This window comes from Lycorma delicatula, chromosome 1, assembly GCF_047948215.1.
Source record: "Lycorma delicatula isolate Av1 chromosome 1, ASM4794821v1, whole genome shotgun sequence".
Taxonomy (NCBI): Eukaryota; Metazoa; Arthropoda; class Insecta; order Hemiptera; family Fulgoridae; genus Lycorma; species Lycorma delicatula.
Genome location: NC_134455.1, coordinates 24,099,351 through 24,165,261, shown reverse-complemented (window position 1 = coordinate 24,165,261; position 65,911 = coordinate 24,099,351). Strand labels below are relative to the sequence as shown.

The window sequence follows — 65,911 nt, the reverse complement described above, 5'->3', positions numbered from 1 at the left end:
CTGAGCATTTACGTCTTCTACATTCTTGAATACAATTAACATATCATTAATTACACTAGAAATACTGGATCTTAAATGCTAAATCAAGCACTTCATCAATCATTAATAAATTTATGAGTTGTTGTCGTTTTAATGCAAAAAAGTGCAACTAGGTCAGTTACCACCTTTCAAAGTAGTACCTTCCCACCTATTCTCTGTCTGTGCAATAGACTAAATTACAATTCATCATGGCGAGCAGTGGTCCAAAGTCATAAGTAAATCTTATATCGCACTTTTTATATGCCTCAGTACTAAGGCAATTCATTTAGAATTAGTCTCTGATTTGACTACACAGTCAATCATAGCAACACTCAAAGAGATTTATTTCATGAAGAGGTATTCCTACTCAAATCTTTTCTGATAATTGTTCCAACTTCCGTTCTGCCAAAAATATTTTGTATGACCTATTTAAATTCTTAAATTCAGAATATCAAAAAATTTGGTTGGGCAGTCAGACAGGCAGGCACACATCACACAGATATTATATTAGATGTGATAAGTCACTAAATGTGCAATAAGTCATCATTATTTACAGTTTCTAGCCAATGGCACTGTGGTTATTTGAACCATTGGACACATCTTCCTCCTCCATCTTGAACAACATATTTAAGGAAATCCTAGTTGCTATAAGATAACAGATACAAGTTAGTTAAATGCGATAAGTCACTAAATGTGGAATAAGTCATTATTTACTTTTAATCCAATGGCACCATGGTTATTTGGACCATTGGACACATCTTCTCCTGCGTCACGAGCAACACATTTAAAGAAATCCATAGGTACAAGTGTGAGACAATATATATATATATATATATATACATATATATATATATTAGTTGTTAATATTCTGAGCATTATGATTATCATTATATTTTTATTGTATTACTGTTCATATAAATTGTCACTGATTTATGATCATTATTACATATTGATAAAAAAAAAGTAAAATACATGTACTCAATTGTATTACAACGATATATTTGGTTTATCTTGTATTATTGAATAATATTAATATTTATATTAATACAATTTATGTACCTTATTGATATTCTCATGTTGTTATAAGAAAATAAAACCTCTTTTTTGATGGGCAGTATGCTCAGATTCATGTATTTTCTTCATACTCTTGATAAATGTAAACATATCCTGCCACTTTCTTATATCTTATTTTGTAGTAATCGACCAGCTGAGCTTAACTATTATTAAGTAATGATTAACTTAAGACTTCGCTTTCCTTCATGGTGTGAACTAAGTAAAATTAAAATGTGTACTTGTGCTACCTGGAACCTTTATATTTTACTACCTTAATTAAAATGTGAAAATCGACCTTTCAAAACATGGTGTAAAAGGTATTACCAGCTAATAAATTTCAAGTGTAGAGGTTATATTATCTAAACAGCTAACTTATGTATGTGGTATCTCTAAAATAAATAAAACTGTAGTACATCAAAGCTGCTTATTTCTTGCTTTGATATCAGTAAAATCATTATCATAAAAATCAAGTTTCATAGTCAAGTTTTTTCGATTGCTAAAACAGCAAAATGAACCAATCAGTCTCTTCTAAGAAAGTAGATATCAATCAATTTTTGATTCTTGGTAGTATGATTCTTGGATCAATTCAGCTGCTGTGTAGTTTATTGCTGGTGTACAATAATATACTTTGGCATTATCTAGTTAAACGTACTTTTAAATGAAGACTCAACAACACATGAAGATTCTTCAATGTTAGTTGTATAAATTTTCTACAAAGATGACACTGCTGCAGGTGATTTCCTTTGCATTCAGGCTGTATAGATTTATTAAGAAGGAGAATCTGCACAAAAACTGTATAGAGAGTGGTTGTTTTATTCAAGTCCAGAAGAAGTTTTTAAAGGATCATAACAAAGCTTCCTCTATGTTCTTTGTTTTCTTTTTCCTCCTCCTCTTTTAGTTCACATGAGTCAAGATTCATCAAAGAACTTCTTCCTTTTTTTGATATTTTAGACCTATCTTCTACACATTCACCATCAAATTTAGTTTTAAGAACAGTATAGATAGTCTTTTTTTTTCACTAAATATTTATTTTACATTATAGTATATAAATATTTACATTATAATATATATCTATTTTATTTTTTCACCAGCCAGTTTTTCAACAGACCTTTCAGTTCATCCAAATGCTATTAGATATTTGCATAGCATAACTGTAGCTACATTCATCTGGCATGATTGTATTTTTTCACTGACAAAGATAAATTTATTGAGAATGTCACCCCTTAAGGCTACCATAAACAAGTTTCAATGCAACTCAGTTTTCAAAAGCCTTTTGGCTTTTTTTTGTTGTTTTTTTTTTTCAAAAGTATAACTTACTTTTGAGAACCTTTTGCAGTTGACTTAGAATTTTTGTTGAGGCTTTTCTAATGTCTCTTTTTTCGCTGACCATCTTATGCCCAGTGATTTTATGGAGAAGTTCTTATCACCAGACTTAAAAATTGATTCTAGCATATTTTATTGATTTGTAATCCAGAGTAGACCCCAGACATATTTGAAACATTATCAAATGATTGTCTGGGGCAATTTTGAATGTGTAAGCCATGAGCATTAAGAAATTCAACAACTGTATCAACAGGGTCTCTCCTGTAAGGCCTTAGTTTTTAAAAAAGCCTATAAAGCATTCTTCAGGATATCTAGACTCATTCACATACCTTAGGATGAAAGAAGACTGGTCATTATGTACAACGTCAGAAGTTGAATTAACCATTATAGAAAAGTATTTTGAGGTTTCACTTCTTTTAGGATACTCTCTATAACTTTTCTACCCATTATTTCAATCAACACAAATTGTAGATTTAGGGTAAAAGGATTTACTTTGACCAAGGTATCCACGCTTATCATTCATTATATGGGTTTTAAAAAAAGGTCGAACTCTGCAATTAGTTCTAGGCACATCATGTAGTTTCTCTTATTAGTGGAACCAATCAGTTCTACTTGTCCTCTAAAGGCAAAGCCACGTGATGCTCGTTTCTTGATCACAGAAACTACTTTGAAGCACTGCCCTCCAATATTTAACTTCTCTAATTTGAGTTTGTAACTTTTTCAGTCGCTAAACCCACTGTCACTGAACTGACTTAAGTTAAAAAAAAAAAAAGTTTGTAGGATGTTACAAAACTGGGGGAATAATCTAGGTATTCTATATTCACTAAATCTACCTTAATTTTTGTAAAAAAATACTTTGCTCAAGAATTTGTTTTTATCAGGTTACACTCATTGTGATTGTTCAAAGTTACCATCTTTGTTTTGATTGAATCCATTTTTAACAAAATAGCCTCCAGTAGCATCTTTAATTTTTCACAATATTGGATCATTGCTTGGCTTCAAGTTACTAGTTGTACTAGTAGTAGGAGTATCAGGTTTTAAAAGGATGTCTTCATTTTCTTCAGTGTCATATGCAACTTTATTTGGACATCCACTTGGCTTGGTGACGACACTAGGTTGACCATTAATTCAGGCCTTTTGTTCTGAGTTAGGCATAACAGGATCGTCGGCCGACGTGGCATGAGTGGTAGCATCTTGGCCTTTCATTCGGAGGTCCCCGGGTTCGAACCCCGATCAAGCATGGCAGTTTCACATGCTACAAAAATTTTCATTCATCTCATCCTCTGAAGTAATACCTAATGGTGGTCCCAGAGGTTAAACAAAGAAAAAAAAGGCATAAGAGGATCAATAAAAGTTGACTCCCATACATTTCATTATTGACCCTTGAACTTTGTGAAGGTGTTGAGTCAGGTCATGAAGAAGTTCCCCTCTATTAGAAATAATTTTTAAAAAATGATCTAATTTCACAATTCTACTTATTATTTCATTCACTTTAATTCTCCTCTCACCTGCTACTTTGGTATTTTACACTACTAAACTTTTGCGTCTATCAATTTTTTTTTCTGTTAAAATACCATAACTTACTTAACTTTAAACCAAACGTATACTAAATGAAGTGAGTACTTACAAAATAAATGCATGAATGGAGAAAACTAAATACAAAATTAAATGTAATAAGAATTACTCCATATAAATGAATATACTCCATAAATGAATAAGCGATGCAAAACTGATTTGCTGGTAATAAGTGGTGTTGATGAGACTCAGAATCTATCGCACATGAATAGTAAATTCATATTTATTAACTAGCAAAGAAGAACCAATGTAAAGTGTATGTGTAAAGCCACTTACTAATAATCAGCTACTGGAGAGTGTACAATATATGAAAACTTCAGAAAGAAAAGTGTGGACCAATAATATTGCTGCTAATTTAGAAAAAGACAAAAAAGAAAAAAATAGATGCTTACCTACATGCTAGCAAGTTACTAATGCTAGTGTTACCACACTACTAGTGTTCCACATTACTAATGCACTAGTAATGTGTTACCACATTACTAGTGTTGCTAATGTTTGTAGTGTTACCACATATGTGCCTAACTTAATATCGGCGGGCGACAACGGTAGCCGCTGAGATGTAAGCGGGAGCACAGTATACTTGTATGTACGCGCTGGTATAAGCGTCACTCCCTATAGTGTCACATCCCATAGCACTGATGTGGCCCCAACACTCTCAGGCTCCAATAAAAGAAAGTGCACGAGAGTGAATTTTTAATTCATTGTGACCACCACCTGGAGAAGACCAAGAAGAAGACAGAAGTTCCCTAGCTGCCTCAACGTGGGACCTGCCGGTGGATGCAAACATTACCGCTGGACCAGCAGGCCTGGCCGGCCCGCCGAGGGAGCCGCTGGACGCGGACGCTACATTCCCGCTCCAGCTAGCCAGGCTTCGATTGCCCTGGCCGGCGGACTCAGCAGCAATAGCCGGCCCAGTTTAGGATCGCTCGGGAAGAACCACCTCGGCCGCGTCGGCGAAAGACCACCAATGCCGACTCAACACTGCAGGGCTCTGGGGGCCACCACTGCCAATACTCCGGTCTCTTTTCACGAACAGAGTATTTGGGTTGAATAAAGTCTTTTTCCGTGCTACTTTTGAGCTGGTGGTCGAGTGCGTACCTTACCAAGTTTCACAATATTGCTGTCTGAGAACTGTTACAACGGTTTTGCGCCTTTGTAGTTTAGACGGTTCATCTCCGTTTCACGGGATTCAGAGTGTTTTGGCGCACGACTTGTTCGAGTACGCACTTCATCGCGGCGAAAAGAGTGGCAACAACTCCTGGTCGTAAGTCCCTGTTGCAAGCAAATGGGCGTTTACCCTTAGTCCTGCTTGCGCTCCTTTAGAGTTATGGTTGTAATCTGCAGCTGTGTGTTGATCCTTGATTTCACGCATTTGATCCAATAGTGGCGAAGAGGTGCAAAGACTGACAGGAAAATACAGAAGGTCTCCAGCTGCCCGTGGCTCGTTGCGGAAAGTCGTCATACTTGTGGGCTTGTGCCCAACACTTCTGGATAGAAGGAATACAGTGAGCATTTCTGTTCGTATACTCTTGGAAAATCCCTGATTTTCAGGGACCATGACCGATTTTAGAGAGGTAGACAAAAAGCCGGCCGGAGGAGGAGCCGGAGCTTTTTCCTTCGACCTCCTCAAATACTGGTACAGACAATGATGGTTCAAACATGGATGTAAGAGTAACCATCCGGGAGGGTATGAACCCAATCGTTGGAAGAGTTTTTGCAAGCCAGGAGCAGGCCTGGCAGCTCTGTTCCACTATCCCATGACGTTTTGGCAGAGCTAGACGTCATGTTTTTCTATTTAGCAAACCTCAAGTACACCAGTGAGGCTACCAAGGATTATTGCCTCGCCTGGAGTCCTTCCAAGCTGCTTTTACAGCTCTCGTGGACGGCTTCGAAAACCTTGCCTCAAGGCCTAAAGAGGTAATTGTAATTCAGAAACCGGCCCCGGTCCCAATGCAACAGCGAAGGTATGCTGAGACGGTCCGGGCAGCCGTGAAACCAGCCAGTGGTCTAAGAAACCTGAGGTTGCGTTTACCAACAGGGCGGAGGGTTCTATTTTGTCCAGCAGTCAAATGAAGAACCTCAAGGTTTTCCTTTGGGGTGACCGGAGGGGTCTCAAAATCCGAATTATTAAGAGACCAATAAAGGATTGGTCGTAGTAGCAGACGACAAACAGACCATTCCACAGCAGTTAAGCAATTGGAATGTAAATGTAGACCCGAAAAAAAATGCGTAGGCCCCGCACTATATTCTATGACATAGACCGTAGCCTTACCGAAGAGGAAGTCTTGTCTCTCATTATGGAACAGAATACTGATTTGGATGAACCCGCCTTTCGGCGAAACTACAAGCTGGTCTTTAAAACAGTTAGGCGTGATACCCACAAATGTCATGGGGATTTTGAGGTGAGTTCTGATCTCTTTCAAAAATTTACGTCCATGGGCAGACTATTTATCGATTTTGTGTCCTGTCGAGTAAAAGAGCACGTGGATGTTCAAAGATGTTTCAAATGCTACAGATACGGTCAACAGGGCTAAATTTTGTAAGTTTACCTTGGTGTTTGCACATTGTGATGATGGCCACAAGCGTGATGATTGTTTGCATAGGAATCGAAGCTCCAGTCTGTGATAACTGTAAAAGATTGCATAGGAATCATAAGCACTCAGTTTCTTGGTAAGGAATGTGGCTGTTATGTAAGGGCTGTTGAGCTGTACTTTAATTCCTTAAATGTCAGGTTCAGTCAACTAATGTCCAGGGTGCTTATCTAGTCCAGGTTGAGTAAGGTGAGGTCGAGGTTCCGTCTCTCTACGATCTTGTAGTCCTTCTTCAGCACCCATATGTAATTAAGAGTGATCTGCCAAGCTCTCACAGCTGGAAAACGTTTTATGTAGGGCACACCTGTATGTCTGCTATTCTGTGCAGGAAGTCGTTTGATAGTGTCTTCATACGGAAGGTTTCTGACGCACATCATGTTGTGTTCAGACTTGCCGTTCACGGACGCAACCTTACAGTTGTTAGCTCATATTTCCAATACAGGGATCCCACTGAGGAACATTTAGCGAGGTGCGATAGAATCCTTCGTATTTTGGGTAATGGTCCAATCCTTAATTAGTGCCGATGCGAGGTCGCTTTTCTGGCACAGTAGGATCACTGATCATGGCGGTGATTTGATTGAAAGCTTCATCGCGCAGTCTAATTTTGAAATTTTTAATGTTGGAGACCAGTTGGTTACTTACGTCGGTATGGTTGACGGACGAAGGGCCTTCTCACATACAAATATCGACATTACCACTGGTAGGGACATAACTGGTAGGATCCTTAACTGGTCTGTGGTTGACGACTGCTCTAGTGACCATCGTTTAATAAATTTTTGGATAGCGAATCAGCTGCGCAATGACCATGAGGGACACTTTCCTGATAAACAGGAAAGTGTCCCTCATGGCCATCACAGAAAGCGTCCCTGTTTATCAGGGGTGCTTTCAGCATAGGTAGGTGGACTGGTCGAAATTCTCTATGTTGCAGTCCAGATTGGAGATTTTTTCTTGAGAACTTGACGGCCTGCCATTCCTAGTGGCACTGGCCAAGAACGTATATCTGGTTGGTGGACTCGGAATCTGTCAACAATGAAGCAGTCTGTGAATAGACTCAGAAGGACTGCTCAAGGAGAGGGTGATCCCGATCGGCGTGCGGCCATAACTGCGGATTACAACAGATGGAGGGCTAAGTACTTTCATAGTATGAGGTCCTCCAAGTGTAATTTCTGGAGTTCCTTCGTATAGGAACAAGGTAATAGAGATCCTTGGAGTGTTCTGTATGGAATTCTTGGGCATAAGCGCAGAAAAGTTGTCCTGTTTTCACCCTTGTCAACCCGCGAAAGTGTAGTAATTGATAAGGACACGGTCCTTATCAATAGTATATAGCTTTTTTTTGTCTTCAGTCATTTGACTGGTTTGATGCAGCTTTCCAAGATTCTCTATCTAGTGCTAGTTGTTTCATTTTGGTATACCCCCTACATCCTACATCCATAACAATCTGTTTTATATACTCCAAACGTTACCTGCCTGCACAATTTTTTCCTTCTACCTGCCCCTCCAATATTAAAGTGGCAATTCCAGGATGCCTTAATATGTGGCCTATAAGTTTGTCTCTTCTTATAACTATAGTTTTCCAAATGCTTCTTTATCTATTTGCCGCAACACCTCTTCATTTGTTACTTTATCCACCCATCTGATTTTTAAAATTCTCCTATAGCACCAGATTTCAAAAGCTTCTAATCTTTTCTTCTAAGGTACTTCGATCGTCCAAGTTTCACTTCCATATAAAGCTAAGCTCCAAACATATACTTTCAAAAGTCTTTTCCTGACGTTTAAATTAATTTTTGATGTAAACAAATTATATTTCTGACTGAAGGCTCGTTTCGACTGTGCTATTCAGCATTTTATGTCGCTCCTGCTTCGTCCATCTTTAGTAATTCTACTTCCCAAATAACAAAATTCTTCTACCTCCATAATCTTTTCTCTTCTATTTTACATTCAGTGGTCATCTTCGTTATTTCTACTACATTTCATTAGTTTCGTTTTCTTCTTGTCTATTTTCATGCGGTAGTTCTTGCGTAGGACATCATCCATGCCGTTCATTGTTTCTTCTAAATCTTTTTACTTATGGCTAGAATTACTATATCATCAGCAAATCTTAGCATCTTATCTTTTTACCTTGTACTGTTACGCCGGATCTAAATTGTTCTTTAACATCATTAACTGCTAATTCTATGTAAAGATTAAAAAGTAACGGTGATAGGGAACATTCTTGTCGGACTCCCTTTTTTATTACGGCTTCTTTCTTATGTTCTTCAATTATTACTGTTGCTGTTTGGTTACTATAAATGTCAGCAATTGTTCTTCTATCTCTGTATTTGAACCCTAATTTTTTTAAATGCTGAACATTTTATTCCAGTTTACGTTATCGAATGCCTATTCTAGGTCTATAAATGCTGTATGTTGGTTTGGTTTGGTTAATCTGAGGCCTAAAATTGCTTCCCTTGTCCCTATACTTTTCCTGAAACCAAATTGGTCTTCTCCTAACACTTCTTCCACTCTCCTCTCAATTCTTCTGTATAAAATTCTAGTTAAGATTTTTGATGCATGACTAGTTAAACTAATTGTTCTGTATTCTTCACATTTATCTGCCCATGCTTTCTTTGGTATCATGACTATAACACTTTTTTTGAAGTCTGACGGAACTTCCCCTTTTTCATAAATATTACACACCAGCTTGTATAATCTATCAATCGCTTCCTCACCTGCACTGCGCAGTAATTCTACAGCTATTCCGTCTATTCCAGGAGCCTTTCTGCCATTCAAATCTTTTAATGCTCTCTTAAATTCAGATCTCAGTATTTTTTTCTCCCATTTCATCCTCCTCAAATTCCTCTTCTTCCTCTGTAACACCATTTTCTAATTCATTTCCTCCGTATAACACTTCAATATATTCCACACACCTATTAACTTTTCCTTTCGTATTATATATCGGTGTACCATCTTTGTTTAACATATTATTAGATTGTAATTCATGTACCACAAAAGTTTCCTTAACTTTCCTGTATGCTCCGTGTATTTTACCAATCTTCATGTCTCTTTCCACTTCTGACACTTTCCTTTAATCCACTCATCTTTTGCTAGTTTGCACTTCCTCTTTATAGTATGTCTTAATTGTCGATAGTTCGTTTTACTTTCTTCATCACTAGCATTCTTATATTTTGTACATTCATCCATCAGCTGCAATATATTGTCTGAAATCCAAGGTTTTCTACCAGTTCTCTTTGTTCCGCCTAAGTTCGCTTCTGCTGATTTAATAATTTCCTTTTTAACATTCTCCCATTCTTCTTCTACATTTTCTACCTTATCTTTTTTACTCAGACCTCCTGCGATATCCTCTTCAAAAATCTTCTTTACCTCCTCTTCCTTAAGCTTCTCTAAATTCCACCGCTTCATCTGACACCTTTTCTTCAGGTTTTTAAACCCCAATCTACATTTCATTATCACCAAATTATGGTCGCTATCAATGTCTGCTCCAGGGTAAGTTTTGCAGTCAACGAGTTGATTCCCAAATCTTTGCTTAACCATGATATAATCTATCTGATACCTTGCAGTATCGCCTTGCTTTTTCCAAGTGTATATTCTTCTATTATGATTTTTAAATTGGGTGTTGGCAATTACTAAATTATACTTTGTGCAAAACTCTATAAGTCGGTCTCCTCTTTCATTCCTTTTGCCCAGCCCGTATTCACTTACTATATTTCTTTCCTTTCCTTTTCCAATGCTTGCATTCCAATCTCCAACTATTATTAAATTTTCATCTCCTTTTACGTGTTTAATTGCTTCATCAATCTCTTCGTATACACACTCTACCTCATCATCATTATGGCAATTGTAGGCATGTAGACGTTAACAATCGTTGTCGGTTTAGGTTTTGATTTTACCCTTATTACAATGATTCTATCGCTATGCATTTTGAAATATTCTACTCTCTTCCCTATCTTCTTGTTCATTATGAAACCTACTCCTGCCTGCCCATTATTTGAAGCTGAGTTTATTATTCTAAAATCACCTGACCAAAACTCGCCTTCCTCTTCTCACTGAACCTCACTAATTCCTACTACATCCACATTTATCCTATCCATTTCTCTTTTAAAATTTTCCAGCCTACCAACCTATTTTAAACTTCTAACATTCCATGTCCATGCTCCGACTCGTAGAATGTCATTTTTTAATTTTCTGGTGACCCCCTCCTTGTAGTCCCCACCCGGAGATCCGAACGAGGGACTAGTTTACCTCCGGAATATTTTACCAAGGAAGGCGCCTCCATCATTTTTATATGAAAATTCAGTGAGCTACATTTTCTTGGAAAAAAGCAGCTGCAGTTTTCCATTGCTTTCAGCTGCGCTGCGCAGTACTCAGAGGATTGAGTGATGTTGATATGGCCGTTTAAGTTGTCTTGACCTACGCCCTTAACAACTACTGAAAGAGTTGCTGCCCTCTTTCAGGAATCATTCCTTAGTCTGGCTCTCAACAGATAATTCTCCGATATGTTTGCACTTTCGGTTAAGATACTCTGTATCAATGAGCACTGAAGCCCCCTCACCAAGGGCATGGTCCCATGTTTCATAGAGGAAGAATATATAGCTATATCAATAATATATAGCAATAATTATATAGCCTCCTCTATTCATATAAATGTGTACTAGAAATTTTCCTAGACAAATCCAAGTCATTTAATAACTCATGGTAGCTTTCTGCCCTGTTTCAGATAAAGAAACGTAAATATATACGAAATAACATAGAAGTGCTTTCAAGTTTTTTCAGCCGAGGGACTATTTCCCTGCGTGATGGCAGTTCGCTGGTACGTAAGATCCTAACTAAAGGATGCCCTCAAGGCAGTGTTCTGAGTCCCTTTCTTTGGATTATAGAATTTGATTCTATGTTGCGCTTGAGGTTGCCATGTGGTTGTCGTGTCATCGTTTATGTTTACGACGCGCTGCTACTCATTGAAGGGGATTCGCGAAACGAGTTAGAATTCTGAGCTGCTCGTGCTTGTGAGATACTCCAGCTGCGAAGTTTCCAGCATAAAATGATTTTGAGTCCAGAGAAAATCACTATGATGTTGCTTAAGGGTCGATTGGCTGCGTCCGGGCAAATCCGAATTCAAATGGCTGGTCTTCCTGTTCGGTACGTCACGGCTCAAAAGTACCTGCGTATTATCGTTGATGAGAATTTTCGGTTCAAGGAACATCTACAGTATGTAGCAAAAAAGGCCACTGATGCTTGTTTGTGGTTCGATATGGGGCTTCTGCTGTGGCGGGGGGGTGGTAGCCCATGCAACCAAGGGTATAGCTTCATCCCGCCGCGGGCAGTCCCTGATTGTGACTTTGTAATGCTACACGAGATTCTATGATGGGACTGGGTGAGAGTACAGGGTTTGTCCCCCGGCTCTTATGCGGACCAGATTGGGGTTATGTTCCCCTGCTAGGTGACCTAATTTGGTCGATTTATTGGGTGTAGTCCAAACAGTGGATGCATTCTCATTCTCCCAGTAAACCAAAGAAGTTCAAGCGAACCTTCTCCAACAGAAAGTGTATGGCTACTGTGTTCTGGGACTGGAATGGAGTTCTCTTGGTGGAAATCATGGAACGTGGCACAACCATCACTGCAGCCTCATACTGGGTGACTCTTCAACGACTACGAAGGGCGATTCAGAATAAGCAGAGAGGAATGGTGTCATCAGGCATTGTCTTTCTCCATGATAATGCTCGCCCGCACACTGCAGCTGTAACAAAGAAGCTCCTGCAGCGTTTTCGTTGGGAAGTGTTTGATCATCCACCATACAGCCCGAACTTGGCTCCATCCGATTTTCACCTCTTTCCTTACATGAAATGCTGGCTAGGAGGACAACATTTTGGCACGGACATCGAGCTGCAGACCAGCGTAGAAACATGGCTGAAAACACAGGCGGTTCCATTCTATGATGAGGGTATTGGAAAGTTGGTACCACGCTATGACAAATGTATAAATCGGAGTGACGACTATGTAAAGAAATGGTGTAACTATGTTAATAGTTGTTACAAATAAAAAATTTTTTATTTTCACTGTGGTTTTAATTTTGAGACTGGTTAGACCTTGAAAAAAAATAACCCTCGTAGAGTAGAGCTTTTTAATCAGTTTAAGAGTTGCACACCTTAAATTACATTTTATTAAGGTAATTCATTTGCTTTATTAGAAACAAATGAGACTGGGCTTTAAAAACTATCTTTCTTCTAGATGTCTCATAATTAAAAAAAATGATTTAATTTCTTAAACCTTTTTCAAATATGATTACTATTACTTGCACTGTTAGATCTAAACAGGTTCTGTTCATGTTATCTGAAGAACAAACATCTGATAAGAACAATCAAAAATAGTCATAACATTTAATTCATATTTGCGTATACCAATCATATTTAAAAGTGCAGAGAGAAAATTACGAATATGCTACTACTCCCAAAAACCTGCCTAAGTATTCCCAGATTTTGTGTACTTAATCAGTGAAGAGAAATACATGGAAGGAAATAAACTAACATCAACATACTTCCTGAACATCTATCAGTATAAACTAATTATGTTTTATAATTTATTTTCAAATTCCTGTTCAGTAGATTTAGACAAATGTATTCAGAACTTTATGAAATTCAGTTTAAATGTACAATGGTTCTTTGCATTACACATTTTTTCAACTAACCAAGTAGTAAAGGATTTTCAGTGTAATTATTTAAACGTCTTTGAAATCACATTAAATTACCTTTGATACAACTTTTTGGAAAATTAATTTTTCATGCTGATCCATTCTTAATGAGCGAGATAAGAAGATAAGTGAGATAAGTATTTAAATATACTTACTCTAATTTTTTACCCTCTTTGCTTTAATTATGGAAAGATAATAAAGGTGTGAATGAAGCTAGAAATTAATTTCTCTGAGTTATTTAATTTACTAAAAAGGTTAATGCAATATAGGAATGAGGAAAAGTAGATAATAATTGAATGTTATTTATTGTAATAAAATAAAATTTAATAAATGTATAGGTTTTTAGTTTAATAAAATATGGTTTGATCTAATTTACTTATTCTTTTTACATTGAGAAAATAAAATAAATGCATGAGTAAGTTATTTATCAACATGGTTTATTTACTATTAAATGTGTATTTATACTTTACAAATGATCTCTTCAGTTTCAAATGATGATAATGAAGTTATTGAGAATAATGAAACAGAGAAAAACAAAGAAGTTAGAAACAAAAGAAAAATTTGAAATATTTTCTCAAATTAAAGAAAATAAAAAAAATAATAGCAAGATAAGAGCAAGCTAAATAAAATAATATATGATCCATTTCAGGAATTGGTACTAAATATTTATCATCTAATGATCACTTTCAAAAATGTTTTCTTGCTAAAACTGATTACAAAACTAAAATTTCAATGGAGCATAAAATGAAAGAAGTTAAGAAAGTTTAAAAATGGAAAATAAAAAAGATTTTTTCATATTCTAAAATTTTTGATGAAATAAAAATGAATTCCACTTTACCACCTCCTTATGATAATAACAATATCTGTTTCTTACAACTGAAGCCCCTGGGTTACATTCACAGAGATGGCACTTTATATATGTGACACACTTTATAATGTCTCACTTCTATATTTCATATCTATATAACCAGGAGCAGTTTTAACATCAACATGTACATGCACAAGCTATTATGCAAAGTTCTCCCTTAACTTTCATAACCTATTCTACACCTTAAAATAATTGAAAAAGTTCATATAAACATATGTCTAAAATGCTTCATTTGTGTGCAAGTCACGGCTAGTGAAAGTTTTAGCTTGGATTTCAGCTACTCTGGTGAAATGAGGTTGTACTGTAATTTTTAGGATATTAATTAAGGGGCAGAATTGGTGATTTCTTATTGTTTTTGACCTGAATTATCGAATAAAATAGGTCTCAGAATCGCATCTGCAGTAGTTTTGAGAAATCTGGGGTAAAAACCAATAAATTGGGGTAAAAAAACCCAGTTTTTTATGTTTGATGTACAAATAACATTGTTAAATGAGTAATAATCAAATAAAAATTTTAAACAAAACTTGTAGAGAATTTAATTTTGAACAAAATGGTGTAAAATGAGTTGAATAATACAAAAGTTAGAAAAATTAAAATTTTATTTAGAAGCAGTACAACAGACCAAAGTTCATTATACGTATCAGTTTATAATAAATGTTCAAAAATGAGCCTGCCATTAACAACACATTTTTTGGAATGCTTCTTTACTGCCTTTGTCACTGTTTTATCTCTTCATTGCTGTCAAGTTGCTCAGACACATCCATAATGCAGACAATTAATTCCTCACGAAAATGCATTTTTGTTTTGTATACAATATTATTTATCCATCTCAGTTGCAAAAATCTAAAAGTGTTAGATCAGATGATCTTGGTGACCAGTCATGTGAACCTTTACGACCAATTTATTTCTTAGAGAAATAATGATTAAAGTGAGTGGAAATGGTACAAGAGAAGTGGGAAGGCACACCATCAAGCTAGAAACATATTTTACATTTCAGCACTAGAGGAACATATTCAAGCAGCTGCAGCAGTTTTTCTCGAAGAAAGTGCAAGTAGACCTCAGCATTTAAACAGCCAGGTAATATGAATGGCCCAAACAGCTGATTGTGAAGATGGCTGCACCATACATTGACACTAAATCAGTGTTGAAAATTACCTTCCACTGTTTCATGAAGGTTTACTTCTGCCCATGTATGCTAATTGCTTAAGTTGTTGATGTAATCTCTAGTGAAATTCACCTTGTTGGTAAACCAAACCTAATTGTGGACAGTTGTTGATTTGTATTCCACCAGTTACAGAACTCCAAGTGAAGCGGACCGTCTCCTGGGTATAGATGATGAACTGGCTGTTTATGATAAGAATAAAACTTGTAAGTGTTCTCCATACCATTGAATGCGAAACTCTGATTTGTTTAGAAAGATGTCATGCACTGATGCCTGAAGTGCATCGATAATAACTTCATCAATAACACCATGGTTTGAACAGATCATTTGTAGCTGGTACGAACACTAGGTGTTGAACCTGTTTCCCGAAGATTGTGAAAAGTAATGCTAATTGTATTGGGATCTGGAATCTTGCGATTCGGAAAACGTATTTAATATTCTACTGCAGCAGTTGTAGCATTACCATTATACACACCCAAAATAAATATCATATCAGCATATTGTTGTTGCAAATAAGTAAGGTATTACTTCAATGGCAAACTGATCACATTCAAACTAAAATTTACAGAAAACCTTCACTAACGACAATACAGTTTACAGTTCCTGATATATTAAATGTATCTTATAGAATGATTTAAGCACTAATACAGTATTGCGCATTGTTGATCAGCTGTTATTATTTTATGGCCAACATTGAAATAATAATTTTCTTAAATGATTTATTGTATTTCTGTCATTAATAAAAAATTACGTATAGTCTAAGTAATTTTTATTTTACAATTGATGTGCAATTTTCAGTTCTTTTTTTTTTTAATTTTCCAACAACAATTTAACAGTAAATTTTGTTTTTACAAATTTTTCACATCACCCAAGAATTTGGTTTTTGTTTAGATTAAATAAGTGATTTTCTGAGAAATGTATTAATGTATTGTTTCTAAATAAAATTAAAAGTTTTCAAACTTTTCTTTGTTTTATTTGATTTATCTTCCTCTACTTTGTTTAGAATTAAATCCTCACAAATTTTGTTTAAATGTTTTATGTGTTTATTACCCATTTAACAAAATCATTTTTATGTCAAATATAAGACAGTATTTGTTTATCACACTTTATTGGTTTTCATCCCAGATCTCTCAAACACTACTGCAGATACCATTTTTTTTAAAGTCAAAAGTGATGAGAAATCACTAACTTTGTCCTTTAACCAATGTCCAAAAATTTCAGTTTGACTTCACTTATTTCATTGTAGTAGCTGAAATACAAGAGAAGACTTTGATTCTCTGTAACTCAATAACTCAAAAACGAAGCATTCTAGGACATATGTTTATATGAACTTTTCCATTATTTTCATGAGTAGAATAGGCTATTAAAGTTCCAGGGGAATTTTATGATGCATGTTGTATACATGATGTATTATATTCATATATTTGTTAGTAATTACATATTTTCTTTTAAGAAAGAAACACTTCCTTTACATTTTTTTTTCCAGTTCATCTTGAAATTATCATTTTATGTAAAGAGTTTGTTGGTGTTGCTCAATAGTAAAGCTCTTGGTTTCATTTAAGATAAGTCAAGGTTGAATATATTATTCTATTGTCTTCAAAACTAAACTGGCCTTCATTTTGTTTTGCTTATTTTTGACAACAAGTTCTGACGTAAATTTTATTATACTGAAGAGAGTTTTATGGGGTTTTCATTGTCAAGGATAATAATTAAAAGTAAACTACGCTGAAAAACATTTTTTCTTTACATGTCGTTTTGAATTAGAACCGCGAGTTTTAGTTTACAGTGTAACAACGTATTTATCTAAAATTAACTTTACAATTATTTTAAGAAAACTTCTTTATTGATGAAACACTTTTTGTTACGATTGTGATTTTTTTAAATATAGCGGTGCTGTTTTACCAAGAATTTGAAATAATTATGCTAATTTCTATTTTCAGTTGTCCTTATCCATAGAGCCTATTGATGAAGGTCGGAGAGTAAGAAAGTCTGCCATCTTTAGCTCGTTGCGAACCAGGTTTGTAAAGAATTTTTGATTTATATGCCATATTTTCAAAATTACTATGATATAATATTCTTATACGATAATGAGTTTACATTTTCATCATCAGTATTTACTAAAAAGTATTTTTTATAAAATTAGTTATTTGCCTATCTTTGCCTAGAATTTTTCAATCTTGGGTGCAAGTTGAACTGTGTTTCCAGAGAAAAACAAGAAGAAACTGTTTCCTATCTTTACTTTTATACTACATTTAAAGAATATATTATGGGATTATACGGAAATTGTTTTAATTTGTTTAGTTTTAGTAGTTATAATTTTTTTTCCATTTAAGTAGGTAGTATCCAATTGGGTGCTGAATTAACCTTGCAGTATTACGATTTTTATGATTTCGTTAATTATTTATATTGATTAATTTCGCCACCTCCAAACATCATATTTAATTTAACTTTTGATATATTTTGAACCAAATTATGTTAGGCTGTAATTTCTTTTTACAGCAAAATTTTACTTATTGTCAGTTTTCATTTTCTTGTTTAACTTCAGTTTTCTTTAACTAAAACAGACTAAAATCAGAGTTGATTTTTTTGTCTGTTTTCATACTGATGTTTAGTCAAAGTGTTTGGATAGGTAGCATAATCGTAAAATTCAGAGTATCAGCATATTTTTCTAGAAGACTACTTTTGTTATTTGGGTGTATTATTTTTTATGACTGTATATTTGTGAAGCTGATATTTTTAAAATACACATATTAGTAATTAGTTTACGAACTGATAAGCTTTAACTCATATTCATCTGCATTATAATTTTCCTGTCATATGGTAGTAGCCCAACAGGCTGATCAGGTGGTTAACTTTTCATCTCAAATCGGTTGTTTAACAGCTGAGTTTTAAGATTCTGAGGTTCAAATCCAAGTAAACATTAATTGCTTTTATATGTATTTGAATATTATACAGTGGATATCGGTGTACTTTGGTGGTGGGGTTCAATTAACCACCACATGTCTCTGGAATGGTCAGCCTAGTCTGTACAAGACTACACCACATTTAAACTTCATAATATCATCCTCATCTCAATGGGCCCTTGGGCAAATTGCTTATTATTCTCTTGTTGATCAGACTGCAATGTACACATTAGGGAAATAAAAGAAAAAAATTGTGAGGTGTTAAAATGTAGTTAATTTTTTAGCTTTACTTACCTAATTTGTCTTATTACCCTAAAATTATGTTTTAAAAATGTCAATTTTAATATTGAAATAGGTGGGTAGTTATGTATTTAATAAATGTGTGACAAGTTTTTTGTTTAAGAGAATAAAAGGAGTTTTCTTGTGTAATTGTTGCCAAAACATTGATCTTGGTATGTTGTTTATTTTAATTATGCAGCTCAAAAAATTATAAACCTGATTGTGTTAAGAAAATGTGAATAGTAACAACAGAATAATATAAATTTAACAGGAAAAGAGCATAAAATTACCCGTGTGAACCAAACATAACATAGTGGAAAAAAGGTAGTCATGCTCCCAATTATGCTTCAAGTAACTTAAAAACTACTTCTAATTACAGAGTTGCTAACTCTTGATTTAGTTATGAACTACATTAACTGAAGTTATCAAATGTAGAATGACAATTTACTCATTTGGGCAAATGAGATAATTTGAAGAATTTTTCTTGTTTCACCTTTGGAAGTTAGCAGATGTAATGTGATAGGAAAAAAATCATGCTTCTGTATTAGGATATACTAATTATAATTAACTGTGATTTATATGCATAAAAAAGAGGGCATTTTTTCCTAAAAAGAAATTTGAGTACTCAAATCAAAAGTAAAATTTTTTGTCAAGTTTTAAACTTTTTACTTTCTTGTATGAAGTTAAGGAAGTTTCACTTTTCACGAGAAATTTCAGATTTCAATGGAAATATCCATTTTGACCATACCTGAATCCATTTTGACTAGTTTAAGTGTAATGTTTGTATGTACTTATGTATCTCGTATAACTCAAAAACAGTTAGCCATAGGATATTGAAATTTTGGATTTAGGACTGTTGTAACATTAGTTTTGCACCTCCCCTTTTGATTGCAATTGACTGGCCCAAAAATGTCCAAAAAAGCCCAAAATCCAAAAGCTTGGATTTTTGATTTTTTGTTAATTGCAATAATAAGCACTCGTTAAAAGCTTTTTAACAGTCTTATCAGAAGTGGTACTTATTTTCATTGGTTCCAGAATTATAACATTTTAATTAATGAAATATTTGGATCTTACATGGGCAAGACACATCAGTTCAAATCAGGCTTCATCAACTTTTTTTTTTAATTGATATATATTGATGTATTAATAATTTATTTACCTCTGATTGTAAAAAATAAATACAATAAATAATTCAATAATTAAAAAAAAAAAATAAAAAAAATATCAGAAGTTATAATTGAATTAAAATTTTATGTACTTTTCATTTTAAAAAAAAGTGTATGTGTGCAATTTAATAGATGTACAAGGAAGTCATGTAATGTCTACATCAGATTTTTTATATTATATAAATTTTGTATTCCTCTTAACATCAGCTGTTTATTGGTTATTACAGATCCAACTTATATTCATTATCAAGTAATTTGCAATGAAGTTTCAGCATCATTTCCTCTTAGTGATTAAGTAACACTTTCATTCTCCTACACTGACATACATACCTATATGTTTTTTTTGCATAGGTTTTGACCTACTTGATGATCTTTCTTATCTTGATAGATTTATAAAATAATTTTTATTAATTTCTAACTATTGGGTCATTCCATATAATCAATTTTAGGAAAGGTTGATATATTTTAGTAAAATTTCCTATTTTATATGTAAATTTGAGAATTGTTTATATTTCTTATAGGCCACCATATTTAAAAAATATCAAAAATTAACAAGTAAAATTATATTTTGAAGACGCATTAACTATTTGTTACATTTTCGACACCAGTTATTGGCTTCAGATAACCACTGATTTGATGATAATACTCAGGTATAAAATGAATAGTTAAATTTTTATTTACTTCATTCATTTTAGAAAAATTGACTTGAATTTTTATAACTTCATTAGTTTGTAACTTTTGAAGGAATTTTATTAAAATGTTAAATAAGTGACACATAGTAAATTAAAGAACATGTAGTTCTTGGATTACCTTCCTTGACAGCAAAAAAAGTTGTTTTAATTTTAATTTATTTTATTTTATTTTGAGAATTTTGGCTATATCAAAAAAGGGACTGAATACAGATATTGAAAATTTTATTGATGGTAGAGGTTTGTATGGCTTTAGTCTCATGTTGGATTTTTTATTTCTATGACTTAAAAATATAAAAAATCGTAAATAATGCTGGTAAAAAGTAAAACTTTTAATTCAATGCTAGGTCCTTACCATGTAGTTGATCTGATTGTTTAAGAGTTTTAAATAGAAAATTTTTCAATGATTATCTTGAGTTTATGTTGTCTTTTTATATAATATAAAAATCTATTTACTGAAGATATATACTTAGTCACATATACTTTAGTAAGTAACCAATTGAATGCACTATTTTCAGAGTACTTTAGAAGTTAATTTATTGTTAATTAATCGTAGAAATATCTAATAATTATAGTCATTAAACAGTTTGTAAATGTCAACTGTTTTACAGCTAAGACACTTTTCCTGCAACAACAGTACCAACTTTGTATTCTGTTACGAGAACTAATGTTATAAAGTCCATTAAGTTGTACTGGTGAGATTTTCCTTAGTGTTGTTTTAAGTTTCATACAAACCTTAACCATCTCTTGACAGTTTCAAATGATGTGTTGAGAACAATGAAAATAAATAAATACAGTCATATTATCATCAAGTATACCTTTAACCATGTATAAAGTAAAATTTGCGAAACTGGGTTTTTAAACAACTCATATTACTTAAAAAATGAAAGTCAATTATAAACAATTCTAACTATGCTTAAATAAGGGATATTTTGTGAAACTAATATCAATAATCATTTGTTAACATAATAAACAATTATCATGACTACAGAATTTGAATTTTGTTTGGATGTATCGATTATGATTTTTATCTTAATTTCAATTGCCTTTTAAAAAAATAAACATCTTTCTGAAATTACCCATGATGTCTATTCTGCGACACAAATATAAAATTTTTCCAAGTATTTAAAATGACTTTTAATTGTAAACAATATTTTATGAAAAGACTATCTCAATAGGTTTCAGACAGACTTTTCTTTTGATCTATTTTGTTGAATACAAAGTAAACATTACAGTCTAATTAAAACTAAAAATTCTAATTACTTAAATATTCATAAAAATTTCAATAAACCTTGTCAGCAAGAAACTATATAGATAAGCATTAATTTGACTTTATGCATATATCAAGAGTCTTGGCAAATAATCTTTGAGTCAAAGTAACTTTGTTTCTTTAGAAAGGTTAAGTCTATGATGGTGGATTTAATATTTATTATAAACCTATTGTAATTGTAGATAGATTAAAAAATTAATTTTTTTTATGTAAATTAATTATTTATTTATGGTACTGTCAAAAGCAACAATTTTTTGAAAGCTGCTTGACATGGATGATTAAAATCAAACTTTTTTCTAAACATGTAGTTGCTGATTTCTGAACCACACTTGTTTGCATATTATTGTGAAAGATAATGCAATACAATTCTACACCATAGTCATATGTAATTTAGCAAATGTAAAGCAGTGTTGGTTACTCTGCACTTAGGTATATAAAATTATACAGTATATCATTGGTTTTTATCCACATGATACTTCAAGACAACTTAAAATCTAACATAAACGTACCATCCACACTGTTGATTATATCCTGCTCCATGCAGACTGATTATTCAGTCAAAATCAAAATGGCATCGCTTTTACTTAAATTAATGAAAGAGGAGACTAATAATAAGTCTGAAAAACGTTAGCATATATTCAAAATTATGATCATGGAATAGCAGTGATATCAGTTTATAATAAACACCATATAACGTTATTCTATTGTATGAACAGTGGTTCATAAGTTGTTTAGTATTGTAATCTGGTTGTCATGTATGTTTCACTAACCTCATTTATAACTTAATTATTCAGCTATACTTACACAACTATTGTAGCCATTTACTGCATCCCGGTATCTATTTTCCTTTGTCAAAAATATCATCATTTATTTGTGACTGAATTGCTTCATTTATTCTCCTTGTCAACAACTTCTTGGCCTTCCCCTTTTCCTTCTGCAGTGCAGGGTCCAGACTCAAATCTTTTGTTGCAGTTGATCGTCATGCATTCTGCACATGCACCTACCGTACAAGCTGTTTTATTAAAGTGGTGTGCTTATAATGATGAGTCTATTCCCATTTCTTCCTTTTTTTTCTTTTTCCTGTTTAGCCTCCATTAATTACCTTTCAGATAATACTTAAGCTAAATGAGGATGATATGTATGAATGTAGATGAAGTGTAGTCTTGTACAGTTTCAGTTTGTCCATTCCTGAGATGTGTAGTTAATTGAAACCCAACCACCAAAGAACACCAATATCCACAATCTAGTATTCAAATCTGTGTAAAAATAACTGACTTTACTATTTACTGACTTTACTAAGAGCTGGAACTCTTGACTTTCAAATTAGCTGATTTGGGAAGACTTGTTCACCACTAAACCAAGCCAGTGCGTTTCCAATTTCTTCCCTAATCATTTGGTCACTTACATGATCTATCAGAATCCTCTGGTAACATGTTATAATCATCATATCCATCATTGTGATTCTTCTTTTCAGGTCTTTGCTCATGTTCAAACCTCCACATTATATGTAATTCCACTTTCTATAAATGAAGTTAACACCCATTTGTTTTTCTTTATTTGCTGGAATTCTAGGATCAAAATGCAGTTTTGAAATAATAAATTTTTCCTTAATTAAATATCAATCTCATTTTTTCCATCATTTGTTAGTGAAACACCCAGATACTTGCATTAATTTACACATTGAATCATATATATATTTTATTTTTTGACCAGTCACTGTTGGACCATGTAGTTAACTTCTGGCTAGTTTTTTAGCTCTCCAAAACTTTTCATCCTTTCATTATAAAGTTGTCTTCTTTCTTCTGACCATCTGACGATTTAGCGCATTCTATATGTATATATTAATATTTTTCTTTCAATTTTTTTTTTTTTTTACTCTACTAGTTTATTTAATTAATTTTTTTATTAAGGGAAAGTATAAGGGTTAGTAACCAATATCTATGAGTTGAGTTGTCAACTACGGATTTATTCAGTTTCTTGAGCATTTTTTTCTTTAAGTTTGGATTTTCTGGAGTTTGAACTATTGAATTAACATCAGCTTTTGTAGCTGTGGCAGTGACAAATTTTTGGTTTTGTCAGTTTTATTTGACATGTCAGTAATTTTGTGCCAGGTCAGCTATGAGGTTGAAGGTAGTCTTTTGATAAGATCATATCTACTGATTATTGTCACCTTGTTCATTATTATCAACACTCATTTGTTCCTTTTGTAAAGCTTTTCTTACATCTACTGAAACACTTCCAGACATTTTATTAAATGCAGGATTTTCGTGGACAAGTAACACCAGTAGATCTTTTTCTTAATCCTGTAATTTAATTGATTATCCTTGGCTTCCTTTATTGGTTTTCTTCTTTATCTAGCTCTTCATGCTGGTCAGTAGTTAATTCATTTGAGTGGCACTGACTTCCCTGGTTGCAATACAGTACTACTCTATTACTGTTCCATAGACATTTTTTTCTTTCATGGCCTTAGAAACTAGATTTTTCAAAAACAATATGTTCCAATAGCAAATTTACTAACATTTGTTTATTCACCTTTTTCTTCTCATATTCTTCATCTTCACTGGAGGACATGATCAAATTGATAAATTTAAAGGATAGTAGTTCCCTTGCCAAAAAATTATTATGTAATTGTTTATTAGTTTTGTTAGATTATATTTGCAGTTTTATTTGATTATTATCAATCATTATTAGTTTTGTTAGATTATATTTGCAGTTTTATTTAATCAAATAAAAATAATAATCATTATCAATCATTGTAATTCAAATTTATTTACAGCTGCAGACATTTAAAATCAAAAAAAATTGTTCATCAAGAACAGTTGTTTTATACCTTTGGACATTGTACATGAACTTTATTAGTTAGTAAACATCTAGGAACATTAATATTTTTCTTCAAATTTCTAAACAGTTTCTTCAGCAAAAAGGAACAAAAAAAATGGAATTATTTATAACCTTTTTAGTTCTTCGAACATGACATCCAAATCCAAAGTGGCCATTTATTCCGTATTTTCTTCTACATCCCAGATTTTAATTGTTTCAATAACTTCTTACTTTTGAACTGTATGGTGGTTATTTATAAATTTATGTTTGCAGAAGAAGCAATTCATTACCAGTCTCTTTTTAACATTCGGAATTCATCAAGAACATTTATTTTCTTTACTTACTCATTACTTTATTACTCATTTTCTTTACTTATTTATTACTTCACTCATGTGAAGTAATAACATCAATTAACCCTCTTTTTTCAATTAACCCGTTATGTGATGTGTGTATAAACATTGCTTCTTCAGTACTGTACCCACATATTCACCATTTCATCACTCCACCTTTTTGATACAAAATGTGTTATTTATGATGAATTTCAGTATTAGTTTCTCCGGTACTTACGTATTAACGCCACTGCAGCTACAGCTTTATTTAAAAACAAAGTAGTCAATCAGATTTCGGTGGAAAATGAACAGTCTCTGTATTAATTTTAATAAATGGTAATTTATATTTATTTATTTTATAAATATAATTTAACCAAACTTAACCTACGCTCACTTCGCTCGCTCACCTTGACTAATTAACACCGTAAATTTTTGAGTATTTATTTAATAAATTCAATAATTATTGCAATTATTTATTATTTAAATAATCAAAACACTCCTGTTAATTGGTCAAGGTTAGCGAGTGAAGCGAGCGTAGGTTAAGTTTGGTTAAATTATATTTGTAAAATAAATAAATATAAATAACTATTTTAAAATAAATAAAGATACTGCTTTGAATCTATGTTAAATTCTATATCGGCCCATTTTTACAGAAATTGAATGATTGAACATTGGTTACTCTTAGTAAGATCTGGTCTTCAACAGACACTACAAATACATTGTAAGAGCATTGTTATCGTGCTAGACATTGTAACACTGCCACCTGTTCAAAGTTTAATTTTCTCTGTGGTTTTATTATGTTTTTCTACTCTCTAAGTACTCTTCATATTTATTTAAATATGTCTTGGAACATATTTAAATGTTAGGGAAACATTTAATAGTCAGATGTCAAATGTTAGGGAAATAAATTAATTTTATGAATCTAATGTACAGGGAATTATTTTTTTTATATTTGTTTGTAGGCTTAAAAATGGCTAGTCTTTTATTAAGATCCATGCAAGTTGTGAAGAGATCACCTAGTTTGAGTATTTCTGCTGTCCGACTAGCTCATGCACCTTCAGATCTTGCTGCACATGAATTAGCTAAAATTGGTAACCGGGAAGTAGTTGGTTATGGGTATAATGGTTCGCCAATTTATATTGACATAGCTGATGTTCCAGCACCAGCAATCAGGTTCAGACCAAACGATGCTCCTGGAATACAGGTAATGAACTTCATTTTTTTTTATGATAGAATCCAATTAAACTGAAGATAGCAAGCTTAAAAAAAGAGAAGTTTGCTCTTATTGCCTATGTTATGTTTATTGTTTCAGGTAGTATACACAATCAAACCAGACCAACAAGTGTGAAAAGAATGAGAAAAAATTACTTATGAAGAATATATGTAAAAAATTTAGGTCACTATTTTTGCTATTAAAAAAAATCTCAAATTATACATAACTAGCTTGCAAAAGTTTCCCATTTTATATATTTTTTATGTATGCAATTTTTATATTTTATTTTTTTATTTTAAGAGAACAAAAAAAAGAGGGTAAAAGGGAAAAGTAAAAGTACAGAAAAAAATTAAATTATATAATTGAATATTTGGCTTGCAGCATAATTCTTAAATTATGAACATATTAAAGAGTCACTGGAATCGTTTAACCCTAGAAGTGCTGTGGTAAATTCCGTACTTTTTTTAGCCTTGGGACCACTGTTAAGTATTGCTTCAGAAGATGAGATGAAATGGAAATTTTTGTAGCATGTGAAAATATTATGCCTGACTGGAATTTGAACCTGGGACCTCTGGATGAAAGGCCAAGACGCTACTATTTGCACCATGAAGGCCGACTATACTGCCAGTGGGCTATTTATTGAATTTTGGAGAGGATTAGCTTTGGTTGTTTTGGGTATAAAACATAATTTAATAGCGTTTATATATCATGTTGAAAAACTAATATATATGAAAATAATAAATTACAGTAAATAGGGATTTGTATATAATAATATATGTATATATATTTTAAACTTCCGGGTTAGTCTAGTGATTAAATTCATCACTAATCAGCTTATTTTTGTAGTTGAGAGGTCTGAGGTTCGAGTCCTTGTAAAAGCAGTTGCTTTTATACGGATTTGAATGCTAAACTGTGGATACCATTGTTCTTTGATTGTTGGGTTTCAGTTAACGGTAGGTCTCAGGAGCGGTCGACTGGAGTCTGTTCAAGACTACATGCAATGTTTGCCAGTACATGTATAACTACATTTCACAACAGCTGCAGCTATGTTAGGCCTGGGAAGCTGGTAGCAGTATTTGCATTTGCCAGTACACACACCCAGACCCAGCGGTAGCTGGAAAACTGCTTGGAGAAATATATATATATTTTTTTAATATTGTTTCAAGTGATGAAAGAGAAATTGTCAAGGAATACTGTCAGTTAATATGAGGTGTTTATTAAACAATTCCTTGGTTCCGAAAAATCATAATGAAATAATGGAATCAGTTTATGGCATCTGTTTTTCATCGCGGCTGGCATCACTGTGTAACCTTCACTGTGTACCTGGTTGGTAGTCTTGCACTCAGTCCTGACGACACCACAGCAGAAAGTTTAGTGCATGATTTGGCTTATTGAAACAACATTGGCTACACTGATAGACAAAAGAAAAATTTTTAATGTTTCTCTAAGTGTGATACCATTTCTTGAATTGTTTTTTTGCGTAAATTACGCATCTGTAAATACAATTTTTCTACACCCTTAATTTTAAATAAATTAAGCTTCAAAAAAAAATTAAGGGAAAATATAGTTAAAATATGTAAAATTTATAATTTTGTATGGCCACAATTTTTCTGATGCTTTTCTTTTATAAATAGCCTCAGGAACATCCAGAATTAATGTTCAACAGTAATCGGCTAGCATGTTAGTTTTCGATTTCCCTTTATATCTGTGAGGTTGTCTGGGAAAAAATCCAGGTGAGTGGAAGAAATGTATTTTCAAAGATATATATTACATCCCACAGCTCTGTATGAAGTAAGAAGTAGATTACAATATCCTGGTAATTGTTGGATTTTTGTTTGCTGAGAAAATTTTTGCAAACATCTTTAAATGAAGTCCAAGCGCACGTTCTACATTATTTAACATTGAGTTAAATACATCTTCTTTGACCAACTCTCTTATTTGAGGACCAACAAATATTCCTTCTTTAATTTTTCCTTCACTTACATTCAGAAATTTCTGTCTGATGTACAGAAATCTGGGACTACTGTTTTTCATTGCTTTTACAAAATATTTCATTAGTTCTAGTTTTATATGGAGAGGGGTAAAAATATTTTTTTGGATTCAACTAAGGGCTCATGAATAATATTTTTCCCATTTGGAGTTGTTGTCTTGTTTCTTCTGCTCTTTGGTAATATAATGTTTATCCCAAGCTCAGCTGTCCCATTGGCAAAGAAAACACATGTACTTAGTATAGCCTAACTGCATGCTTAATAAACTAGCTATAACTTTCAAATTGCCACATATGTTACAGCTGTGTATTTTATAATTAATTTTTTCAAGAACATCTTTCATTACATCGTTTGTTTCTTTCAAATTAATACCATAAGCGATTGGCATCGAAGGATATTTGTTACCATTGTATAGTAGAACCACTTTTAAACTATACTTGGATGAATCTGTGAAAAGGTACCAGTCCTCAGGTTTATGAACCTTTCCTAAGTGCAACATGAGCTCATCAATATTTGTGCAATAAACCAAATTATATTTATCAATAAAGTATTGACAAAGTTCTTTTTGTTGGCTTTGAAAATCTGAAATTTTGTATTTTTAAAAAATTAAATTCCAACATTGCAATCTTGATCCTAACAGTTCAGCTTGATTTTTTGATAAGTTAAAATCCCTAACCAAGTCATTTAATTCACCTTGTGATATAAGATGTGGCTTGTTGGAAGATAATTCAAAATCAAAATCATTGTTATCTTCTTCAGTACTGCCTGATTCTTCATCGCTTTTTTCGAAACATACATTCACAGGTGGCTCAGGAACTGGGATAATTTCACTGTGAGGTACAGGCATTATTGCAGATTGAAGTGAAGGATATTTTACAGTATGTTTAGGTTTATTAGAAATTTCCGACACCTTTGTTAAACAAAAGTAACAATCAGTTACATGATCCTTTGGTTCAAGCCAAACCATAGGTACACCAAATGGCAAAGCCTTCCTTGTATTTCTCAGCCATACTCTTAAATATACAGAACAATTAATGCATACTGTATGAGGAGCCCACGTCTCTTATCTTGATCACCAGTTTTACACTGAAAGTACAAATGATCTGCTTTTTTAATTACAGGTGTAATGTTTTTTCTGTTTGATTTTATGGTAAACTCAACACATACATAACAAAAGGCATCCACATCATTTAAACAATTTCTAGGCATTATGACACTGCAGTGTTAACAAACTTAAGAAGGCAATAAGACTGAACAAAATGAATTCATTCCTAAATCCAGTGCTTAATACAAACAACACAGCTGTGTTTTCAGCTACATGTTTTGATCTGCATATAGATGTTTAATGTTGTCCATGAAGATTCATTCTTCAGTATTAAGATATGATGTCATAATATGTGACTATATGATTTAATTCATTGTCTAGTATTGTTTATTTATAGCTTACAGATTATGTTAACAAAGTTAAACAATAAAAAATGAGCTAACAAAATAAAATATAGGAGCTTAAAATGCTAACTATATATTGAAAAATGAAAAAAAATCCTTTAATTAAAATCTAAAAATTTTTCAAAAATGGTGGGTGATAGAAAGATTCTGAGTTTATATTCACTTTCAGCATCAAAAAGTGGATTAAAATCATGTATTGCATGTTAGGAAACAAAAATTATGTTTATCAGTGTTATCACAGTTTAGGGTAATTTTGTCAATGTGAATATGGTGGTGCCAAGCCTAGAAATAAAAAATACTTCATTGGTTTAATCAGTTTAAGGAAACAGGCAGTGTTTCAAAGTGGAAGTCACCAGGCATGCTGTCTTTATCTGAACAGAATGTGGAGTTGATCTGAGCATCTTGTATGCATAGCCTGAAAAAGTCATTAGCAAGGCGCAGTTTAGCGTTAAGAATACGTAAATTTACAGTGTACACAGTGGTGCATAAGAAGCTTAAACTATATGTGTTTAAGGTACACAACTTTTATGTGAAATCAAACCCAATGACAAAATGAAAAAATTGGAGTTTGCAGCTGTAGTGCTTAACAGCATTAATGAAAATGAGGACTACCTGAAAAATGTCAGTTTTCAGATGAGGAAGCATTCCACAGTAGTGGGTCAGTAAATCAACACAGTCGAAGGATTTGGGATTGGAGGAACCACTACATTTAATTATCAAACATCAGTGTGACGCCCAAAGTCAATGTTGTTGTGGACTGCTGAATAATCATATTGTGGGCCTATTAATTTTTGTAGAAAGCACAACATTGATAATGGGGCTCGAACTTTATATCCTTCCACAAATGTATGATATTGAACCACCTTGACTCAGTATCATTGATGACCCAACCACCTACAGAAGAAGATTGTTGTGGCAGTAGCATCCATTACACCCGGCATGCTGGCGAGTACATGGGAAGAGCTGGATTATCTGAAGGTGTGCAAGGCCACAAATGATGTACATATCGAAGTGTATTAGACCAAATAAAACTTCAGATTTTATCCTTTCAGAATATATACTCATGTAAGTAATGCTTTAAATATAATGCTGTTTAAGTATATAATACTTGAAACCAAGAAGTTCTTTTATAAACACCTGTATGTCAAGTGGAACTTATGACAGTATTCTCCATAATGACCTGAACATAAAATGTTCAGGTCATTTTAATGTCACAACATTGTTCCAAAAAAGTTGTTTGTAGATCAGAAAGAAACTTGCTTAATACTGGCAGGAGACCTCAGTATAGCTGGTCAAGATGAAAGTTTTTTGTGCAAATCATAATAGGAAATAAGACATAGTGTTTTCTGACGATCCACTGGCAAAACGATGCTAGTCATCAGAGTTAAAATCATCTTTTTTTTAACAGGTGAAGGAACTCCATTTACGGTCACCAAGGTAGTTCTGGGCTCGCTAACAGGTTCTGCAAGCTGTTATTTAGTGCGTATGTGTTCTTGTGCACTACAGACTAAATCTCCACTTCTGGCTAACCACCCCTTCCTGGAAACCACTTGTATTGTGTTACTTAGGAAATGGAAAATGCTCACTCACACAATCTGTCACCGCAAGAACCACAGGGAATACCTAAAAAAACATGCACTTGCCACAAAACGAAACTCAAAAGTCACACACAGACAACAAATTAAGTCAAAAATATCTACAACCGTGCACAAAAACACCAAACACACCAACAGATCAAGGAACAACCAGAACACAAACACATTGTACGAAACACAGTAAAGCCACAAGCAAGAAACACCCAACAATACCGTCAAAACACAGTACTTGCCAAACAGAGACTATATTTCTTTGATGTAACAGTGATAGATGCCATTGGGCACTACGAACAGAGTGCCCATGGATTTGTTGCACCTCCAGATGCTCAGGGGACCCTCAAGGCATTCAGCCACAAGCCTGTCTGACCCGGCACCCTCCGATATCTCCTTCCCTTATGAGACTTTTATGTAGCATATAGTTTTTCCATCACCTTCCTAGTAAAATCTTCCACAACTCTCCAACTTCTCACCTTCCAACAGGATCCCTTACATTTCATTCGGCGTGAACATATCACCCCCGCTGGTCGTATGGGTTAACATATCCTGGCGGCACAGCCACCCCCTCCAGCAGTAGCCCCAAAACGAATCACAAACAATACCAATATTACCGTGGCACGATGCCAATGCGCCTATGTACAACAAATCCAATGCCTATGCTGGAGCCCTAGCCAGCCGGGATCCTACCACGATTGAGTACCTTGATTAAACTCCTGCTGACCTACACACTGCAAGGGTGAGAAAAAACCCAGCCACTATAGACCACTCCTCGCAGATCATGCAGTTAATATGCAGATCCAGAAAGGAATGTATTCTCTCAAGTTCCCTTACAGCTCATGAACGTTTGACCTAGTATCGTGGACAGATGTAGAGAATATGGTTCGCTGCATCATCAGACCCACAATCTGGGCATTGACTTGAATCCACCAAACAAAATCTAGCCGAACTCGCTCAAAAGGCACCACGCCCAGAGAGAAGCTGTGATATACCAGTTGCGGGAGATCCATCAAATCGCTCTTAAATCAGACACTATAGGACTATACCATGCGTGTAGTGACCTGTGGGGGATTTGTCTCATTTGATCTGCCAAGACACAAGGCCCTGGTCTTCATGAGCAGCTCAGAAATCTATCTCATTATGCGAAACCCCTTCAGCCAGTAGCAGTGTGTCGTCAGCATATGCAACGACACGACAACCACATGGCAGCCTTAAACATAATATGGAATCAAATTCTATGATACAAAGATGGGGACTCAGAACACTGCCCTGAGGGCATTCTTTAGTTAAGGACTTATGAACCTCTGAGCCACCATCATGCAGGGAAACAGTCTGATGACTGAAATAACTTGAGAGCACTTCTAATTCATTTCGTGTATACTTACACTTCTGCATCTGAAACAGGGGAGAGGACCGCCATAAGTTGTTAAATGCCCCGGGTTTGCCCAGAAAAATCCCTATTCCATATTTACATGGACTAGAGGAAGATATATCCATCACCTTTAGTATGGCATCCTCAGTGCTCTTGCCCGGTCAGAAACCATACTGGTTGTCCATTAGCAAATGATCAGTGGCCAATCTAACATTAATATTTATATATAGGATCTTCTCAAAAACCTTACCAACCACAAGCAAGAGTGTTAGTGGACGGTAAGAAGAACTAACAGTAGGATCTTTGTCGCCACCTTTGAACAATAACACCAAGTCTCCATGTATCCAAAATGCCGGAAAGTGGCTGGTAAAGAGCAATCTATTATATATTCTATTATATATCCTCTAACTAGAGGATCAAGGACTAGTGGAAGCACTGGGACAAGGAGCACCACTGTGATACAATCATATCTGGTAGCCTTGTGCTGTGCCATACTTCAGATTACCTGGTGCACCTGCGATCTCAGAAGATTGTAAGTCAGTCTCGAAAATCGCGACTTCCCATCTGACTTGCTGGTGGTATGTAACCTCACCCACCATACTCTCATCCGGAAGCAAATCATTCAGCAAAATGTTAAGGACACGGTCCTTATCAATTACCACACCCTTGTGGGTTGACAAAGTTGATTACAGGACATCTTTCCTGTGCTTATGTCCAAGGACTCTATACACAATGCCCCAAGGGTCCCTATTCCCTTGCTCCTGAATGAAGGAACACCAGGAATTATGCTAGGAGGACCTAATGCTGTGAAAGTACCTAGCCCTCCTTCTGTGGTAATCCGCAGTTAGGGTCGCACACCAATTGGGATCACATTCTTGTTGCGCAGCCCTTCTGAGTTGATTCTGAGCTGCTTCATTGCTTTCAGATTCTGAGACCACCAACAAGATAAACGATCCCTATCAGTGCCTCTAGGAATGGCAGCCTCAGCCGTTGCCACCACCAACCGTCTGCCACAGATGTAAAATTTTCTCTTGGGACATCTAATGGCAATCCTTCAAGCTCGCGAGAAAATATTTCCAGCTGAATTCCAACAAAGAGGAGAATTTCAGCCAGTCTGCCTTCCTATGCAGAAAGCGTCCGCAGTAAACAGGAAAGTGCCCCTCACGGCCATCGCACAGCTCATTCCCTATTTCAAAAAGTTTCAGCTGATGGTCGCTAGAACATTTGTCGACCACAGACAAGTCAAGGATCCTGCCAGTGATGTCCCTACCAATGGTGAGGTCAATATTTGTACCTGAAAAGGCCCTTCATCCGTTAATCATACTGACCTAAGTGGCCAACTGGTCTGCAACATTAAAGTCCTCAAACTCAAAATTGTGCTGCGCGATGAAACTATCAATTAAGCCACTGCCATGATCAGTGATACCACTGTGCCAGAAAAGCAACTTCATGTTAACATCGGCACCTATAAGGTCCAATATACAATTGTAACGGTCCAATTGTATATTGGACCATTACCCACTATACAAAGGACCCTATCCGATCTCTCTTGATGTTTCTCAGTGGGATCCCTATATTGGAAATATGAACTACAGCTATAATGTTCTGTCCGTGAATGACTAGTCTGACCACAACATGATGCATGTCAGAAACCTGCTGTAAAAAGACTATCAAGCGACTTCCTGCACAGAAGAGCAGATGTTCAGGTATACCGTACACAAAACTTTTTCCAGCTGTGAAAGCCTGGCAGATCACCCCCTAATTACATATGGATGCTGCAGAAGGACAACATTGAGACAACCTCACCTAACTCAACCTGGACTACATAAGCACCCTGTACATTTAGTTGATCGAACCTAACCATCTAAGGAATTAAAGTACTGTGCAATGGCCCTTATGTAACAGTCACACTGCTTGCTAAAAACTGGGTGCTCATGATTCTTGTGCAACCTCTTAGCACAGGCCAGAGCCTCAGACCTATGCCAACAATCATCACACTTGTGGCCCTTTGTGCCACAATGGGCACACACCAAGGCAAACTTACAAAATTTACCCGTGTGACCATATCTGCAGCACTTGAAACATCTTTGGACATCCATGTACTCCTTTACCTGCAGGACCCTAAATAGATAAATAGTCTGCCTGTAGACTAAATTTTTGAAAGAGATTAGAAGCTACTTCAAAGAATCCCCAAAATCCCCCTGATATTTCTGGGTGTCACGCCTACCCATTTTAAAGACCGACCTGCAATCCCGCCTGAAGGTGGCTCCATCCAAATCACTGTTCTGCTTCCTAATGAGGGACAGGACATCTTCATCAGTAAGGTTACAGTCAATATCATAGACTATAATCCAGGGCCTATGCGTTCTCTTCGGGTCTATTTTTACATTCAATTACTTAACTGTCATGTAATCTCTAATTGCTTGAATGGTCTCTGTATGGCTACCACAACTAATCTTTTGCCAGTCTCTTTGATGTTACAGATTTTAAGACCTTTCTGGTCACCCGAAAGGGCAACCTGGTTAGGTCTTTCTTCAGCTGACTGCTGGATACAGTCAAGCCCTCTGCTCTGCTGACAAATGCAACCTCATATTTCTTGAACTGGCTGGTTTCACATGTACCCCTAACCACCTCAGCATACTTATGCAGCTGCATTGGGGTCGGGGCCAGTTTATAGACTGCAGTTACTTCCTTATGCTTTGAGGCAATATTTTCAAAACCCTTAACGAGAGCTGTGAAAGCCTTTTTTTGTTTTTGCTTGGGGGCGAAAAACGCCTGAGCGTTATCATCGCCTGGAATTTTTATTAATAAAAGGGTAAAATAACTCCTAAATAATAAAACTTATAAGGTGTAAAATTAATATTAATCATTTAATAAAAATTTATTAAAACAAAAGTCAAAAAAGTGAAATAAAACTTTTGCAAGAATTTTTTTTAGAAACAATTTTGAAATTTATCCTGGTAAGCAGCCGCAGGGAGAGTATAATATTGGCAATGACATAGTTAAGTGTTGTTAAAACGCATGATGAAGCCGACCGACCACTCTGGGTGAAATGTTATGATGGATAATTATTTTATGGACATTCTATTGGCCTTTACTTAAATCACAGGCTAACTGTAGTAGGCACTGTGTGTAAAAATAAGCATCAGTTGCCATTAGAACTGGTTGGTAACTTATGTCAGCATCCAGTACATAGTTCAGTGTTTGCTTTCTAGAAACCCCAATAACTGTATGCTGACCTGTTTACAAAAAAAAAAAAAAGGGAAAACATCTTGGTTGCATCAACAGTGTATAAAAAAGGCTTGATTGATGAGGAAACTGGTGATCAACAAAAACCAGAACAGATCATATTCTATAACCTTACCAGAGGGGCTGTAGATGTGGTCAACAGAATGTAAACTGAAATTGTGTTACTAGGATAAGCAACAGATGGCCATTTACAGTATTTTGTTCTTTTTTGAACATTGGGACCATGCAGTCAGATAATCCTAAAGTCGAACACAAATACATGCTCATGAAGCGACAAAAATATATGACCGAGCTGGCAAGGGCACTTGTCCTCCCTCATATGATAATATGATTGCTGCTGAATTTGTTGGTTTCAGTACGACAAAAGATCAAAAATATTGTGGGAACCCTTGCATTACTGGAACCTTCTCGTGAAGCTAGCCCAGAGACCCAATGTGTTTACTGCCTCGTGCAAAAGAACAGCCAGGTGCAAGCCAGATATGGTGGCTGTAATCGTGCAGTTTGTAAGGAGCATACTAATACTATATCTACACTACTGACTTGCTTCCAGTATGCAGCTGCAGTTCTTCCACAAGATTCAAATCAGATATTGTAGCTAGGTGCTTGTGAGATATTAAATGTGAGTGGTCATAGTTTTCTTAATATTTCCGTGTTCGTAATACAAGCAGAACTATATCATTTTATAAGGCAATTCCTTTTATTATAATTTTTTTTAATATAATATGCCTTTCTTTTTTACACTAATTTTTTTTTGGCTTCAATTTTTGTTTATATATGCAAAAATGTTAAAGCAAATTATAGTTATGATTTTTTTAATTTTATATGTCAAATAAATAATAATTTTTAACTGTATTATGTGTTTCTATTCATTTTTACCGCATGTTATTTTTTACCTTACGCATGAGTAACTGTGTTATGTCAAATGGCACAAGTGATTGCGGATTATGGATTGATATTCAGCTTCGAGGGAAAAAAGAAAAGGGTCAAATTAATCATTAGAAAATTACAAATACAATGAAAATCTGTCTAATAATTATCAAGGTATTAGGTCTAAAGTTGTAGATATTTTTTTTGCATTTATTTATATATATATTTTTTTTCATACAATTAAAGCTTAAAATCATTTACAAAAATTTCTTCTTCCCATTTCTATAATGACTTTAGTTACTATTTCTAGCAAAAGAGCAACCAATGTAATTTGTTTCTTTTTCCAGTACGAAAAATTTAAAATCTTAAAAATTACAAATTTTGAAGTTTATCTACAATCGGCAGGTGGACAGTATTATAGGCAAAAGCAAATTTGAATTTTAAAAATCAATCCACTGGTTCAAAAGCTAAAAGTATATCAAAATGTGGTAGGAAGAAAGAATTGTTTGACCTGATTATTGAAGAGCAAGACATTGATGTATTGACCTGATTATTGAAGAGCAAGACATTGATGTATGTTTGAAGACTAAATTTTATTACAGAGATAAAGCCAAAGTGGAAATAAAATTACAAAATCTAATAAAACACCTATAGCCAAGAAAAAAATGCTACAGTATACAAACACAACTAACTCCATTACCATACTAGGTTAATCTGTTAGGTATTTGTTGATTGAGAAGTAAAACTGTTGCCTTAACAACAGAAATTTATTTAAGTAAAACATATGGTATGCCTCTAAATGTTTTGGGGCTACTTCTAACATAAGTGCAACATTTTTCATAAGAATAGAAAATAAGTCTTGTAATAATCTGTGTATTAGAAAATCATTTTAAAATGTTCTCTGTAAGTAGTGTTACTTGTATAATTTAGTCGGTCAGATTTTGTATCAGTTTTAAGGTTAAAATAGCCATTAATTTTACTTTGAAATGCTAATCTATAATAAGCATTGTTTTTTTAGATATTTTTTTAAAACCTGATCATTTTTATGGTAAGAATGAGCATGCTGTAGGATATTTTTTATGCCCTTTTTATTAATATTTTTTAAATTAAGTTTAGAAAATAATTCAATTTTTATGCATTATGATTTACTATTGATGATTTTTCCATGATGGCAAAAAACTACACTTTTTTCTTTAATTTTGTTTTCAGCAATTGTTTTACACTATGATTTTGATAAATTAATAAAAAATGTATTTGGTAAAAGTGATATTTGATATATATGTGATTAAATTACTTTTAAAAATAAGTGCTCATAGTATATTTAAAAAATACTTTTAATTTTGTAAATTTTTCTGTTATTTGTTATAGGCCCTGAGAGAGAAAGAAAAAGGAGATTGGCACAAACTAACCAAAGAAGAGAAAAAGGCTTTATACAGAGCTAGCTTCTGTCAGACACTGGTTGAAGTACATGCACCAACTGGATTTTGGAAATCTATTGTTGGATGCACATTAACTGCTGCAGCCTTGGCTGTATGGATAATGATGGGATTGAAGCAATTTGGTAAATATTAAAAGAAAAACTTTTTCTCACTACCTCGAACTTATGTATATTTTTTATACATGATTTAAAATATATTTTAATGTCTAACGAATTTTAGTGTCTATAATCGTTCTGTATATTGAGATTTCCATTTAAATTTTTACTTATGACAGGACATTTTTTGAATAATTAAAATTTAATATATTTTTTGTGATTGTTTTCATAATACTTGCTAATATTGCATTAGATTACTCTACGTTTTTAACGGAAGCATTTTATATGGATAATTTTTTCATTAATGTATTAATCACATTAACCTGTGTTGGTTTGAGTATCACATTTTTATTTTTTAAATATCCTGGCACAATTAAAAGTGGCAAAATTTTGATTTTATAAGTGGTTTCATGGACCATATGCATGTCCAACAAATTTTTTTTTAAATCTCAGTTGCACCCTTTTCAAATGAGCTATTTGATATTAATTTACAATTGGAAATTGATTCTAACTTTAGCCAAGAAAACAAATATGAAGAGGCAAGCTTGCTTCTGATTATATTACACTGTCTCAGCAGTTATTAGTAGCATAATTTACAATATATCCATGATTAAATAGAAATGTTTAATCTTGTTTTGGGATTAAGTTAGTTTGAGATTGTGTAAAATTTTAAATATACCCTATTAACTTGGTAACTACAAATTTTTACTTGTTACTCTTGCTAATTTTGGTGTTTTGGACTAATGAATTTCCACTTGCTAACAATTTATCCTAATGAAATAAGTAAAAACTCATTACTTTATTAAGAAATGTTTTTTTTTAAAACCAAATAAAAAGTTGATAAGTTATTTTTTTTTATGTTAAATAAGAAAATGAGAAGATACTATTATAAAACAATGTTTTTGTTGCAAAGTAAGTCTTAGTAGCTGTTGTTGGCTCTGCCACTCATAAAATAGGCTTAACTTATAAAAATGACTCATAAAAGAAAATTCACTAGATTTAAAATACACTATAAGTGGATTGCCTAAATTCCGCTAACATTTCCCAAGCACAAGAAAAATTTTATTATCAGGCAGAAAATGGAATATCTTTTTCAGTTCTTTTCTATTTTAAAAATTTGTATGAATTGGGCATGATGTGTAGTGAAATAAGTTATTAAAAAAGTACTTCTTGTTAGTTTTCTTTCAGTTTTTTAGTAACGAAATAATATACTGATGTTTAACAAAAACCTGATTGGAAGTAGAATAAGAGACTAACTTTGATATTTACCTATTAAAAAAATCCACTTAAAACTTGTTGGCATAAAAATGTAGTGCACCAAAGTGGTTTTATGTAAAATTATTACCCGCCTCCTTTACTAAGTTGAAGCATTATAAATAATGCATTGTTTCACAACAGTGAGGATATATAATTTTGTTGCTGTACACTATCTGCCTCATTCTTTTTTTTCATAGCTATGATGCATATGAAGCAAAGTCACCAGTCAAAGTTAATCCGTGCAGTATTTCTGTCTGTAATAACGGCAATCTTCAGTGCTCTACCACATGAGCTCCCTACAAACTCAGGTACAAGAACAGAGAGTGCCTGTTGAGCAAAGGGCAGCTGGAAGGAGAGGCTCCGTCCTAGGCCAGGCAATACAAAGACTTACAACTTGATTGGTCAGAGTTCATCGACCGATTTCGGCATCAATATAACGACCCACAGACTACTGCCGAGCTCTGATCTCAACTTTACAAACAAACGCAAGGAGCTAATGAATTGGTGGAGCTTTTCCTGTTGCAGAAGAGAAAACTTATTCACTGACTAGCTCCCAGTAGTGAAATTGTCTCTACCAATATTGCTGGAGCAGCTCAGACCTCAGATTCGACTTTTGATGCCAGCAGCAACCATCCATGATATTGACGATCTGCTGCATTGGGCCATTATCATTGACGCAGACGAAGAGGAGATCCAAGCTATAATGGTAAAGAGTACTTAGGAAATCAACTTTAGTTCTGAGTGGAGCTCACGGGATAGAGTAGGGGAGCTTCAACTGGATACTTCTGTGGCAAGAACAAATAAGAAGGCAACTTGATGTAGAAGCAGCTTGGCTCTGTGGTGTCATTACTCCCCAGAGCACAATTTCCACAGAGACTGCCCAATAAGGTAGTTGCAGCAGGAAAATGTGTAAAGGTCCCGGCTGTGGGGCTAACCAGGGCCCTCAGATGATTCTAGACATCCTTATAATCACTGTTGAAATAGCAGGATGACACTCACGAAAGTGGCCACAGATCTTACAGTCAACTTCAGCTTTGGAAGAACTGAGCTGTTAACTGTGGTGAGCCAATTCCAACACAGACAAGATAGGTCTGGCATTGAATTCTGCTTCCTGCCGTTCCACAGTAGTGGTGCAAATAGAGCTCTGCAGCGACATGAAAATTCCCACAACACTAATGCTAGTTCCAGGGCTTAGGGAAGAAATCATCTTGGGACACAACTGGCTGAAGAAGCAACAAGCTGTGTTGGACCACAGTTGTGGTTACCTCCATCTAGGTAAGGATACCCGCAAAACCATTTTTTTTGGCACAATCGACCCAAACCTGCAGCATTGAATTGGACTGGTTGGCAGTGAAAATTACAGTTCCCCCAAGGTAAAGACAAGATTGGAGATGGTGTTGAAGTGGCACCAGGGATTACTTTTCGGCACTCCCTTGCAACCAACTTGGTCAGCAGTACATGGGATTTGACTTCGGGAAGGAAGTCGACCGTTTTGCTTACCGATGTACCAGTACAGTGAAGAAAAGAATGGATTATACGAGAACAAATGGAAGAGATGCTGAGGTATGAGGTGATAGAGCCATCGACATTCCCCTACAGCTCTCCAGTAGTCATTGTTAAGAAGGACTGTTCACCATGTTTTTGTGTAACTTCCAGTGTCTGAATGACATCACAGACGATGTGGACTCATCAGTGCCACTGATCTATGAGACTATTAAATGCTTGGGAAGCACCCACATCTTTTCGACAATCGACCTTAAAACTTGCTATTGGTAGATACCTCTGGAGAAATCAGCCAAACATTTTACAGCCTTTTCTGATCCAGGTGGTGGCCGATAGCAGTTCTGGATCATGCCGTTCAGCTTGAAAATGCACCTAGCACATTCCAGCATCTAATACGGGACGTTTTCACTAGTCCCTTTCGTCAGTTCTGCCTGGTCTACCTGGACGACATTATTGTTTACAGCAGTAGCTGGGAAGAACTCTTATGCCATCTAGACTTGTTTTTGGAATGCCTACAACTTCACTTGACATGCTCTTTGGAGAAATGCCAATTTGGTCGAGACGAGGTGTCATTTTTGGACCATGAAATCATACCCACAAGCAATAATCCACAGCAGCAGCATCATCTACGTGCTATTATCCAACACTAGATTTCTGTGTCAAGATAGGAACTGCAGAAGTTCCTTGGCACCTGTAAATGGCTGCAAGAATATATCCCAAGGTTCTCTGAGATTTCTGCGCTGCTGACTGACCTGCTGCAGGGGAAAACTGGAAATGGGACAGACACTGCACAGCAAACCTGTGAAACTATTCAGCAGACCGTTAAAGTTATCTCGGCCTGATCCAGAGCTTCCTACAGTCTTGCAAACCAATGCCAACCAGCAAGCCGAGAATGGGGAGCGAAGAGTCATCTTGTACACTAGCATGAAGCTTTCAGAGGCAGAGAAGAAATATCACTCCAATGAGCTGGAATGTCTTGTCCTGGTGTGGTCAATCAAACGCTATTGACCGTACCTTGAAGACCAAACTTTCATCCTCAGAATAGACAACAAGGCTTTGACATGGGTAAGGCAGGCCACCGAGCAGAAAACAAAATATGCTCATTGGGCCTTATTGATTCAAAGTTTCAAGTTTAGATTAGAGCATTGTCCTGGCTGGGAGAATGATCTACCAGATCTATTATCAAGAGTTGTTACACCTGGATGAAGATGGCATCATATGGACAGCAGGATGCAGCACTAGGGCAGAACCCCGACCAGTGGGAGTGTACATTCCATTCGGCAATTGCTTGGTTGTCATATGATACTACCACCACACTCCAGAAGCCGGTCATCCTGGAGCAGAAGAGACCTGGTGGTCGATTTGTCAATACTATGATTGGTAGGCCTTATGAAGGACGTTCGGCAGTACATACAGGATTACCACACTTGTGTCTGCTACAAACGAGGGCCAAACCCTCCACCAGACAATCAGCGACCCCAGAGGTCTACAGGTTGTTGGAAGCATGTAGCGGTTGACTTAATGGGCCCATACCCAGAAACAAGATGTGGCAACAGTTTCCTAGTGGTGGCGACTGACGTATTTTCCTGCCGGGTAGAGGCCTACTTCTTGAGGTGACATGGACACCATCTTCAGTTGTTTAGAGGAGGAAGTGTTTTGCTGCTGGGGCTATCCTGTGGCTGTCCTGACTGCACTCATAAGTCGGAAGTGGAAGAAGTTATACTGCCAACGACACATTGTACACTGGACTACACCCATATACTATCCACAGTTGAATTCCATGGAGCATCATAATGAGGAGGTGAAGAAAGTACTGAGAATAGCCCTCCAGTAGGATGTCCAACATGTACCTTGGGAAAGAGTGTGCCACGAGTGCTGTTCACATTAAAAAATCGGGCTAACATTATGTTTGGCACGCCACCAAGCAAACTGCTCCTTGGGAGACAGTTAAAGAGACCTGGGAACTGGCAGCATCCAAAACCGGAGGAACCGCCTCAACCCATTGAGGAAAGAGCGGAAAAGGATGCCAACATCTCCGCCGGACGCCCTGGTTGGCGATTGAAGCCAACCAGCAGCAGAAGCCAGCCCAGCGTGGGATCGCTTGAGGAGAATCACCTCCACTACACTGGCGAAAGACGACCAACGCCGACCTGATTCTGCAAGGATCTTAGAGTCGCCACTGCCACGCTGTGTGCCCCTGAGGGGAAGCTCAGTCTGATTTCAGTGGATGAGCCACAACTCCCTAACTTTGCCGGAGACCAGCTTTCAGATCCAACAGCTCTTCTCAGAGCTAATGCAAAAAACAGTCCTTCTCAGGGATACCACAAGGTTATTTAAGTGGCACATGCCATCAAAAAGCCATTCGGTGACAATAATTATGTGCATTATATATTCTCCCTCTCTCGTGCGCGTGTGTGTGTGATTGTAATAGTAATAGTAGTTTTAGGAGGTTGTGAGTAGGATTTAGTAACATTTGTGAGTGTAGGATGTTGCATTCTGTCAGTCAACAGTGGTTGATTTTTTTATTATGTTATTTTTTCAGTTTATGATCCACTACCAGAATCACTGTCACTTGAAAATCGTCAAGCTCATTTAATGCGCATGTTGGACATTGAAGTAGATCCTGTGGATGGGTTGTCTTCTAAGTATGATTACGAAAAGGGTACCTGGAAGTAGTAAAATTTATATAAAAGTAAATTACTTAGAAAGAAATTTGTAATATTATTGTAAAAACTACTTTTATTTGTAAGTTATTTGGCAGATGATGGTGGACAAGTATTACCATTAAATTATAAACCTGTTAAAGATTTATTTATTAAATCAAAAAAAGTGGTATATTATTTACCCATCAGTGTGTTTAGTAGATACCATCATTTGCTCTGTTTATTTTTATATTACTTAACTGTGATTGTTTCGATAAATAAAGTTATGGTTTATTTATTTATTTTTACCTAAAATTGTACCTTATGATCAAACTGTATGATTTATTAATCTTAGGTTAATTACAAAGCATCTGAAGAAACAAGAAGTTATTCAAAAACTTTGGGCATATGCACCTTATGACTAAAACAAACATTTGTATAAAATAACCCTCTGCAAAATTAGAATTAAAGTGATATGTGTTTATGTACCATTAAATGTAATTATTGATAGAGGATGTGTGTGTGTTAAAAATTAAAACAAAATTTATGTTGTATATTAAGAGACCATTTTGAGTGCTTGAATGTAAATGATAATATTGCACATTTTTTCTGTATTGGAAGCAAACATGTTAGCTCACTCCATATTATGGCTTTTTCCCCTTTTTTTTTGTTTTCAGTCATTATTGAAGATCCAACAGCTCTTCTCAGAGCTAATGCAAAAAGCTGTCCTTTTCAGAGATACCACAAGGTTATATATAAATTACAATGATTTGTTGAAGCCATTTGACGACAACTTATAGTAGCCCTCCTCAGGGCTACTATAAGATTATAAATTACAATGAGCCGTTGAAGACATGGTTTGAAGATTTATGCAGCTGTCCAAGCTTTCCTATCTAGTTCTAGTCATTTCATTTTGGTATACCCTTATATTCTACATCCCTAACAATTTGTTTCCCATATTTCAAACATTGCCTGCCTGTACAATTTTTCCCATCTACCTGTCCCTCCACTATCAAAGCAACTATTCCAGAATGCCGTATGATGTAGCCTATAAGTCTTTTCTTTTAGCTAGATTCTCCAAATGCTTCTATTTCATCAATTTGCCACAGCCCCTCTTTGTCACTTTATCCACTCATCTGATTAACATTCTTCTATAATACCATGTTTCAAAAGCTAATCTTTTCTTCTCAGGTACACAATCATCGAAGTTTCACTTAGATATAAAGCTGCGCTCCAAACATATACTTTGAAAAAGGTTTTCCTGATGTTTAAATTATTTTTTTAACGTAAGCAAATTATATTTCTTATTGAAAGCTCATTTCATCTGTGCTGTTTGGCATTTTATATTACTCCTGCTTCATCTATCTTTAGTAATTCTACTTCCCAAATAACAAAATTCTTCTACCTCCATAGTCTTTTCTCTTCCTATTTTTATATTCAATGGTTCATCTACTTTATTTCTACTACATTTCATTACTTTTGTTCTTGTTTATTTTCATATGGTAGTTCTTGCGAAGGACTTCGTTCATGCCATTTGTTGTTTCTTCTAAGTCTTTTTTACTCTCGGCTAGAATTACTATATATAATCAGTAAATCGTAGCTTCTTTATCTTTTCACCTTGCACTGTTACTCCAGATCTAAATTGTTCTTTAACATCATCAACTATTAGTTCTATGTAAAGATTAAAAGTAATGGGGATAGGAAACATACTTGTTGGACTTCCTTTTTTATTACTGCTTCTTTCTTATGCTCATTGATTACTGCTGTTGCAGTTTGGTTCCTGTAAATGTTAGCAATTGTTCTTCTATCTCTACTTGAACCCTAAATTTCTTAAAATGCTGAAAATTTTATTCGATTCTACGTTATCAAATGCCTTTTCTAAGTTTATAAAAGCCATGTATGTTGGTTTGTTTTTCTTTAATCTTCTTACTATTAATCTGAGCGTTAAAATTGCTTCCCTAGTCCCTATACTTTTCCTGAAACCAAATTGGTATTCTAACACTTGTTCCACTCCTCTCAATTCTTTTGTACAGAATTCTAGTTAAAATTTTTGATGCACAGTTAGTTAAGCTAATACTTCTGTATTCACATTTATCTACTCCTGCTTTCTTTGGTATCTTAACAATAACACTCTTTTAGAAGTCTGACTGAACTTTCCTATATTTTGTAATTTTATTACACACCAGTTTGTATAATCTATAGCTTTTTCTCCTGCATTGTGGAGTAATTCTGCAAGTACCGTGTCTATTTCAGGAGCCTTTCTGCTATTCAAATTCTTTAATGCTCTATTAAATTCAGATCTCCATTTTCATTCTCTTCTTCCTCTATAACATCAGTTTCTAATTCACTTCCTCCATATAACTGTTCAATATATTCTACCCAATTATCAACCTTTTCTTTCAAATATAAATCAGTGTACCATATTTATATATAGCATATTTGTGGTGTACAACATTATTACATTTCAACTCGTGTATCATAAAATTCTCCTTAACTTTCCTGTATCCTGCGACTCTTTTACCAATGATCATTTCTGTTCTGCAATTATTGGATTATAGTTTGTGCAAACCTCTAAGTTGGTCCCCTCTTTCATTTTTTTTTGCCCAGTCCATATTCGCCCACAATATTTCCTTCCATACCTTTTCTGATGCTTGCATTCCAGTCTCGCAACTATTATTAAATTTTCATTCCCTTTTTAGTGTTTAATTGCTTCATCAATTTATTTGTATACACACTCTACCTCATTGTCATCATGGGCACTTGTAGGCATATAGATGTTAACTGTCTGGTTAGGTTTTGATTTTATCCTGATTACAGTGATTCTATCGCTAAGCTTTTTGAGATACTCTACTCTCTGCCCTATCTTCTTGTTCATTTTGAATCCTACTCCTGCCTGCCTTTTATTTGATATTGAGTTAATTATTCTAAAATCACCTGGCCAAGAGTTATCCTCTTCCCACTGAACCTCTCTAATTCCTACTGCATATACATTTAACTTACCTTTTTTTCTCTTTAAATTTTCTAACCTACCAACCTTTCTCAAACTTCTAAAATCCACGCTCTTGACTTGTAGAATGTTATTTTTTAATTCTTTGGGACCTCTTTCTTAGTAGTCCCGACCAGGAGATCGAACATTTATGAAGGAAGGCGCCTCTATCTTTGCTACATGAAAATGCAGAGAGCTACATTTTCTTGGAAAAAATACAGCTGTAGTTTTCCATTGCTTTCAGCTGTGCAGTATTCAGAAGACCGACTGACATTGATCTGGCCATTTTAAGTCTTCCTGAACTGTGTCCTTAGCAACTACTGAAAGAGCTGCTGCCCTCTTTCAGGAATCATTCTTTATTTTGGCTCTCAAACAGATACCACTCTGATATGGTTGTGCCTTCGGTCTAGCTATTCTGTATGACTGAGCATTCCAGCCCCCTCATCATCAGTAAGGTCTCATGATTCATAAAGGAATACCATATAGATCTTTAATGCGGTAGTTTCCTCCAGCTTTCCACATCCTATGCCGTTGAATTTTTGATTTCATCTGCCTTTAGGAATTGTTTCCCATTCTAAGGGGAAGGGGGTCTGCCTTCTATTGTTCCTCCATCCTCCATAGAGGCTGTTTGCATTTGTAGAAGGGGATCTCCTTATCTAGGAGATGCCCAGATTTCATTAGCTGCTTGCACATACTACCGTAAGTAGTATGTGTAATCGTTGCCTCCAGAAGAAGTGAAAGTCCAGAATTTCCCTTCCTTGAAATCAAGACCGCAAGGCATTTCCTGATTTCTTGAGAGTTTACAAAGGATTGCTCTTTAATGTTATTTAAAATAAGTTTAAATATAAACTGAAAAGTGAACATTTTGCTTTGCTCCAGCTCCTTTAATGTTTTCATTTGCAAAACAAATTAGATGTTACTGGTGGGGAGTTCTCGCAAAATAATGGATTCTTACTGAATTAAGAGAAATCAATATGTTTAATAAAAGTCAGGCAGCTTAGACAAAATGGAATTCTCCATTTTGTGTCTGGCACTGACCTCCTGATTGTTGACAATTCTGCTAGTTTTAATGTGTACCACAGTTCTGCATATTACACAGTTAAAAACGTAAAGAACTGTTTAATGAAAGTTTTCGGGTGATTGTAAATAAAGGTAGTTTAGAAAGTTGTCACCTATTTGGCATGTACTGAAGGAATTACTTCCCCTAAGTACTCATAAGAAGTTGACTGTAATATAACTATGAGATTCTGATCATTTTTTGTACCATTCTTTGTTTAAAATTATGATCTTTGGTATGTTGTTAAACTTATCAGGAATATGAGAAGTGAAAAAATGCAACACTGCTGGGGATTGATCTTCTGGCAATAAAAATATAGCATGCTAACTACTCAGTCAAGATGTAGAAGTACATTTTTAACTTTAGTAGTATGGAAATGGACATTCCATCTACATTGACTGTTGTCAGTTGCTTTGTTTTGGTATCAAATGTGTACAGAACTGAGCAGGAATCAGAAACTGTTGTTAGGAAATTGTCAATGAACTTAGTTCAAAAGAATCGTAACTGTTTAATAAATAAAAATTGTGAGAAAGCTGTAGGTTAGTATAGTACAAAATATCTGTAGTAATGGAAGAGAATAAACTTAACATATTGCACTGTAAATGCCAGTAATCAGATGATAATTTCATTTATAGTAAGGAAATGAAATACAGTGTACTTAATAAAATTTTAAGTATAAGACTGATTACTTGAGATTGGTATTGAAATTTGAGAGACGTGTTCATCCCATCATTAAAATGTACATTTGTTGTAAGTACTTTAGTAGTAATAACTAAAGTTTAGTAAATTAGTAGTTGCGTTATTCACACATTCTGCTTGTTCTCTGTTACATAGTCATTTTTTGTTTGTTTTGGCTTTATGAAATTACTACAGCATCTCGAAGCTTCTGCATAGGAGTATGAATGTAATTTTTTATAGCTTATGAAAAATGCCATGCCTTACTGGGTTTGGAACCCAGGGCCTCCGAATGAAGGCTAAAACACTACCACTCTTGCCACAGAGGCTGGCATCAAGGTCAAAGTGTTTGTTTCCCAGTTGTTATATAGCATTACTTGTTGTTATAAAGCTATACTAGATTGTGGATAACTGTCTTCTTTGGTGACTTTCTTTATCTGTTTAGCTTCTGGAACCACCATAAAGTATTATTTCAGAGGATGATATGTATGAATGTAAATGAAGTGTAGTCTTGTACAGTCTCAGGTCGACTGTTCCTGAGATGTGTGGTTAATTGAAACCCAACCACCAAAGAACACCAGTATTCAAATTCATATAAAAGTGTCTATACTAGGATTTGAACCTTAGAACTATCGAACCCAGTCTTGATTGGATTTTAATTAACCACACATCACAGGAATCGTTAACCTGAGACTACAAAACTAGACTACATTTGCACATATCCTCTGAAGTAATATCTTATGTTCAAACAGGGACCTTAGTTCCAGAGGCTAAACAGAAAAAGAAGTTGTTATATGAAAGAAAGGTTTAAACTGCCTAAATTATGAAAGAATATCTCATAAATGAAAATTGAAATTACAACCACATTTTTTGTTAACCCAACTATGATTACACACTTGCATGTATTCCTTGAGTGTGATAGTAATCATTTTTAGAGTTTTTCTTGCATCCTTCATTGGTATGGAATGGTCAGTGCAGTATTACCTTTTAGGAAAACATGAGGTTTTTCCTTTATCAAACTTATATAGTAGTTAACATGTTCAGTGTGGTGTAGGAAAAGACATGTATTTGGCTACATGTAAAAAAACTTGCACTTATAATTCATTACTCATCCTTATGAAGACATGCTTTTTAAATGCATGATCTTCATGGTGTTTTTGCACAGTTTAGCTCTCTGTTATATCATAATTTTATGTGAAGTTTTTTTTTATGTTTGAAGCAAAATTTTTATTAGAATAAGAAATTTTTAAAATGAAAAAATAACTTACTTAGGAATATGCTAAATAAATATTGATTACAAATATGACAAATAAAAATACAAAATGAAATAAAATCTTCTATTTGAATGTTAAATTTACAAATTAAGTTATGGGTGATAATATAATTAACTGGTAAGTATGTGTAATCATTGGATTTATTTACCATTACATATAAATGTACGTGACACTTATATACATAGTGTAATTACATATATATATAAATATCTTGTCACGATGTATGTTCATAAACTCTGAAACTACTGAACCGATTTTGATCAAATTTCGTAAATATCCGTAATTTGGTCCAACTTAAACGATAGTATAGTTTTTATCTCAATTATTGACCTCAATATTTGTTATTGCAAATTAAATGTTTATTATACGACAATAGTGTGTATTTATTGGTTTAGTTGTAGAATTCCTAATAGATAGCGGTGTAAGTTAATTCATCGATACAACTCTAACATGTTTGACGTCTAGGTTGCAAACTATTGATATCGGCTGATAATAGTCGCAAACATGACGTTACGTTACTGTCTTATTGACGTACGAGTTAATTTTATTCTTGACGACCGACTATTATGAACATAGCAGTTTAATTTAAAAACGATTACCGATTTGAATTTAAATTAACATCTTTTAGAATATCCCTGAAGATGGAGTAACAGCTCCGAAAGTACTAGGATTTACACTTTTTAAATTAAGTGGAAATTTCATTTATACAATTGTATTAATACCAATGGTGTTGCTTAGTAAATTAAAACCACATAACTGCGGATTTCGATATAGACGATATATACAACTGCATTAAATTTAGTAAAAGAAGTTTTAGATTATTTATTTATACGTTTTGTATATGATTTTAATAATCTTATGATGAGTAATGAATGCAGAGGGGTCCAGGGTGCAGAGTCCCCTGGTTAGATTAGAAGGGTAAGTGAAGCGAGGGCCTTGACTGTGTAAACATCCCTGATCGCGACGGGAAACGCAAGTAATCATATAGCGCGGGCGTTTCCGCGACGGGTGTACTAGTATATATATATATATATATACTAAAATACTACTTTTCAACATAACCACCATACAAATTCAGGCACTTATCATAGCGGTGGACAAGCTTTAAAATTCCTGTGTCATAGAATTCTGCCGCCTGTGATCTCAACCACTCAGTGACGCACCCATCTTGCAACAAAATTTGTTGTAGCCTAGCTTCTGTGAAACAATTTCAAACAATAAAGTCCGTAAAACTTGTGGGAAACATAGAGAAAGCTCAGTTATTGTGAAACGGCGGTTTTCACGAATATTTTCGTCAACTTTGGAGACCAGATCGTCAGTCACAATGCTCGGACGTCCACTCTTCTCTTTATCGTGAACGTTTGTTCGGCCATTTTAAACTGAATGCACCACTTCCTGACAGAACTTTCACTCATTACGTTGTTCCCGCACACTTCACACAGTTCCCGATGAATTTCTATTGGTTTTAAGTTTTTTGCCAACAAAAAACGAATCGTAGACCGCATCTCACAACTGGCGGGATTTTCGATTGCAGCACACATTTCAAATTTGTATATAAAAAAACGGGCAGTCTGGAGATGTTCCCGTTGTCACGGCTGGACGCTGACTGAGGTGCCGGAATGGAATGGAATGCAAAGTTGGCGGGAGTTTATAGATTCTCCCTACGGATCGCAGAACCTGGACAGAGTCCCTTGCTGCTGGATGATTCTATCGGGCGTGTTTTTAAAGGTTTATTTTAGGTGATGGGTCTAATTTTTCAATTTTTGTCTTATTTAATATTTTGTGTTTTTAAGGACGGATTTAATTGCATTCCAATCCGTTGTTAAACCAGCGTTATCAGACCCATTTTATGGGCCGACCGCGGAAGGCTAGGCTTATGAAACCTGTCCTCCCGACGTAATTCCCCTTCAGACCCTCCACTGAAGTCCTTTCGGTCTGAGGTGCCAAGCACGAGCCAATATATACGCGATTGGCGTGCGCCTGGCGGTGTCAGGTGGAAACGTTTCTTACTTTCTGAATAGCCCTCGTAGTTTATTATTTAGTCATTTATTTAGTCAATCTGTTTATATCTTGATTAAATGGAAATAGTTTATTTTTTTTAAATTTGACAAACTACAAGCGTATAATACTCATGAAATACGAAGAAAGAAACCAATCGCGCTTCAAGACCACAGCTTCAAAACTTAATGGTTCTTCAGTTATGCGTGTTTAATACACCAAAGAAGTAAAAAAAAACATTCAGAAACAGTGAATGGATTGAACGGTTTTGATACAGGCATTATAAAAAAAACAGTTTGCAGATTACATACAAACAAGAAGGAATTGTCTCCTTTAAAAAACTGTGTCAAGAACTTCATGTTGCTATAGATTTAAAGTTAATGAACTACTTTTGTGGTTTTTCACAAAGAGTGATGTAAAACTAAAAATAACAAGAAACTTTTAATCGAGGAATCCATTATTCAGTGGAAAAGAATTGTGTTTAAAGGCAATTATTGATAACAAAAAAAGTAATGCTTTAATTGTTTACGTGGATAATCATTTATTTTAACCACACAATGAACAACAAAATCATGATCTGGTGGTGATGGCAGCAAAGAATGTAAAATACCGATTAATAAAATGATCATTTAATAATAATCCTTACACGAATAGAAATGTGTTTCATTGTAAATATAATGTTAATTTGGACTTTGTAATGCTGCTAATACAGTTATGTGATTATGAAATAAACAGTAAGTTACATAAAACTACAAGAAGACTATTTACTTTGATAGAAAAACATGTATGTTTGATTTTCAGAATTCTGCCTTATGATGATCCTCATTTGAATTTGAATTGAGTGGTATGTTCAGGTGTGAAAAAACAAGTAGCTAGTAGTTGTAATATTTTTTTTACGTGAATGTTCAAAAATTAACTAAAAATAAAATCGATGCAATGGAACAAAGAGGATTGAAAAACTTGCTGTAAAAAAAAAAGTGAAGCTGATTATGTAAAACTTTAACAGACAATAGATGAAGTGATGGAAAAAGATATTATTATATGTGCAAACTGATAATGAAAGAGACTTCCAATAAAGACTGTGAACTTCCAAAACAATTGGACGTATAACATAAATTTAAATACGTTTTTAGTATGTTTTTAACAATTAATAAAACTGTTACGACACATTTAATGTACAAACGTATAAAGTAATCAAGATTTTTAAATAAATAGTTTTAAATATTTATTGTTTCCGATAGTTAAAATGAAACTTTGAAAATAATTAAGGAAGGTTTAATGGTGAGGCACATATAATAATATAATATTGGTAATATTATTTTATTATTAAGTAGCATTTCATACTAATCCTAATTTATTCTTCCATTACTTGTGCAGTTAATGTATTTAGATCCTGTAGGAAAATGCTTTTAGCCAGTTTCATCACACTTTTTTTGGATGTAGCAGTGCACTCAGCAGTACTGCATAATATATTGAAAGTAAAAATGATCTGAAGTTTTCCACTAGATGGAGTAGTGGTTACCTTATGCCTTTAAAATAAGGTAATCTCAAGTCAGTTAAAATTCCCGGGAATAGTTTATCAAATTTCATCTTTCATTTCATCTCCTTCCTTAAAATACATGCAAGAGTAACCAAAGCTTTAATAATAATAAAAATAACAACTTAGATATCAGTGTGTCAAAAAAATGGAAAAAATGTTTTTTACAAATTTTGTGTAATTATAAATTTACGTGTTTGGTGGGTTGACATCGATTTTGATTTTTATGTCAAGAACAGTTTACTCTAACTTGTGCCTTAGATTATTTTATATTTCTAGACATGGATGAAAGGCTGGACAGAATTTATCTCGAAAGCAGTTGGACTTTATGAATGTACATGTTTTTTTCTTATCAGAAGGTAACTTAGAAATAATAAATTTGAAATATTTTGTAAAAGTAACAATTTGTAATTTAATACTGTACTTGAAAACTCTATTGTAAACGTGTAAAATCTTTGAAAAAGTAAAAGAAATTTATGAAACATCAGTTTGTGTTCTATAAATTTCTTTTACTTTTGACTGTTTCAACCTATTGAATTTTTTTTATTGTTTGTTTCGAAGTCATTTGCCGAGGGATACTTTAGATCAAGTTATTTTCTTGGATACTCGTTTGGCTGAGATTTTATCTTAAAATTTTAGGTTTTCGTTTTTTGTCATTCTGATCTTCCGTTTGCCTTTCACGTTGTGTTCATGGATCTTTAGTTATTTGATATTTTCTTGATGCGTTTGAACTAGATTGTCTTGGTTTTTCTGCACATTGAAAGGTCGAAAATCCGTTTAGTAAGTCTATTTTTGTTCGCTTTTGATGGTGTAGTAGAAGCTGATTCTTCCTTAACTCATAGCGTCAAAGCATTTTTTGATTTCCTGTATAATTGTTTTTTTGGTGTCAGTTTTTATTCTTCGTTTTCAAATTTTGGCCCGAGGATATTATACATTATTTTTCTTATCCGGTCTTTTAATTTGTCCTTTGCTATTTTGTATTAGCGTATAACAGCTACGTACAAAACAGTAGGTTTGTAGTTTCTTAGTTAGGAGTTCCAGGAAAGTGACCATTTTTAGATTATTTTTGATAAACTGGAATGCTAATTCCATCTTTAGCGTTTTGTTTTCCATCGATTTGTTTTCGGACGCGTTCCAGCTTATTTATTTTCCTAGAAACTTGAAGCGGTGTACTTTATCTATCTTGTGGTTGTTTATTTTAAGATACTTAGTGCATCTTTTATGTTGGTCATTATTTTTTTTTTCAAAGAAAATCTTAACGTTTGAGTTTGTAATTCCGGAATTTGCAGTTCGGCTTCCTCCCTGCTTTTGGCCAGCAGATCATATAATCTGCGAAGGCTATTTTATTTTAAACCTTTTGTTACTATTTTGATTCTACTGTTTCCATTCGATCTCCAGTTCCATTCCCTGATTACTTTTACTGGAACGCAGTTGAAAAGCAGGAGTGAAAGCCCGTATCCTTGTCCGACTCCAGTTTTGATTTCATGCAATTCGGAAATTTACCAATGAATTTTACATTGGAATAGGTGTTTGACAGTGTAACTTTGATCAGACTGTCTATTTTGATCATTATTATTTTTTATTTAACATACATTTATATAATAGTAGAGAATAAGTTATTTTTATATTTTTTAATTTTTTGTTTTTAATTAACTCAAAATATTGTCATTTGAGTTTTAAAACACATTCTTATCTAAAGCCACTATACAGATTTAAATTAGTGTTAATTTTTATAAATTGTTATACTTTTATACTTGAGTTTTTTTTTACTTTTCATTTAATTGGAAAGTAAGTAAATAATTAAAAAAAAAAAACTAAATAAATAAGATCAAAGGTAATAACAACTTCAAACTTTATCATTGGAATAAGGAATAAATTTTAAGCTCTATGAAAATCTGAAATATTTTCATAAGACTGCATCCATCTTTATTACGTCAGGGTCTCAATTGTATTTGAAGTAAAAATTAAATTAAAAAATTTCTCATTCAATCAATCAGTCATACGATTAGTAACCGGCTTTGTTTTATAAATGTAAAATTATCTTTCTTGCGATTTCGAGTTACACAGTTTTGTTATGTCAATCTAAAATTAAAAATCCTATATATATAAATTAATATTAATGATAATTTTATGTTCTGATGCAATATTTTATTTTGTTATCACGTAAATGAATTAAAAAAGTCCTTCATATTTTAGGAAATCACTGTATACAAGATAAAATACCTAAAGACTAAAATTACTGACCGAATATTGTTTATAATTAAAATTACATTTCCTAATACGCTATGTTACAAAAGAGAAACAAAATTTAATGAAGAGACCATAAAGTTTTAAATATTAAGTCGCAGAATATTTCTACCAGATAGACTATTAATACGCAGACTTGTGTTTTAAAATATACATGTTGGTTGTAACTTAAAGAATCAGGTGTGTATAATAATAAAGCATGCTCTTTGTATAATAACAGTGCAGTAATAAGTTAATGATTGTACATATAATTCACATCGTGCGTACTGAAATCATACGTTACACAATATTCTTCTCGAAGATATCGTACTTTCTCTACCCGAGGTTATTATGTCCGTAAAATGTAATGTATTCCAATTCTATCTTTTTCATAAGTTATAAAAATTAATTTCTTTGAAAAGGGAGGGTTTTTCTTTTGAACGTTTTAAAAATTTTCTACCAGAAAATAATTTTTGTCGATCCTAAAAACTATGGTGAATATAATTATATATATATAATAGGCTATTTAGTAGCTATAAATCAACAATTTGTTTACTCTGGTTAATATTAAATATACTTATCGGGTACAATTATTTTGATTAATAAAATTTTAATAAGTTAGTTACCTTTACAAAAAAGTTGTGCTGTTTATTTTAAACAAAATATTGTAACAGTATAAATACATATCAAATATATAATATTTGACAGTATAAAAAAAAATTCTATTAAAATTTTTATTCTGTTGTGGGAAAATTATAATTGTTTAAATTTTTTGTAACAAAATTTTGACTGCTTACTTGTAAATTTTCTGGATGATTTCATTTTGGTAGATAATGCTTTAACGATTACTAAGTGTATAGAGCTTTAGTCGGGGAAAAAGAGCGAGTCAAACCGCTGGCTGAGTCGTATATAATTATGTTTTTAAACGGCGTATATTTATAATGCATGTCGAGAAAAAGTTAATATGTTTGCAGTAGAACGCAAAAAAGTAGAGATGATATAGTTATTGCTTAAGATTATAAGGAAACAAAGGAAAATATGTGATACGAACTCATGAATTCAACAAAGAATTCTAACAAAGAAATTCTCATTAATTTACTTAAAATACTTTTTTCATGCACATGTGTGTAATTTATATTGGAAATCAATAATAACGAACAAAGGTAAAGTATAAAAACACAAACAGGTTAAAGATTTTACCAAAATTTGTACATACAAAAATTTTTTAACAGCTGTTTTAATGTTAGATCGGTGCTTGTTATTTTATAATAAATTGAAAAGAGATAATATTGCTGCTTTCATAAACGATTTTAATAGATGCTATATCAATGTAAACGAGGCGTAATACTTATAATTCGCACTTGACACTAGCATTATCTTCAGTTAAGATAAAAAAATTACAGTTTTATAACCTGCTGGTTACGATAACGTATTAAAGTGATTTTTAATCTTTATTATTTTAAAATAATTCTTTCTAAGTATTATGATAATTAAATATGTACTACTCAGATAAGATTTCTTTTTTCCTAAAAAAACTTTGTTTTGCTATTTTTTTAAAACTATGTTGTTATGCAATGGTTGTTTAATAAAATATATTTCATTAATAAAGTTTATTTTAATTTTAATATGAATGTTTCCAGCGGTAAATAATCATTTTAATTTTATTTTTGCGTTGTAATATTTTAATACCATTTTTAAACCATAATTTCTTTTACATTTTTTTTTTTTTTTTTAATAAGTAGGTTAAAGTCATGTCGAATAATATGTTCATATTTTTAAGTTTTATAATGTTAATATATATATATTTTTTAAATTAATAGTCATACTTAAAATTGTTATAGTATTCGTAATTACAATAAAACACTTGCTTTATAGCTTTTTTGATAAATATATTTGAATTTATATTGTTTTGGTTACTATTTTCTTAAAGCTAAATTGAATTCATTTTTTAAAATTATTTAAGTTAATTTTTAACGTTATGAGCGACTGCTACAGAACACTATTTTTCGCCTTGATGCTTGGTCCAGAACTATTGGTTTCACATTTTCATCCGACAAAACGAAATGTGTAGTATTTTCTCGGCTGTGAAACCTTCTATTTCACAAATTTTTCTGAACAGAGAGCTTATTGCTATCTCTCCTTACGTCAAGTTTCTAGGTTTGCTTTTTGATAGCCGTCTTACTTGGATCAAACATATAAAGGAATTAAGGAGAAAATGTTCCAAACTTTTAGATATGATGCGGGTCCTTAGTAACACCAATCGGGGAGCCGATCGGTCATGTTACGTTTTTACTATTCCCTTGTTCGTTCCCGTTTAGATTATGGTTGTGTCACCTACTCGTCAGCTCGTCAAACCGTGCTTAAAATGCTGGACGGTGTACATCATGCTTTTCTTCGGCTTGACACAGGTGCGTTTAGATCAAGCTCTATAGCAAGCTTACTTGTAGACTGTGGCGAGCCATCACTTTGGGATAGACGAGACCAGCTGTTGTTATCTTATTTTGCTCGTCTCAAAGGATAGCCAAATCACCCGGCTTTTGACCCAGTCCTTGCTGTAGGACCGTCCATGCTGTACTGCACCTGTGGGTGTCCGTACCCGACGTCTGCTGCAGCATATAAATGTTGACACTCCGTCGTTCTTTCCATCATGTCCGTGCTCATATCCTCCGTGGAGAATGAACCTTGAATATTTTACATTTGACCTTACAACATACGATAAACAATCAACACCACCAACTGTTTTCCGACAAATGTTTCAGTATATTCTTACCAAGAACCCAGATGCGGTGATATACACTGATGGATCGAAACAAGACGATGCCGTTGGTTGTGCTTTTTTTGTCAATGACAGAACTTATATGTTTGGCCTACCCGGTTTTACGATTGTGTTCACCGCTGAACTACTCACTATAAATAAGGCTCATTAACCCTAAATATAGAAAAATTCTTATTTGCAGTGACTCGTGTAGTGCTCTCCAGGCGTTAGAAAACTTTTATTGCAAACATCCTGTCGTCATTGAAATTTACGAAGCAATCGCTGAGTTAGGTAATCGCAACACAGAAGTAAGTTTTTGCTGGCTCCCTAGCCACGTAGGGATTCCAAGTAATGAACAAGCAGATTCTGCTGCCAAAGAAGCGTGTATTCAACCTCCTTTCACCACTCGAGTTACTACCTTTGATTTTATTAATCGTGTAAAACAATCAATGATGAGAGCAAGGTGGCAAAGTGACTGGGCGACTACCGTCGATAATAAACTTCGACGGATTAAAGAATCAATGTTGTCATGGGGCTCCTCTTGCAGAAAAACTCATCGTGAGGAAGTGGTCCTCTGTCGGTTACGAATAGGACATAAGAGGATTACATACGAGTACCTAATGTCAGGAGGAATCGCACCCCTATGCACACGATGTAACTGCCGCATGACTGCACCACGTTCTTGTAGACTGCATATGTTATGCGGTGTTGCGTCGTAAATTTAATCTACCCAGAAACATCCGTGATATCTTGTACAATAATAACGAAATTTTGTACCGGATGTTTCTGTTTTTGCAAAGTACCAGGTTACTGCAAAAAATTTAATATTATCATACATATTTTTATGCTAGAAGAGGTTTTGATAATTTTAAACCTTTGCTTTAAATTTTGATTTTTTTGGTTCTATGTCTTTAATTTTATTATCCGAGAAGGTCGCCTTTTGCACAACCTATCGGAATCAGCTAAGTTTTATATAGTTTCTTTATTCCTATTCCATTATTTTTTTTTTTGTCTTCAGTCATTTGACTGGTTTGATGCAGCTCTCCAAGATTCCCTATCTAGTGCTAGTCGTTTCATTTCAGTTTACCCCCTACATCCTACATCCCTAACAATTTGTTTTACATATTCCAAACGTGGCCTGCTTACACAATTGTTTCCTTCTACCTGTCCTTCCAATATTAAAGCGACTATTCCAGGATGCCTTAGTATGTGGCCTATAAGTCTGTCTCTTCTTTTAACTATATTTTTCCAAATGCTTCTTTCTTCATCTATTTGCCGCAATACCTCTTCATTTGTCACTTTATCCACCCATCTGATTTTTAACATTCTCCTATAGTACCGCATTTCAAAAGCTTCTAATCTTTTATTCTCAGATACAACGATTGTCCAAGTTTCACTTCCATATAAAGCGACACTCCAAACATATACTTTCAAAATTTTTTTCCTAACATTTAAATTAATTTTTGATGTAAACAAATTATATTTCTGACTGAAGGCTCGTTTAGCTTGTGCTATTCGGCATTTTATATCGCTCCTGCTTCGTCCATCTTTAGTAATTCTACTTCCCAAATAACAAAATTCTTCTACCGCCATAATCTTTTCTCCTCCTATTTTCACATTCATTGGTCCATCTTTGTTATTTCTAATACATTTCATTACTTTTGTTTTGTACTTGTTTATTTTCATGCGATAGTTCTTGCGTAGGACTTCATCTATGTCATTCATTGTTTCTTCTAAATCCTTTTTACTGTTGGCTAGAATTACTATATCATCAGCAAATCGTAGCATCTTTATCTTTTCACCTTATACTGTTACTCCGAATTTAAATTGTTCTTTAACATCATTAACTGCTAGTTCCATTAAAAGATTAAAAAGTAACGGGGATAGATATCTTCTGTATAGAATTCTAGTTAAGATTTTTTGATGCATGAGTAGTTAAACTAATTGTTCTGTATTCTTCACATTTATCTGCCCATGCTTTCTTTGGTATCATGACTATAACACTTTTTTTGAAGTCTGACGGAACTTCCCCTTTTTCATAAATATTACACACCAGCTTGTATAATCTATCAATCGCTTCCTCACCTGCACTGCGCAGTAATTCTACAGGTATTCCGTCTATTCCAGGAGCCTTTCTGCCATTCAAATCTTTTAATGCTCTCTTAAATTCAGATCTCAGTATTGTTTCTCCCATTTCATCCTCCTCAACTTCCTCTTCTTCCTCTGTAACACCATTTTCTAATTCATTTCCTCCATATAGCTCTTCAATATATTCCACCCATCTAACGACTTTACCTTTCGTATTATATATTGGTGTACACTCTTTGTTTAACACATTATTAGATTTTAATTTATGTACCCCAAAATTTTCCTTAACTTTCCTGTATGCTCCATCTATTTTACCAATGTTCATTTCTCTTTCCACTTCTGAACACTTTTCTTTAATCCATTCTTTTTTCGCTAGTTTGCACTTCCTGTTTATAGCATTTCTTAATTGTCGATAGTTCGTTTTACTTTCTTCATCACTAGCATTCTTATATTTTCTATGTTCATCCAACAGCTGCAATATATCATCTGAAATCCAAGGTTTTCTACCAGTTCTCTTTGTTCCGCCTAAGTTCGCTTCTGCTGATTTAAGAATTTCCTTTTTAACATTCTCACATTCTTCTTCTACATTTTCTACCTTATCTCTTTTACTCATACCTCTTGCGATGTCCTCCTCAAAAATCTTCTTTACCTCCTCTTCATCAAGCTTGTCTAAATTCTACCGATTTATCTGACACCTTTTCTTCAGGTTTTTAAACCCCAATCTACATTTCATTATCACTAAATTATGGTCGCTATCAATATCTGTTCCAGGGTAAGTTTAGCAGTCGACAAGTTGATTTCTAAATCTTTGCTTAACCATGATAAAATCTATCTGATACTTTGCAGTATCGCCTGGCTTTTTCCAACTGTATATTCTTCTATTATGATTTTTAAATTGGGTGTTGGCAATTACTAAATTATACTTTGTGCAAAACTCTATAGGTCTGTCTCCTCTTTCATTCCGTTTGCCCAGCCCGTATTCACTTACTATATTTCCTTCCTTGCCTTTTCCAATGCTTGCATTCCAATCTCCAACTATTATTAAATTTTCATCTCCTTTTACGTGTTTAATTGCTTCATCAATCTCTTCGTATACACACTCTACCTCATCATCATCATGGGCACTTGTAGGCATATAAACGTTAACAATAGTTGTCGGTTTAGGCTTTGATTTTACCCTTATTACAATGATTCTATCGCTATGCATTTTGAAATATTCTACTCTCTTCCCTATCTTCTTGTTCATTATGAAACCTACTCCTGCCTGCCCATTATTTGAAGCTGAGTTTATTATTCTAAAATCACCTGACCAAAAGTCGCCTTCCTCTTCTCACCGAACCTCACTAATTCCTACTACATCCACATTTATCCTATCCATTTCTCTTTTTAAATTTTCTAGCCTACCATCCTTTTTTAAACTTCTAACATTCCACGCTCCGACTCGTAGAATGTTATTTTTTAATTTTCTGGTGACCCCCTCATTAGTAGTCCTCACCCAGAGATCTGAACGAGGGACTAGTTTACCTCTGAAATATTTTACCAAGGAAGGCGCCACCATCGTTGCTATATGAAAATGCAGAGAGCCACATTTTCTTGGAAAAAAAGCAGCTGTAGTTTTCCATTGCTTTCAGCTGCGCAGTACTCAAGAGGACTGAGTGATGTTGATATGGCCGTTTAAGTCGTTTTGACTCACGCCCCTAATAACTACTGAAAGAGCTGCTGCCCTCTTTCAGGAATCATTCCTTAGTCTAGCTCTCAACAGATACCTCTCCGATATGGTTGCACCTTTGGTCCAGCTACTCTGTATCACTGAGCACTCAAGCCCTCTCACCAACGGCAAGGTCTCATGATTCGTAGAGGAGGATTCTATTATTATAATTTTTATATTTTAAAGACTTCGTCTGCAATATTAGTTTTGAGTTTTATTTCAATTTTGACCTTTGTTTTAATACATTTTTATTATATGAATTTATATTAATTTTACACATTATAAGTTTTTTATTTTGGAGTTATTTTACCCTTTTATTAATAAAAATTCCTGGCGATAACAACGCTCAGACGTTTTTCGCTCCCAAACAAAAAAAAAAAAAAAATTAACATTGATATTAAAGATTAAGTGAGTGAGTGTTTAAGGTAAGTAAGCGTTTTTTTTGTTAAGTAGTTATAAAATTTGTATATTTGTTGTGTTTTTTTTTTTGTTAAATACCTTATTATTTATTTTGGTTATCTGGATTTGTATGAAATCCATTATTTATTGCTGTATTGCACATAATTTAATTCTTTATTAAATTCTTTTTTATCAATTTCACATATTATAGCAAATGAAACGTGAATTTAATGTTTGTTTTCATTATATCCCGTATTATATCACTTTTAAACGTTTTCTATGAGACGAATTTTTTTATATTAATATTATTTTTAGGAAATCTTTAGATTTCATCGTATTAAAAAAAAAAAACCGGTCAAAGAATATTTTTTAAATTAAACTTTATAGAAAATTGATTTTTGGTAAAGATGTATAAAAACTATTATTAATATACTATATATATATATATATATATATATATATATGCGTGGGTGCGTATGTTCGCGTGTGTGTAGGCCAGATTGTGAGTTATATCATCGCCGCTTTTTTTCTCTCTCTATGTTAAAAAGAAATCAAAGAAGTTTTAATGAAAAGTTATCTTTTATATATTAATTATTTAATTCTCTTAGTTTTTACACCTTTTACTTCTAAGATTTTAGTTAAGTACTCAATTTGCAATAAGTTGTTAATAAAGTAAATATGCAAGCTCTCACTTACAAAAGTAAATTATCATATATTAGAAATTAGTAGACATTTATTTAAGCAATTTTAATAAATATTGAAATTAATAAAATTAAAATTATGGCGAAGTTTTTCAGTATTTTTTTTTTTTTTAAATAGTAGGTTAAATGATTATTTTTATTTACTTAATTTTATTGATTGTTAAAACAATAAAAAAACTGCCGACAGTGTGACAAAATAAAAACTTTACGCAACATTATTAATGACAATATGTTAGCCGATATTAAACGTTGCTCTGAGACCTTTCACTTGTGGAACCATCAGGTTATAGCGTTTACCTTCATTCCCACCACATAAAATAAATATTTTATTAGAAAATATGAAATGAACACCGACAAACAAAGAACTAATCCTAGTTAACATATCCGGTCAACCCTGGATTTTTCACACCCTGCAAAATTCATATTCTATCACCATTGTCAGGGAGTGAGGTAGTAGCTGCATTGACATTGGCATTGGCCTATGTGTTATGGATACATAATCATTTTAGTTAACGACTTTTGAAAATTATTGAAGCCTGATTGATGAAAATATAAAATTCTGTTCAAAGTTTTTTCATATTTCTAAGATTTTTTTTATTAAGATTCGTAGCTTTATTAAATTTTAACTGACAAACCTTTAGGCCTAAAATATTTTCTATTATTCTTAAAACTTGGAATTTATCAGTAATTAATTTTTGTATATGTACCTATTCATATTTTACAGTCGAATGATCGTTGCTGTCGTGGAAGGATGAATATCTAATGTACTAAAATGTAATAACACTAAAAAACGTACACTTACACAGTGTGTATATATCTACGATAAATTTTAGAGCTTAAAATAAAATATAAAGTGAAGAAAGAAAATGGAAAGGGTAATTTATGAGCTTAATTTTGTTTAATTACTCAATAGTTAATACAGTTTTATAATTTAACTACCTCTACCCGCCACGCTTCGCTGTGGCACATTGTGGTTGCATGGATGAGAAATGAGAAACAAAACAAATCATACGTTTCATAGAAGTTTAATTTTGCAATACTTGTGGATATACAATAATTTTTGTTTTTCCACCGTCTGCGTAGATATAAAGTCTATCTGGTTTGCTGACTCGGGAACACGCAACATACAGTTGCCCATGTGAGAAGCAATCCGCATCTAAATCTAAACCACACAATTCTAAAGATTGACCTTGAGCTTTATCGATTAGGAATTGCAATTAGGAATTGCAATCTTTTAAATTGAAATGGTGTATCGGTCGGGATTATGGGTATTCGAGGAATGAGGACATCTTCACCTTTGAAAGGCCCCGTTAAAATCGTTGCTTCCACTACGTTATTCATCAATTTCTTAACTGCAAGTCGCGTGCCGTTGCAGAGTTTTGTCTGATTAATATTCCGCAACAGGATAATTGTCATTTTTTGATCAAACCGTTGCTAGAATCAATCTAATGAGGAATGTTTTCCCAGTTCCTCCTAGCGCATCCAAGAAGAAGGTTCCCCCAACCTTCCTTCATTTATCATTTGCATTACGCGATCATAAATGCCTTTCTGTTCACGCGTTAATTTGAGAATGTTTGATCGGACATATGACTGAAGATCACCAACGTTGTAACTCTGTTCATGGCGTAAATCCACTACAAATGAAGCAATCGCAGCTCGGGTGGGTGCTGGCATTCCCAATTGACAAAGAACTTTATTTGCAATAGCTAAGCACTTGTCTTCAATATTTATCAATGTTTCGTTGTAAATGCCTTAAATTCCATGGTCATATTGGTATTTTCTAGGCGTACTCTATGCAAAATATCCTCAGCCATATGCGATCGATATCTTTCCCATAACTCTGTGGGAGATGAAAGGAAGCAAGCGGTCAATATAATTGCGAATAATCCGCGAATTTGGTTTTGATGTGCAGCGTTGCACGCGTCATTAATACATATATCCCGTTAATACCATAACACATATCCCGTTAACCATTAATACATATATGGTCGTTTTCTAATAAATTCAGAGCTTGGTGAAAGGCGCAGCTAAATCACGAAACGATCACACAAAAGTACTGATTAAAGTGAATATTTGATTCAGATTGTATAATAATCTGAATCAGATGCAAGTGGATACGTTTTTTTTTTTTTTGTTAATAAACAATGTAATTGGGAACAGGTATTGTTTCACATGTGACTGCGGTTGTCGTTAGCTAGTATGGTGAGTGTTCCCCTCGCTTCCGGCAGTTGGCGCGGTCACTGGTACACAGCTGACCGTTAAAAAAACTGTTTTCTCGCGGTCGCGGGTATGTGACTGATGCGAAAAATAGATAAAAACAATCTTTGATGCGGGTTATATATCGTGCTGAAATTTGAGCTCAATCGGTGCAGAACATTTTGAGTTATTGAAGCGTACACAAACAAACTTAACATTTTTATATATAAAGATTTGTGGGCTGTGAAAAAAAGCCCTTAAGTCGTGAGAAAAAACACATCATTTTAAATGCTTACAAAAACAGAGTAATGCTTATAAATTACAGAATAATCAAACGCCGTTGATTTCAGATGTTAATAAACTGCTAACGTAAGTAGAAGTTGAGCTGCTTCAGTGAACAACGTGATTCTCGAGTATGAATCTACTAATGAATTACGGTCTCCAAAAAAAACAAAACCCCGCAGGTCAATTGAGAAAAAGGTCGATTCAATCGCGTTGAAAAAACGCGATTCGTAAAAAAATTACACGAATTTGAATTATTTAGAAATAGTTTAGCGGTGTATTATGTCCTTTGGAAGAGAATTCGGTTATTGTCTTCGACAACGCTTCTTATCATTAAACGAAAAGAATTCCAGCCGTGCTATAGAAAAACAATAATATCAAAATGTAGCTTAGTTCAAAAGGAATAATTTTTGAAGAGGTTTAAGTTAATGTTCAATCATTGCAAAGGGTTTCGCGTATTAAAAGTAATTATAGTCAATTATAGTAAATTGGTGTATAAAATAGTCGTGTTTTTATTCGGCTCCTAACGAATATGTTTGCCGGCCTCCGTGGCGCGAGTGGTAACGTCTCGGACTTTAATCCGGTGATTCCGAGTTGGAATCCCGGTCAGGCATGGCATTTTCATACGCTATAAATCATTC

At 34.0% G+C, this 65,911-nt stretch overlaps 1 protein-coding gene across 1 annotated transcript; it reads left to right on the top strand.

Annotated features, from left to right (window-relative positions):
* Positions 1-17,153: 17,153 nt before the first annotated feature.
* LOC142332051 (cytochrome c oxidase subunit 4 isoform 1, mitochondrial-like) lies at positions 17,154-43,686 on the top strand. The gene is made up of 4 exons (XM_075378238.1): positions 17,154-17,286; positions 25,688-25,929; positions 37,821-38,013; positions 43,289-43,686. Exons 2-4 carry the CDS (start codon positions 25,696-25,698, stop codon positions 43,420-43,422), a joined length of 561 nt encoding a protein of 186 aa, XP_075234353.1. The 5' UTR covers positions 17,154-17,286; positions 25,688-25,695; the 3' UTR covers positions 43,423-43,686.
* The last annotated feature ends 22,225 nt before the right edge of the window (positions 43,687-65,911 follow it).

Bases quoted from the DNA above. Each gene is read 5' to 3' on its own strand.
- LOC142332051 (XM_075378238.1), top strand. From the start codon at position 25,696: ATGGCTAGTCTTTTATTAAGATCCATGCAAGTTGTGAAGAGATCACCT. The intron at 25,930-37,820 runs GTAATGAACTTC...TATTTGTTATAG, and splicing joins ACGATGCTCCTGGAATACAG to GCCCTGAGAGAGAAAGAAAA. The intron at 38,014-43,288 runs GTAAATATTAAA...TTATTTTTTCAG, and splicing joins GATGGGATTGAAGCAATTTG to TTTATGATCCACTACCAGAA.